The following is a 69,748-nucleotide window of genomic DNA, read 5'->3' as shown; positions in this document are numbered from 1 at the left end:
CGCAGCGTCAGAGAAGCCCTTTGGTTCACTTTCTCACACCGGCGCGCAACCACCCCATTTCTACAAATCCAGCGGAGCCCTCAAACTGAAGTCAGTGTCTATCGAAGCGAAGGTCCCAGCAGTTTGCTGCAGCAGCGAAGGAGCCGGCGTGCATCTCCTGCTGCCTCGCCAGCCGGGCAATGACACCCTCAGGGCCAGTGCGAGATCCCAGGGGGCTCACCTCCTCGCCCCGGATGCGGCGTCGGGACCGAGACAAGCCTCCGGCAGCAAATTCACTCCTGCCGGCAGCTCCGTGCAGCCCGTGCGTGGAGGGGCTGGCTGCCAGCGCAGGTTCTCCAGGGCTTTACTGGGGCAGCAAAAGCTCAACTCTTGGGACGCAGAGTTTGCAAAAGCCCTGGCAACTTCCACATTTAATTCAGCCCCAGCATGGGGTGGTGGAGGAACGTCACACGTGCGGCCTCACTCTTTACACCTGCCCCAGTTTGGTGTTTTCCCTCTTCTGGGACGGCAGCCAAAAGCGAGCCATAAACCCAGCGAGAGGGAGCCGAGAGCCCGGGCAGGCAACTTGGGTGAGCGACCATCCCCGCAGCGAGGGGGAGCGCAATTCGGACAGCAAAGCTTTCAAATGCTCTTGCTTCTGCCGGCAGGCAAGTCGTAGCCAAAACATTACACGCGGCCCTGCGCGAGAGGACCTGGTGAGGAATGGTGTTTTGCAAGGTGGATAGCACAGCCTGGGAAACACGGGCTATCGCTGCCAACCATCTAAGCCGCAAAGATTAGTTAAGGGGAGGAAAAAAAAAAAAAAAACACAACGGGAAAGCAAACACAGGCAGCACAGCGTTCGCTCCAGCACTCAGATAAGAAACTGAGGCACGGACAGGTTAGCAGGCGCCCTCGGTCACACCACAGGACTGTGGCAGATGAAAACAGAGCCTGCCACGTGCTGTACCTGCCTATTTACACCTAGCACAATCCAGGCCACATTTTTTGGCATCTCAAAGGCAGGGTTTGATGGCTTTCTGTATCCCACCCACAGACACTGATTTTGCATCACTCGACGCGTCTGCCACACATCACCCGCACGCAGGAGCGGGCTACGGGGCGAGAAGCTGCAAACTGTCATGAGGGACCATGCCCTGACTCCGGTTTCACTCCCAAGTTTTCCTTAACCCTAAGGATGCCCGTGAAAAACCCAAGCGGCGAGTTTGAGCAGAAACGCGGGGATGCGGGCTAAGTGTGAACTCTGCGCAAAACCAGCTTTGAGCTTTGCCGCTCCGCCGGCAGCCCTGGATGCTCTGCAACATCCTTTTAACGCAGCGAGACGTTTTAGGATGTGAGCAAGACCGAATCCTGCTCTTGCCCCAAACAATAGGTTCTGCAATAATGGTGCAACCAGAATTTCCTGTGCGGCGGCGCGCGCCAGCTCCCGGGAGAAAATACCATGGGAAAGCGCTGCCACGAGAAAAGCCGCTTTGCAGTGCACCGGGGCAACTCCTCGAGGCTCCCGGGGACACTGTTTTTGCAACAAGCGATGCACCGCAACCAAATCCAGGCCGGGAAGCAGGCAAAACCGCACCAGCGGCTCGTAACAGAGCTCGTCCAGCCTGGGAATGGCCGTGGCTAATTCATTATCGCAGCCGGCCTTTTGCAACATCTGGACGCAGCTTTCTCTCACGGATATTTTCAGTGCCCTGCAGTCCCCGTGAAAACATCGCGTCGGAGCGGGCTACGACTTGGAAGGCTGCGGTCTCAGCTCGGCTGGGGGGAACCTCAACAGCATCGCTGCTCTGGCGGTGTGGGAAGCTCGGGAGCGGGGCTGGCCCAGGGCATCTCTCACGGGAAGGCAACCGGTCCACAGATGGCACGGGTCCCAGCAAAAGAAGAGCAACCGTTGGCAATGCATCAGACAGCGAGAGGTAGCGATTGCATAAAAAAATGCTCCGGTGCTGACCTGTTGGAGCTTCTACCGAGAATGAGGGATCAAACCGGATTGCGATCCCAAACACAAAGAAAAGCCAGTGAAAAACTCCTACAGCAAAACAGGAACTGGGTATTCCCCAGCTCTGCTGGGCTCAAGGAGTTGAAGAGAGATGGGGAGAATTATTAGTGAAGCTGGAAAGGACTAAACTGTGTGCAATGCAGATACCACCAGCATCCTGCTCCAAGCTAAAGAGCAAATTTTTGCCTTTCCCACCCAACAGCACAACCCAAGAGCTATGGGCTTGGAGCTGCAGCCGTTGCACGCCTGGGCTCTGCTGCCATCCCCTCCCCGGTCCAGGGACCTCTGACCCTTCCCAGCTGCAGGAGACGCAATGTTCAGGGTGGAGGACCACCCTCACACACTCAGTATCTTTCTAATGTCGCATGGTTACCGTCTGTCTAGCTCTACTCGTGACACTTGTCATCAAACATTGGTGTCATCAAACATTGGTGTCATCAAACATTGGTGTCATTCATTTTTCTATAATTTTTTTCAAAGAGGGGTGGAAACAATTTCTCCGAGGTTTTTTTTGGCCCCAAAGTTACTTGCCTGCCTAAAAGTATTGTATTGGGTTTGCGTGGCAAGGTTTTGGCAGTGGGGTGGCTGCAGGGGCGGCTTCTGTGAGAAGCTGCCAGAAGTTTCCCCCATATCTGATGGAGCCAATGCCACCCGGCTCCAAGAGGGACCCACCGCTGGCCAAGGCTGAGCCCATCAGCGATGGTGGTAGTGCCTTTGAAATAACACAGTTAAGAGGGAGGAAAAAAAGTGCTGGAAAAAAAAAAAAAAAAAAAACCAACAGTAGCTGGAGAGATGAGAGAGAATATGCGAGAGGAACAGCTCTGCAGACACGGAGGGCAGTGAAGGAGGGGAGGAGGTGCTCCAGGCACCGGAGCAGAGATTCCCCTGCAGCCCGTGGTGAAGACCATGATGAGGCAGGCTGTCCCCCTGCAGCCCACGGAGGGCCACGGTGGAGCAGATATCCACCTGCAGCCCATGGGGGACCCCACACCAGAGCAGGGGGACACACGAGGGAGGCTGTGACCCCGTGGAGAGCTCACACTGGAGCAGGGTCCTGGCAGCACCTGTGGAGAGAGGAGCCCACACTGGAGCAGGTTTGTTGGCAGGACTTATGACCAGTCCGTGCTGGAGCAGGCTGTTCCTGAAGAACTGCACCCCATGGGAAGGACCCGTGATGGAGCAATTTGTGAAGAACTGCAGCCTGTGGGAAGGACTCATGGTGGAGAAGTTTGTGGAGGACTGTGTCCCACGGGAGGGACCCCACGCTGGAGCAGGGGCAAAGTGTGAGGAGTCCTCCCCCTGAGGAAGAAGGAGCACCAGAGACAACGCGTGATGAACTGACCATAACCTGCATTCCCCGTCCCCCTGCACTGTTGCAGGTGGAGAAATTGGGAGCAAAGTTGAACCTGGGAAGAAGGGAAGGAGGGGGGGAAGATGGTTCTAAGATTTAGTTTGTTTTCTCATTACCTACTCTGATTGGATTGTTAATAAATTAAATTTACTTCCCCAAGTCAAGTCCATTTTGCCTGTGACAGTAATTACTGAGTCATCTCCCTGTCCTTATCTCAACCCAGGAGCCTTTCGCTGTATTTTCTCTCCCCTGTCCTGCTTAGGAGGGGAGTGATGGAGCAGTTTGGTGGGCACCTGCTGTCCAGCCGGGGTCATCCCACCACAAGTATCCATAGTAAATTATGGAAAATGCAGGTGTCTTCTTTTACATCCAGCAGCACCTCCCCGTACAACGCGTGACAATCTCTTCCCCATCAGTCCAGGACAACCCTCGCCATGGATGTGCGGAAAGCTCAGCATTCATTTCAAGAGGAGAACGGTCAGAAAACAGGTGATGGCACCCGAGTCTGGCTTAGCAGCGACCCCCAGCAATTCGGGATGTTTCAGGAGACCTCTTGGAACTAACATAATTGGCCAAATTTACTCCCTTACTGTTGGATTTAGCACACATAAAGTGCAAATTGTTGCAAAGCTCACCGGTACAGGCCTCGTCTCCAGAGCTACACTGACACACGACAAAAAGACCAGTTTTCAAGGAAAAACTACACTCAGCAGTTGGCATGTTGAACAGGAAACCGGTAAAGCAGAAACAAGAGGTTTTCACCCCATTTCTTCCATCAGCTCACCCAACTTGTCTCTGCCTTGTTCTCCCCGGCAATGAAGAGGGGATGAGAGGTCGCGGCCCCACGTAGCAGCTCCCACCAGCTTAGGTTGGGGCTGAGCGCCCCAACGGGCAGGACTGGCCCCTGCCGCCACCGGGGGACAAACCCTCACCAGCCTCTTAAAATAGTCTGCTGCACCTACAGCGGATAAATGTTTAAAGACAAAGAAAGCAAAGCCTCGATGCCAAGATTACAGAGGGTCTCTGGGTTTGGGATGGGGACAGAGACGATGCATCCACAGAGCCTGTGCTAGGCGGGACCCCAAATCCAGCACGTACCCCGTGCAAGAAAACCAACCTCCAGAGTCCCAGCAAAGCTCCTTGTCGTTTCCACAGTGAAGGACTGGTTTACAGGCCATGTGTGTCTGGGTTGGGGCAGGCTGAGCAACGGGCAGCTCGGCAACGCATTCAAACGAAGGGAGATGCAGAGCTGTGATCTCCAGATGGAGCGATGACCTCCTCTTGAAGAGAGGAAGAGCAGAGAAGCCACAAGCAAGAACATAGAATCGTAGAATGGTTCAGGTTGGAAGGGACCTTAAAGCCCACCCAGTTCCACCCCCCTGCCCTGGGCAGGGACACCTCCCACCAGCCCAGGTTGCTCCCAGCCCCGTCCAACCTGGCCTTGAACACCTCCAGGGATGGGGCAGCCACAGCTTCTCAGGGCAACCTGCGCCAGGGGCTCACCACCCTCACAGGCAAGAATTTCTTCCTGATATCTAATCTAAATCTCCCCTCTTCCAGTTTGAAGCCATTGTCCCTCATCCTATCACTACCTGCCCTTGCAAAATGTCCCTCCCCAGCTCTCCTGGAACCCCTTTAGGGACTGGAAGGTGGCAATAACATCTCCCCGGAGCCTTCTCTTCTCCAGGCTGAATCACCCCCCCACCTCTCCCAGCCTGTCCTCCCAGCAGAGGGGCTCCAGCTCTACCAGCATCTCCAGGGCCTCTACAGGACCTGCTCCACCAGGTCCATGTCCTTCTGATGTTGGGGGCAGAGCAGCATGAAGCTCTCAGAGCTCAACCTACAGCCAAAAAGCCATTTACTGGGAGATGGAAAATGCATTTTGAAGTGGCCCATCAGGAAAAACAAATAATCCAAGGCTACTCCATGATTTCTTATTTTAACGACTACTCAGTGCCCTGCAGGCTGCAGTGAGACAGGTAACCGGTCTCTCCGCACTCAGCCTTCCGCACGCAACACCCCAAAAATCCGTTCGTTAGTGCGCAGGTGCACAATAATTTTGTCAGACCATTCAGGCAGCGGGGGAACTCTTCCCCAAGAGGCTGTGGTTTCCAACCACGCATCGCTGCCCGCTTCATTATCAAGCTGAGCTCACCCTGCCCGTCTCCCGTGCGCCTGAAATCCCTGACGAATATTTGCAAAATGCCCCCTTCTGGCACATCATAACTCAGGTTTTCAGGTCCTATCGTGTAGATGAAGAAAACTCCAATAAATCTGTCACTTAACGGAAAATTAATGCTGCGTCCTAATGTCAGCACAGAGCACAGAAATAACCTCTTTTCCACCGACAGCTATTGCGTGCTCGACCGAAGAAGGCCAAATACAACAAGCCTTAAATAAGAAAAAAAAAAAAATAAAAAGCCCCACAAAAAAATCAGAGTTGGCAATGCTTATGCCCTGAAAACACAGCTGGCAGGAGGCCACCGGGCAAGACCCGCGTTCGGATCCCTGGTTGGTGGCGTTGGCAGGAACCCAGTCCACGGAGGAGACCAGGCTGGGAGCAGCAGCAGCACTCCTTTGGCATTTCGTTTGCTCCTTTTATTTCCTCTCTCTTTTTTTTTTTTTTTTTTTTAGCCGTGTTATATATGGCAGGGGGTTCTGTTGGTTGTTTGTTTGTTTTTCTTTTTTAAGAAGGCAGAGTCGTTTTATTAAATCAGCCAATATCACTGCAAAAAATTGGGGAAGTCTCTGAGATCACAAGACGCTAACAGTCAGGTAAATACAGGCAGAAGTAATTGCTCCAAGCGTAACTGGGTTGCAGTAATTAGCTGGGTGGTTTTCAGCTCCCGGCCTCAGATCCTCGGGATTCCCGAAGACTATTTCTGAGAGGTCTTAGTAAGGTAAGTCTGAAAGCAAACCCATTCTCACACTTCACCTGGAAGTTTCACAGGAGCCTGCAAGCTGAAGAGAATAAAAAAAAAAACACCAAACAGGACATTTAAGAGCAATTAACGCTTAGGAAAACTAGCGGTGGGAGAGGACGGTGGGAGAGGACGGGTGATTCCAGTGCTTGGGGAACCAAGATGGAAAGAAATAACGTTTGCAACAAGTATGGGATGAACCAAAAATGGAGCAAAGGGCCAGAAAATTAACCTATCACACCCATGATTTTTAGCACCCAGGATCAGGCACTGTTGTTCCCAGACTCCTCGTCTCCAGGCAGACTTTTCCCCGGTGCTTCCAGTTTAACCCATCAGGAGGCTCCCCCGAAGGAGACCATGCGTTCCCCCCCCTTGCTTGCACACATATGTGCGATGCACCTGCTTCCTCCTCCTCCTCCTCCTCCCACGTGCAGCTTCTCCCATCAGACCACCAGCTCCTCGTGCCAAAGGGCTCACGTCCCACCTGCGCAAGCGATGGCCACCTCCTGGACCACCGATTTGGGAGCCCCACCAGCAGCCGGCCAAGCTCCTGGGCTCTGGCACGGGTCTTCTTTTGTAGGAGGAGAGCATGGCAGCGAGCTCGCCGCAACCTCTCTGAACGACGGAGCCCATCCTGAGGCCACCCAGCCGCCCATCCTGCCCCGTGTCCCCAGGGCCACCGGAGGACACAAGCGGCTCTCGTCACTTAACCTCCCTGTGTAACGCAGACCCCGGGCAGCTCAGCATGTCCCTCTCCCGCCCCGACACGACCACCCGGTCGGTTCTCCTTACTGGAACGCGTAAAAATCAAATTAATTAATTCCAGCTGTGCACGCAGGTGTGAACAGCATTCACCCCGCAGCAGGGAAACGAGATGGCACAGCAGAAATTCGGCACTCCCACTCCCTGTCTGGTGACTTGTTCGATTGGGGACCGGTTGCCACTGGCGTGAGCCATCCCACCGGCACCCTCGGCACAGGAGCAGGGCCACCCAAACGCCTCCGCGCGGGGTCTCCAGAAAAGCATGGCACTAGTGAACTTATTTTAACAGACATAAATTTGGCACTCTGATTTTCCCCAAAGCCAAGCAGCGACGATACCGCGGAGGGAGTGAGCAGCATTCCATAAATATTTGATTTAAACAGTTACAGTACGTTTCGATCCAGCCCGCTGCATCACAGACCAAGGTTTTCATAGAATCACAGAATGGTTTGGGTTGGAAGGGACCTTAAAGCCCATCCAGTCCCCCCCCCTGCCCTGGGCAGGGACATCTCCCACCAGCCCAGGTTGCTCCGAGCCCCGTCCAACCTGGCCTTGAACACCTCCAGGGATGGGGCAGCCACAGCTTCTCGGGGCACCCTGCGCCAGGGGCTCACCACCCTCACAGCCAAGAATTTCTTCCTGATACCTAATCTAAATCCACCTTCTTCCAGTTTGAAGCCATTCCCCCTCATCCTATCAGTCCATGTAGTAAGTCCCTCCCCAGCTCTCCTGGAGCCCCTTTAGGGACTGGATAACCTGTAATAACTACTTTAATAAGCTGTAACCTCCACAGCCGCTAAGCCCCGTGCAACACGACTTCGGCACAGCTTAAAAATGGAGCCAGTGCCGAATTCGCCACGAGCCACCATCACGCAGGGAAAAGCGTTGTGCATCATAATAAAACACCTGGGAGGAGCAGGGAGGTTTTATCAGCTATTAATCCCTGTATTGGGAAATATCTCATCTAATAAACGTTAAGGTGTAAAGCAAAACCACAAAGGCGGAGATCTGAACGCAGCATCTAAGAGGAACCCTCCAGCCGCGCTCTGTAAACATATGACTAAGACTTTCTTGCTCGGGTTGCCCCATCAGCTTCCCTGGGACTCCCAAAACCAGTAAGGACTGAACCCTCCCAGCCAAAAAAACACTGGCTACAGCCAAGAGAAATATTCTCCCGCACTCAAACACGCTTTGAATCAGCCTGGGTGAGTAATGACCCAGTTCTTGGGCAGTTCACGCGAGCGTAAACTAGGGATAAACTGCTGAAATCTGTCACATTCCAGTGGGAAATAAAACCAGGCTGCGACCAGAATTGGGCCCACAGTAGCCACTGCCCGGCTCACAGCACTGCGAAGTTGGGAATTCCTCAGGAACTCAAAAACAAAAAACAACACCAGCAAAAAAAAAAAAAAAAATCCATTTTACCCAGCATAGATTTTTTTTTTTTTGAGGACTAAGCTGGATTTTGTGGCTTTGGCGGGGGGGGGGGGGGGGAGGGGTAGTGGGTACCTGCGCAGGGAAGGGGGTGACAGGTATTTATCAGGTCAGAATACAAAGAAAAGTGATGCGACCCCCCCCTCCCCCGGGAGTCCCGGCCCCCGCCCGCCCCAGCCCCGGGAGCGGTGCCGGTCCCACGGCCACCGGGGGGGGTCCCGGTGCCGGTCCCGTTCCCGTTCTTACCTCACCGCATGGCCTCGGCGCCGCACGCTCACACGGTCCCGGGAAATAACCGGCCAACTCTCCGCTGGCGGCTTAAAGTTGAAATGTTAAAAAAAAAAAAAAAAAAAAAAAAAAAAATTAAAAAAAAAATTGTAAATAAAAAGGCGACTAATGGTGCGAGCTCCTCCGAGAAAAATAAAAATTTTAAAATAATAATAGTAATTAAAAAGAAAAAGCTGGAAAAGGGGGTGCCCGTGCCATGCACGGCCCCGTCCGCCGGGCCGCCCCCGGGACCGGCTCTGCCCGGGGAGCGCTCCCCCGCCGGCCCCGGGACCGGCCCGGGACCCCCCGGCCCCGGCCCACAGCGCTCAGAGAGCGGCGGGGAGGGCCGGGCCGGGCCGGGCGAGGGCCGCCCCGGGGGCCGGCGGCCGCCCGGGGGCAGCGGGGCGGGGGGGGCGCCCGCCGGGCCCCGTGTCGGGCCGCGCCGCTCCGCCGCCGCCGCCGCGCATCCCCCGCAGCCCCGTCCCGTCGGGGCCCGCCCGGCGCCGGCCGCTGCTCGCCGCGCCCGAAAACAGTAATAATAATAAAAATTTAAAAATGAAAAAAAAAAAAAATCAAATATTATTTAAGACGGTCCCAGGCTTGGATGCGAGCGGGAGCCCGGAGGGAAAACTTTCCGCAGCCGGTGCGGCGAAGAGCCGTCCGTTCTCCCCCCCCACCCCGCTCCCCGCCGGCAGCCCGCCCGGCGCCGCCCGCCCTGCGCTCCGCGGGCGCGGGGGAAGCGCGGGGGAAGCGGGAGGCTCCGCGCCCGCCGGACCGCCCCGGGGGTGCGATGCTCGAGGGGAGGGGGGGAGCGGGGGAAACCTGGGGGGGGGGGAAGATGCTTTCTGGGGAGATGCTGCCTCCGCTCAGCCCACGGGGGGTTGTGTCGCGTCGTGTCGTGTGTGTCACCCCCCCCCCACACACACACCTCGTGATAAGAACAATCAGAGGAAGCGTGGCCACGTCTGCTCCCGCCACCGGCGTGGTGGGGCCACCGCGGTGACAGCCCCATCCCGCTCTGCAGCGGCCCCCCGCCAGCACCCACCCACCCTCTAGCGTGGGGAGACCGAGGTGGGGAACTTGAGGAGCAGACCCAGGCACAAAGCCAGAGGTGGCACGGCCACCACGGGGGTGCCTGGCCACCGCTGGCCTTTTCTGCAGGGGGCTCAGGGGTCCCCAGCCCCATGTAGGCCAACATCCCGATGATGGCAGAAGGACACTTTGCCCCAGGCACAAGCCAGACCACCAAACACCAGGGTTCCCCACCGCTGCTGAACACCCCACACGGTGAGATTTAAATAACTACCTCACTTTTACGCAGGCTCCTTATTCCCGAGTGGGGGTGCCCACTCAGTGGGAGGTGTCCCTGCCCATGACAGGGGGGTTGGAACTTGGTGATCTTCAAGGTCCCTTCCAACCTAAACCATTCTATGGTCAAGGTCTAGGCTCACTGCCAACTTCTTTCCAGCTTCTTTTGTCTCCCTCTCTAGGAGAAATACCACTTCCTTCCCCACCCTCCCCCTCCCCCAAGGAGAAGACCTTTTATACGTCCTCAAGCCCACCTGGGCAAAACCAGACCATTAGGCCTTGGCCAGGTGCTTCCAACCGCTCGTTTGACAACCCACAGCCACCTGGTGAAACAGCCCTAAGCTCTACCAGCCCCTTCCCCACCAGCCCCTTCCCCAACCCCGATGTGACACCAGTAAAAGTTTCACTTCCTACTTCCACCCCAGAAAAACCACTCCCGGAGCAAATTAACTTCCCAGCAGCGCTGCCTGAAAGCTTCTAACGAGGAAGAAGGGCTCTCCCACCCGGCCCCGTGTCCCCCCAGCTCCCGGCAGACCCCACAGTGCTTCCCGCCGGTGTCCCTGCACGGGTAAATAGGAGATCACGCAAATAAAAGAATTGCTTCAGTTTTAAGAAGCAGCCTTTATAAGGTGAAAAATATTGGAGGGAAATTAAATCATGATTTAGGCTTACTGGATTTAATTGCTGCTTTTCCATTGCGTGTAATTGGTGTTTTAAGTTATATTAGTAGTGTTTCCCATGGAGAGGCAGGTGTGTGCTGCAGAAAGAGGGTGTTATTAATAGGATAACCACAATTAAGTGTAATTGGGATCATCATATCAATCATTCCATGGAGCAGCACAAGCTCAGAGTTTTCCACCTGGTTTTCTGAGAGTTTCGGTGATGCATCAAATTGCAAATGCTTTCATTGGCTTTGGACATAGGGAGCAAAAAGCCCCATAACTTTTTACACCATTGACCTGTTCACAGAGAGCTACCCTAAGGGCCAAAAATCCACTCCAGTGCCTCCAGTGCTTCTCCAAACATTCATATCCACCCCTAGCTGGCTTGGGGCAGAGCTGAGATGCTGCTGTGCCACAGAGCTCGTGCAGTCCAGTGCTTTATTTTATTTTTTTACTGCAGAGATCTATCAATATGCCCAAAGCAGGATGGATCGGTCAAGAAACGAAGATCATAGAATCATAGAATGGTTTAGGTTGGAAGGGACCTTGAAGACCATCTCGTTCCAACCCCCTGCCATGGGCAGGGACACCTCCCACCAGCCCAGGTTGCTCCCAGCCCCGTCCAACCTGGCCTTGAACACCTCCAGGGATGGGGCAGCCACAGCTCCTCGGGGCAAACTGCACCAGGGGCTCACCACACTCACAGGGAAAAATTTCTTCCAAATATTTCATCTAAATCTCCTCTCTTCCAGTTTGAAGCCATTCCCCCTCGTCCTGTCACTCCATGCCCTTGGAAAAAGTCCCTCCCCAGCTCTCCTGTTGCCCCTTTAGGGACTGGAAGGTCTCCCCGGAGCCTTCTCTTCTCCAGGCTGAAACCCCCACCTCTCCCAGCCTGTCCTCCCAGCAGAGGGGCTCCAGCCCTCCCAGCATCTCCATGGCCGCCCACTCCAACAGGTCCATGTCTTTCCTATGTTGGGGGCTCCAGAGCTGTAGGTAAAACTGTGGCTGCCCTCGTAGTCTCAGGGGGGCAGAGAATAACGCCTTTTCCATAGGAAGGGTGAGATTTTGAGTGTGTTCATTAAGCTACAGGGGACGACAAGAGATGGGGGGGGCTCTCGGTGGCCTGGGAAGATGCTGTGGTGGGTACCATAGGCAGTATCTTGCAGTAGTCACCCTGGTACCCTTCAGTCCTGATCTACAAAGTCGCACCAATACTGCAGCAGGGAGCATCACCCTTGGGCACAGCCGTCCCCGCGCGATGGCCATCGCTGCGTTACCTCCCCCCGCTTTCCTCCGTATCGCCACTGTCCCTCCCGCCCCCCAAAACGGGCCAGGCCTGGGTTGCTCATGGTCCCTCCACGCTGCGGTTCCCATTAGGGGGATTTAAAACATTCATATCCATATTGGAGGGCGCAGCGTAACCCAGAGCCATCGCGGCCGGTGGCATGCGGCTGTGGCACTGGCAGCACTGGGCAAGAACCACCATTGCCTTTCTGCTCCGAGGAGGAGGAGGAGATGGGTCATCCCCGATGTTTGACGGCGCAAACAGCATCGTGGCGCGGTGGCATTTGAGGCTGTTTTCATCTTGCTGGTGGCCGATGCCGCTCCCAAGGAAAAGCTCAGCCCTTGTGGTGCCACACACACTGGGGTCGCATCCAGCCCCCTCCCCATGCCATAAACACCCCGGCAAGAAGGGAAGCACCCACGGGCAGTCCCGGCGCACGCAGCTCTGCCGGTCCTGGGTGGTCAGACCCATGGGTTGGGGGGGGATTGGCTGTGAAAATGAGGGCTCTTCACCGGATTGCGTTTTCTATTTGCCCTCGGAGCATTAAGCGGTGACATCTCTTGTCTCCTGCTTGTGGGAAGCAGCTGAAAGCTCACTTTCTGGAAAAGAAAGGGGAAAGTCTGAGGAAATCATACAGCTTCGTATGCTGGGATTGAAGAAAGCCTTCAAATGCATAGAAAAAAATAGATAAAAGTCAAAATAACCACAAAATCCAGGGGCAGCAATGCCGACGTGCCTGTATGTGCATCTCCCAGGGACGAGGGGAACACCTCGCAGCCCTCAGCCCTTGTTCCCCCAAAACCCAGCTCTTACGATGTAACAGCCCTTAACTCTTAACAAACAGCCCACCACATGGGGCTTTTTCTTCCCTCCGCTAAATCAGCGCCTGCCACGGCCACCTTACCTGGCCAAAGGTGCATCGCAGGAAGCAGTTTCCCTCTTTCCCCTCCCTCCCAACCATATTATTTCTATTTTCTTCAGCTAAAGGTGATGGCGGGCCAAAAATCCACGAGCGTTGGAGCGGGCCCTGAATTTGTGACTGGTCCGAAACACCTCCTGCACTTACCCGCCGTAGAGAAGGTGCTCCAGACCTCCTTGGCTGCTTCTGGAGAGATGGCCGTGCTGCAAGAAAACCAGTAAACCATGAACTATTAAATGACCTGCAGAGAACATGGGGCCACTTCTACTTTCCCTAGAGATACCAGGATTTTTTTTTAATTTTTTTTTCCTATGGCCTAGAGCGAAATCTAGACCAGGGCCACCCCTCACCAGCTGCCCATCGGTGGGTACGAAGGCAGCGGGGCTCTGTCCTGTCTGCAGGACGGTAAACAGCTCTGGCCCTTTCTGACCTACTGACTTTTGAAACTGGATTTTGGTGTTTGCCGGTGGTGGTACCACAGAGCCCTGAGCAGCGATGGTCCCGGGAGGTTGGTTGCATGGCCGTGAGAGAAGAAACCTATAGCGATACGGACACGGCAGCTGGTTCACCACCCATCCTCCCTCAGCTTCAGCAGCCCAGCGTCTCCCCGCCTCGGTGGGGGGCGAGGAGGCCAAGCCACAGCATCTCTCCAGCCCCCCAGGACCAACCCTCTAGCAGCTCTAGGCTCCCCTTTATAAAGGCCCTCCAAAAAACCCCTCTTAACCAGCACAGGAGTGTCACCACTGCTCATCCCCAAGTCAGAGCTGCCATCCTTCACCTCCCTTCCGCTAACCAGGCACAGGAGCAGCCCACCATCAACCTCTTCCAGCTCAAGGGCAGGAGGAAACCTTCACCACCCCTGTTAACTAAGGGGAATGGCACCGATTGACACACCTGAGCGAGGTTTGCAAGATCAGACCCTACGAGCACCCGTTCCCTGGAGGAGGGAATCCCCTGTGCACCACCATGGTGCTACTTCGGTTTTTGCATGAACCGCAGTCGCTGAGCTCCGGGCAGCTCTTGGCCGTGCTCCCCGCTGGCTCCTGCTCCCGGGCTTTGCTCAGAGGCAGAAGGAGCAGAACCATAACCGGATTCATTTGAGTAGACACCTAAAACCAACAGAAAACACCGAAGACACTAAAATCAGCGGAAAGATCTTAAATCCTGCTTACACCGGGGAAATTCCTGGGTACTTACTTCCAGTGCTCTGCAGAGAACTAAATGACCGAAATTGCAGGCAGGTTTGCTGTGAAGATGGGCAATTCTTGTCTCAAATAGGACGTGATGGAGCCCAGGTGAGAAATAAATCCCAGGAGCGAATGGACTTTCCTTTGAATATCACCTTAGGCCCATCAACCGATTAACAAACTTAAAGGACCGCAAGGACCGATGAAGGCGAAGGCAGGACCAGAAAATGCTGAGCTGGCTTATTGATTTATTTTTCTGGGTCTAGCAAAAATTGGCAGCTTAGGGCAGCTCAGCTGGGGCCACAGGCGAGGTGGTGGCCTCCCCAGTTGCCGTCCCTTCCCGCCCTCCTCACCTCTGCCCCAGCAGATGCCCGGCCTCAAATACCATCAAGGACGTAACTGCCCTGGGGCCGCCTAAACATCACTCCTTCAATATCCCTGAAGTGAGAAAAAAAAAAAAAAAATAGAAGCGATAAGGAATTAACAACTTATTGGAAACCCAAACAAAGTTTCTGTAGCGAGGCAGGCGTCAGAAATTGTGCTTCTATAATTAAGACAGCCCAACTGCTTCCTGCTGGGATGCCTATAGGGAGCTCAGCCCTATAGCCATGCAAAAGCAGCTCGGGAGCTGCTGCGGCTGCCTTGTAAAGGGGTCCTCAAGCGTCTGTGGGGGTTTAGATTTTACAGCTGGGTCTTATGGACCGGGTTGGGTTGGGAGTGGGCTGGAAAAAACCCTGTTTGAAAAGAAATGGGCCATATCAGCAGTGTCTTCTAGTAGCTGCCCGGTGGAGGGATGCCCAGTCACCGCGGCGTTGCCCCATCCCATAACTGAAGTCCTTTCTGCTCTCCGCAGCCACCCGGCTGTTGGTCTCATACTTCTTCATACATGATGTGTGCACTGAAATCAATGAAAACAGGAGATCAGAGAGTCATAGCTCCTCGGTTTTTTTAATTCGGATACCTTGACGAGGTGTCACAGGCTCCTTCCCCCCTCCCTGAAGGGTTCAGTCCTTTCATACTCCGAATTTATTCCTTATCTTTTATCTTTATAAAAGATCCAGCAGCATTTGGTTTGTTGTCTCCGTTCATTTTCTGTCAGACTTAGTTCAAATAGTTTCAGCTGGGGTGGGACGCCTGGCCCCATCATCCTTCCACCAAAGCCGGGCGTCCAACCAGGCGGATCACAGGCTGGGGCTGGGTTGCAGTTTTGCCTGGACAGCCCCTTGTGCCATGAACTGACCCAGGACGGGGAATCCTGGGGAATCCCAGAACACCCCCCGAGCCCCCCGCCACGGCGCGCGGGGCTGCTCGCCTGCGCCAGCTTCTCCTCCGCTCGCTTTTCCCTAATCCCCTGATATACCCACCTCTTTGTTTGGGGGGAAAAAACCCACCCAGCCACCCTGCGCTTGGGAGTCAAATCCCAACACAGAGCCTCCTAAAAACAGGCAATTTCCCCACCTGGTCATTTTTCCTGGTGCTCCCTCTGCCTTCCAGGTTGGACCTGTTGTGGGGTCAGGCAAACACCCAAAACAAGGCAGGGGGAGGATTAAATTCACATGATCTTGATTGGCGGTCTCAAAGGAGACAGGCACTGGGTGGCTTAGTCCAACACCCAATTTTAGAGCCTACAATTAATTTATTTAAGTGACCCGTAGGCCAGGCGGGATGGCCCTGATGAGCTCGGGGCCATGGATGGGGACAGCTTCCACTTAGCTCAATGCTGAGTTAAGGAGGGTGGCCTGGAAGGTACAGCCTGGTGCCCACCAGTAGCATTTATTCTACCTTTTAAATAGAACACAGCCCTGTGGCTTCGGCCACACCAGAGTGCGGTGCAGCAGCAGGAGGTGACCCCTCTGTCCCCACCCCGGGGCAGAGGAATGAATGCCCTCACCCTGGCGTTAGCACCCCATCACCGGGAGGGTTGGGTTTTCTTTCAGGTTCCAGCCGCACATCCAAGATAAGGCAGTTCACCTAGAGCTGGACATTTTTCCCCATTTAAAGCTTTTTTCCCCATTTAAAGTTTTAATAGCTAGAGGATGGGGCAGAGGAAAGTTCTGCTCTTGAGCACATCACCAAACCACACTCATTAACTCCTGATTCGCGCTGTAATGAGGGTTCATTTGTGCTCTTTGTCCCCCTTTCACCAACCCAGGACACGTGCTGGGTTTATTCGGAGGTGACTCCTATTCTTGCCCTGGGCCTTCCTTGTTCCTCCTCTGCAAGTGTAATTTTTTAGGGAGGGGAAAGAGAACCTCGGAGTATGTTCCCGGACCTGCACAGGAGCCCTCAGAGCATCGCCCGCACCCCGAGGGCCCGGGGGCGGCAAACTGCAGCGGGAAACAAATTAAGGATGGGAAAACCTGGAGGAAAGGATGAAATCCCCAAGGCAAGAACTGAGCACCGGGCACACCTCTGGGGTGGCTCTGTTTCTGCGGGACCTCAGATGGTTTTCGCAAAGTCTTCCGTGCTGCAATCCCTGGCCGATTCTCCATAACTCAGCAGAAAGTTTGCAAGAGTATTTCTTGCTGTCTCCACTCCACTGGCCGGTGCTTCGTGGGGAAGATCTCACTGTCATCATAGAATCATAGAATCACAGAATGGTTTGGGTTGGAAGGGACCTTGAAGATCATCTTGTTCCAACCCCCCTGCCCCGGGCAGGGACACCTCCCCCCAGCCCAGGTTGCTCCAAGCCCCGTCCAACCTGGCCTTGAACACCTCCAGGGATGGAGCTTCCACAACTTCTCTGCTGTCTTGCAGCACCGTTGATTCGCTGCTCCATTTGTAGAGGTTTCTATTGATGGTGCTTGCCCCAGTAGCCGCTGTACGGGTCTCTTTGCACCCCTCTTTCTGCCCCCCCCAGAGTGTGGCGTAGACTTCAGCTCCGTACTTATGGCTCTGCCCTGCCGCAGGCACGGCTCCACCCAGGAACACGTTAAGGAGGATCTCGTCCTAACACGAAACCAACTGGCAGAGGAGCAAACGACAAACAAGAAGAGTTAGCACGTACGCGGGCCGCCGCTGCTGGGCGCCCCAAAGCCGCCCCACGGAGACGGCGCCGTTTCCCTCGCCCTTTCGCCCAGGCAGGCGGGTATTTTTGACAGCGACCCGCCGTGCGCACCTTGGCGGGTTTTGGGATTTGCAGGCGGAACTGCTCTTTGCTGAGCTCAAACCTCGCGCTCAGGGTCAGAGCATCCCCACCAGTAGCCTCCCCGGCTAGCAGTGGCCACAGGGCCACCTGGAGAATGGCAGGATTGCTCAGCAATAACGCGGGCGAGGTGGGAAAGGGAAGCTGTGGTTTTTTTTTTTTTTTTGCAGTTGCACCCGAGAGCCGCGGGTGCCCGAAGCGGGCAGAGCAGGGCAGAGCCCTCGGCGGCTGCAGGAAGGGACTTGCCGGCGGAGCCGCGGCATGGGAAGCGCGGCCGGGCTGAGTCACGCTGCGTCGCCCCGGCCCCGCAGAGCCCGTCCTCTGCGCCCCAGCTGCCCTTCCACCCTCCAGCTACCGCAGAATTCCCGCGTGGGACTGGCAAGGAGCAACCCTGCCCCAAAATCCACAAGAAAAGCCGCCCTTTCTCCCCTCCACCCCCAAGGAACAGCCCCTAAACCCCTCTCCATCTTTCTAAGCAGCTCGGACAGGCCTTAACAGCCCTTTGCTCTCTGCTTGCCATCCTCAGAGTCCCCATTCTTGAACATTTTTCCCCAAACTGGGCTCTCCCAGAGTTACCATCCAGCCCCTGAGCCCAGCCGGGGCTGGGCGAGCGGGGCAGGGAGCAACAGGCAGGGCCCCCGGCACCAAGTGGGAAAACAAGGAAACATTTCCACCTATTAACTTCATTTCCTTCATTTCCTCCAGCCCGGCAGCCTCGCTGGTGGGTTATTAATAGCACGTCGCAGACGAGCGCCGGGGCCGGCCCGGGCTCCATGCAGCATCCCAGCGCCCGCCCCGACGGCCACCGCTCCCAGCACCCCTCCGTGACCAGGAGGGGACGATGCTGGTGGGATCCACTTGCTAAACACACGGAAAAAGCACATCCCTTGCAGCTGCGCTGCAAATACCTCGCAGGAAAATAGCATTGAGGGAAGATCTGGGAAACACCCAAGTTTTTGCTGCTTCCCCAACTTGGGATGCTGGAAACCATGTTTTTGACATCAAACCTCCCACAGTCTCGTTACTTTCTGTTCGTGGAGGAGGAAACTATGGTCTCCTGCGTTTGCAAAGCAAATGCCGCCGGGATCCAGCGCAGCAGAAGGAGCAGAGGGGAGGCAGCCAAAGGCAAAGCTGCTGCCCAAGCCGGGACCGTGCCCCGGCAGCACCCACAAAATCAAAAAACCCCAATAGCTCCATCACTCACAGCACAGACACGAGCGTTTGAGGGTTCCTTAAAGCACATTACTTCCTTTTAACTCGAGAGGCGGCCTTTTGAGTGAGCAGTGGAGGGGATAGAACGAAGCTGGATGCTTGAGATGCAGGCAGGGAGGGTTTGGGTCCCGTCTGGCAGGTGCTTCACCCCATCAGCACCTTTGAGATCAACCTGCTTTGATGTGCTGCCCAGAATGCCTTGGCAAGGGGAGGGGGGAGCCCCTCTGGGACCCCTCGGTGACATGGTTGGGACCAAAAGTCCCATTTCCCCACCAGCTCCCGGCCAAACTGCCTTGTTGTCCATCCTTTGGTGTTCCCATGCGATGACCTGCAAGGAGACAGTTCTTCAGCAACGTCCTCCTCCCGCTCCCAACACTCAGCCCACCACCACCTGCCTCTAGCGAGGGGGAAGGCATTTGTGAGCACACCGCCCTCATCCACATTGGGGATTAGAGCCCAAACCAGGAGGGAGTGCCCGAGAGGGCAGCGGGGAGCTGGGCAGGAGCCTCCGGGTCTCTTCCCAGGGAGAGAAGTGATGCTCCTGTCCCAGCCCGGCAGCGGTCACACCAGTGGGCTCAGAACAAGGGCACAGCCAAACTTCAGCGAAGCTGAAGAAGAGGGGGAAAATGGAGGAGTACTGGCAGAGACCTTTTTCATCTCCAGATCCTCCAGAAATAACCCCCAAGGACCCGGCTCCTTGGTGGGCTCTGCAGTATGGCTGCTTCAGCAAGGACAGGTCAACAAGCACAAATGGAGGAGAATGGAGGGCCCCGGCACCTGGACAAAATACTGCAGTTGATTTTAAGCCTGGAAGAAATAATTTTATTTATCCAGCCTGCCCTGACTCCCCTGGACCATGGAGTTTCACCTGCTGACCTGGAGATGCTGCTGGAGGGAAATCCCACACATTGGAGAAAGAGCCTAATTTGAAATGAAAGCCTTCAGAGCAATGGAGAATTTCCCACCTGCCTTATAAAGTACTCCCAGATGCCAAATACCCTCTGAAAACCCCAGACCTCCTGTCTTGCGGGAGGTTACTCACCCACAGCTTCCAGCCCTGACTTTCCCTGGAGCATGCTTTTAAATGTGGGAGGATCCTAAACCCAACCATTCTGACCCCAGCACCGACTCCTCCACCTCATCTCCATCATGTATGGTGGCCTCCTCTGACACTGCATCCCCGCTCGTTTCTACAAACTGGCATTTAATCATAGAATCATAGAACGGTCTGGGTTGGAAGGGACCTTGAAGACCATTGAGTTCCACCCCCTGCCCCGGGCAGGGACACCTCCCCCCCGCCCAGGTTGCTCCAAGCCCCGTCCAACCTGGTCTTGAACACCTCCAGGGATGGGGCAGCCACAGCTTCTCGGGGCACCCTGCGCCAGGGGCTCACCGCCCGCACAGGGAAGAATTTCTTCCTAATATCTCATCTAAATCTCCCTTCTTCCAGTCTGAAGCCATTCCCCCTCGTCCTGTCACTACATGCCCTTGTAAAAAGTCCCTCTCCAGCTTTTTTGTAGGCCCCCTTCAGATACTGGAAAGCTGCTCTAAGGTCTCCCTGGAGATGCTGCCTTCTAATGGTGGAATACAACCACAGTGACAGTGTGATCCCCTCTCAGATGGGTCTCGGATGGGTTTTCTGGTGTCCTGCCAGCTCCTCCTGGGATGTGAAGATGGAGCCGACGTTGCCCGGTGAAGGTTTGTTCAGGAAGCGAAGTGCTGAGCTGCCGCCTGGGACCCTCCGGGGTGGCTGGAGGGGGCGGACAGGAGCAACTTCGCCCAGTACCACCAGCTGAATGCTGACACAGCATCACAGCGGGATGGTTTCTGCCGTCCCATCCCTCCAGCTCCTCTCTCAAACCCCAGCCAGAGGGGATATCCAGCACCTCCAGTGCCGAGCTTTGGTGACTGACGCGCTCCGGACGCTGTGGCATGGGTAACACCCTTGGAAACGTCGGCTTTTGTGATTCAGTGTTTTGGTGTAGTGTAATTTCTAATAGTAAAAAGGGAGGAGGAATGTGTGGATCAAAACAGGATTAAAATGACGGGCAGCATAGAAGTATGGGGGCCTGCTGCCAGCATAGCTCAGTGGGTGAAAAAAATAAATATACGTATTATTTTGGCTTATGTATTTATATGTAATTGTCCATTTACACACTTCTGTAAATAAACCCCAGTGTGTCATCCTCCCACCTGCATACCTGGGGTGTGTTTTGAGCCCATTGAAAGCCTTCGTTCCTGACTGTTCGCAATGGAGGTTGCGATGTCGAAGCAGATCAGCCTTTTCAAACGCCTCGCTCCAGTGCTCGCCCAGCCCTGCCTCATCCCGACCGCCTTCCAAAGCCGCCGCCGCCATCCCTGGCTGTTCAGAGCGATGTTTGGCTTTGCCCTGGCTTCGGGCAGCTGAGCAAAACCACCACCAACGACGTAAAAGCAGGTGTGCCCGAGAGTGCATTTTACATCAGCAAAAGAAAAAAAAAAAAAAAAAAAAGAAATAAAATGCTTTTTCTCCTTGGCACGGAAGGTGGAGGCAGGGTCGACCCCAGCGGGCTGTTTGCAGCCCTTTGCAGGCAGCTCCCGCGGGCGCCGTGCCTCCTGGCTGGGACGGCACAGGCAGGGACATGGCATTAGGCATCATTAGCGGCACCATCGCCCTCCCGATCGGATTTCAGAAGAGAAGGGCTGGAGAAAGTCACGGCGCGGAGAGCCAGCCTTGCAAGGAAAGGCACGCAGCGCTGCGTGGTCATCCCGGCAAAGGCGAAGACGTACCTCGGGTGCGGGCGAGTACTTGCGCAGAGAGAGTAACCAGCGAAGGATCCTGCAGGAAAAGTGCTCCAGGGCTGTTAGTCCTTGTCCTGGAAAACCGGGACTCCAATTCCCGGTCGCAGGAGGGTCAGGAAAACGGCGTTACAGCTCCTGGGGCTGGCTCGGGGCGAGAGCGCTGCCCCAGTCAGCCGGAGACCATCGTAGCCCACAACCAGCCGGCCGTGGGCTCTGAAAAGCTGCCTATGTGACCAGGCAAGTCGTACACAATGATATCAGTCTCACTTCAAACGAGCATTAATTCTGGGGCCAAAAGTTGGTGATTTATTTGTCAGGCTGTGTTAATTTACCTGTCTCACCGCAGAAGCGCTCAGCCAGCTCCGTTTCCTACAGGCTGCTGCGCAGCTGCCAAATCCATTGCCTCTGATAAAAATCGCTATTATTTGCTTTTTAAAAATATTTAAGCAATCCTTTCGTACACCTGATTGCACCAGCAACTGAGTCGTGCTCCTTCCTGGGGGAGGTCGGGCGATGCCCGGAGCGGCTGCCGCCGACCAGCATCCCTGCGCATCCGCACGGCGCTGACACGGCGTCGGCTCAGCCCTGAGTGGGAAACGGCTCCGCCAGAAGCGGCTTCGGTGGTTTCAACCGGAAAAAATCCCCGGCCGATTTCTCCGTGGGGAAAAAGCAATGGCTTCGCACAAGCCCCTCCGGGGTGGGCTGCCAAGCGTGCGCCGCTGGGGCCATGGTACAGATGCTGAGGTCACTTTATCCCAGGTTTAAAGCCAAAAATGCCTGTTCACGGCCAGTTTTGCCTCCGTTACGTGGTCTCTTTATCACCGCAGCACTCCTACTTCAAGGAGCTAAGTGTCTTTCCTAAATCCAGATGCCAGCGTCTCTCCTAGATGCTAGAAAATTGTAGGACTGGTTTAGTACTGTCCAGTGGAAAAAAAGAGGTGAACCTCCCCCCTGGGTGAGCCTGAGCTAACAAATCTATAGGATCATCTCCTCCTGGGGGTCTCATTGCATCCCCCTTTCCTCCTTGGCACAGGTCTCTCGTTGCCTTCAAAATCCCCAAAACAAGGAGTTGAGGATGCTGTGAGGCAATCAAAAATATCCCCGGGGGCATCAGTGTTGTAAGAGGGCTCAAGAAGAGGAAAAAAGACCGTAAATAAGGGCTGGCAGTTGAAGTGTCGCAATAAAACACCAAGTGCACAGTGCCCGAACCCGCCCCGCTCACTAAATGCTTCGTTACCCCCCACTCATCACCAAAGGGAGAGCACCTGCAGACCAGCAGCTCGCTCCAGCGTTAAGAAGCACCTGAGATCACGCTACTTTGGGGCAATATTGGGGGATTTTCTAAAACAGCACAGCAAAGCGGCACAACCGCGTCCCCGATGGGGACTCCGAGCTGCGACGGGTGGGAGCCTGGAGAAGCCGTGGTGGGCTCCGTCCTCCCTGAGGCACTCAAGCGAGCAGCCACCGAGCAAAAATAACATGCCACGAGGTCAGGAGAGACTTTTTGGGGTGCAGAATAGGAGCGGCAAGACCCGGCTTCGCTTCGGGCCCTCGAACCTCGGCGCTTCCCCGCAGCCCATAGTGTCACGCCAATGAACAATCTATAGGCATCCGCCAGGGAGTTTTCTTTCTTGAGTGGTTCATGGGGATTTTTTTTTGGAAGAAACAATAGCAGAAAAGAGCACTCCTCCCTCCCTGCGTCTGGCTCGCTTCCAGATTTCACTTTTTTTTTCCCCTTAGTTTCACACCAAGACGCATTTTATTACTGCAAACAAGCGGTTTATCCAAAAAGGAACAGGAGCCTGTAGAAGACAACAGCACATCCTTGCCACGACGTTAATATGCACGTGGAGGAATTTAACTTCCCCACGTTGCAAAAAAGCACAGGGAAGAATGTAGCAGAGCGCGGCGGGGAAGCGGGAGACGAGATCAAACAGATCAGATCAAACGGAGCAAACCTCCCGATCAAAGCCAACACGACTTTACGCGTCACCGTTCAACGGCAACGACCCGGGGCGGAGGAGGAAAGTCCTCAGACATGCTGGAAACGCGTGCGGGCGCCGACATGTGAGTTCCTGCCTTTTCTCGCCGAGCCTTGTGCGAGAAAGCGCCATTTCTTCCCACCGCCGAGCCTTCTGCACGGACACGCAGGCAGGATTCGCCCCGGGAAGAAGGCAGGGCGCAGCGCCCGGGGGGGGGGCTGGAAAGACATCTACCGTGGCTTGCAGGAGGAGGTGTTGTTACAAAGCCCCGTTGTGCTGGGTGGGGTATTCCCAAGGAAAAAAAAAAAAAAAGAAAAAAAAAAGAAGAACCGGGGTGGAGCCAAGCACATGAAAATTGAATGAAGGAGAAGTTACCCAGGGAACAAAGACCATGAGGCAAAGGGAAGCAGCAAATCCCCACCTCTTGCATCACTGGAAAGGGATTAACCAAGGCACAAGCTGAAGACGGAGCACAAACCGCAGCGCCCTGAGCTGGAGCCTGCCCAGGCTGCATTCCGGGGGGGGGCAGCACGCAGCCCGGATGGTCCAGGATGGAGCCAAGCTCACCACCACCTCCTCCCCAGTAGCAGGAGAACAGGAGAAACCTTCTCTGAGGGTCCGGTTGAAGCAGCGTGGCCTCGCTCCTCCATCTGCACCCACCCTTTGGAGATGCCAAGTAATGCCCTGGAAACCTTCCCATGCATTTCCGAAGTGCGGGGAAGAGAAGGGAGTCTTCCTCAGCCAGCCTTTGGCGCGAGAACAAACACGGCCAGCCTCGTGCGGCTTTATAAAGGATTGGTTTATTTATACGTTGGCGGGTCTCTGGCATCCTGCCCTTTTGACATCCCTTCTCCAAACACAGCAGCTCTTGTCTGGCCCCAGAACACCCTTTAGGGGTATTTAGGGGACATTTGAGGTCAGCAGCCATGACACCAACCGCGCTGGCCAAGGGCCAGGAGTGATAGCCCAGCTGGCAGGGCAGGGGCTGGCCCCGTGGTGCCTGAGCAAGGCGAGCGGGACAAGGATGGTGGCCAAGGCCAACCAAGGCACGTTCATGAATCCCAGACTGGTGGGGGCTGGAAGGGCCCTCTGGAGCTCCCCCAGTGCCACCCCCCGCCAGAGCAGGGGCACCTCCAGCAGTGGCACAGGACACCTCCAGGCGGGTTTGGAATGGCTCCAGAGGGGGAGACTCCCCCCCTCTCTGGGCAGCTGTGCCAGTGCTCTGCCGCCCCCACAGGAGAGAAGTCCCTCCTCAGGTTGAGATGGAACTGCCTATGGTCACGTTTGTGCCCGTTCCCTCTTGTCCTGTCACTGGGCACCACTGGAAAAAGACTGTTCCCATCCCCCCGGCACCCTCCCTTGAAGGATTGACAAGCGTTGATAAGATCCCCCGTCAGCCTTCTCTTCTCCAGACTAAAAAGCCCCACGTCCCTCAGCCTTTCCTCGTCAGACAGATGCTCCACTCCCCTCATCATCTCTGTAGCCCTTTGCTGGACCCTCTCCAGCAGTTCCCTGTCCTTCTTGAACTGGGGAGCCCAGAACTGGACAAAAAGTGTCCAGTGATGGTGATGATGCAGCTCCACGGTCAGGCTGGGAAGTCAACCCATGCCTCAGGCTCCATGGCCAGGGATGGGACAGGATGGGACTGAGCTGGAGCCCTGCGAGACCGCCCAGGGAGGGCTGGGGAGCCAGGACAGAGCTTAAATGGGCTCCTGAGCCCATCGGTGTGGGGCCCAGGTGAGGCTGCTCAGGGCCATCCGTGCCCTCGAGGCCCTGGCAGCCTGACTCCACAGCCGTCCTGTGGGAAAGCAGGAAGAGAGAGGTGCCACGGTTAAAACCGAGGAGTTGAGGCAACGGGAGTTGGGGCTCAGGGAGACCTCAGCCATCGTTGGGGCCCTCCTGGCTCCCAGCAGCCCCTGTGGGGACGATACAAGGGGAGCCCCCGCCATCACCACCTTTGCTCTGCCCTGTTGGGCCGAATCCATGCGCAGCATCCACAGAGCAGCAAGCGAAGCCCAGGCACAGCGAGAAAACAAAAGATCTGACCCAAAAGGTCCACATGTGTTCCATCCAACGCGAGCGCAAAGCACGGAGAAATCCTCCCCACCGGTCCCCAGGCTGGAGCTGCTGGGATCAGAGCGTGTCGGTTCCCAACTCCGTAGTTTTCAGCAGGCGCCATTCACTGCAACAAATAGAAAAAACCACATGCAGTGAACAAGCCGCACACACACAAAGTTCACAAACAGCATCTGTGAGGTCTGAGCTGTGTCAGACAGACTCGGGCTCTGTGGCTTTCCTGTAGCTCAAGCCCTTTCACCGTGCTGAGCGTGCGCTGAAATCCCTCTGTTTCTCTCCTAGGGTTTCTTTCCTCAAGTCCTGTTTTTCAGACTCAGCCTTAATCACTTTTTAATCATATTTGATTCTGCTTTGCCTTCGGCATTCCTTAATCTCGGAGATACTTCCCGTAAAACAGTCGTGCCTGTCATCCCTCCCGGGGCTCCCACACGGAGGCTACAGGTCTTATTCAAATGAATGTCCTTCACGTTAGCAGCTTCTCCAGCCCTGGAAAGCAAAGGGAAAAGTCCATCGCTGCCTCCAGCTCTGGTACCAGTGGTCAAAAGCCAGAGCAGCCAGTTGAGGATCTTGACTGGTGTGAAACCAGCTTGGCTTCTCTCGCCCGACTGACTTCTCTCCTGTGGTGGTTGTAGTCAATGCAGTTTCTTGAGGGACTCAGATCCACATTTATTGGGGGGGGCTTTTTGGCAAACTTCTGCTTAAAACCATCTCTCATTAAGCCAGGGCAATGCCCGAGCATCTAATCGTTATTTTCCAGTTATTCTTCCACCTATAAGAGCTGCCTTTGGCTAATAAAACTGTAACTACTCTTTCTCACATGCCATCGAGTAGCTGCGCCACACCAGTGCCACGGTTCCTTGGCTTTCGCTGTCCCACTGTCCCACAGGTCCCTTCCAACCCAAACCATTCTATGATTCTGCTGCCTCTCCTTTGAGCTCAGCTGGAGAACAGAGCCACACTTGGGGCTCTTCTCCCCTTACCCATAAGAGGACAACGAAGGGGCAGTTTAGTCTCCTCCATCTCCCCAAGATCGCACCCAGGAGGGGACAGGGTGCCATCGCAGAGGATGGGGACATCCCTGCCCCCAAGCACCCCCCCTGCATCCAGGCCGAGCCCGTCCCGCTGCAGGCGCTCTGCGTCCCAGCCCTCCCTCATTCGCAAGATCAACTTTTTTTTTTTTTTGGCAATACAGAAACAGGAGGAAATACATGAAAAGCTGGTGCCCGGGAGACGGCAACCTCTGTCCTCCTTCCGTTCTTGCCGGCGGCGTCTCCCTCCAGGTCCCGCAGGAGGGGCATCCCAGCAGCCAGCCGCATGGCATCTCCCGCTCCGTGGGCTATCCAGGCACAGCCGGGGAAACCAGACCCTCCTGGGTGAAAGCTGTTTTATTTCCATACCCTCCTCCCAGCGATGAGCTGGTGGGACAGGAAGGAGGGAAGCGGGGTTCAGCGAAGCCGTAGATGGTCCCCCAGCGCTGCGGCAGGGCTTGGGCTCATTAGTCTCTTGGCCAAAAACACCACCCAGGAAGGAGAAGGATGCAGGGAGGGAGGAAATCCGGCTGCTTTCACTCTCGGTGAGAGAAACGAGGCGATAATTGGATTTATAATATAACACGATCCTTCAGGCTTCTCCTTAGGATCTCCGGGAAGCCCTTATTGCTGCCTGCCCTCCCTGCCGGGGAGGCGGTTTGCCGAGCAGTGACCTGCGGGTACCCGGACCGGAGGGTCGGAGCAGAGCGGGACGGCATCCCGCATCCTCCGACCCTGCGCGTGCTGCTGGATGATGCCACCAGCTCCACCAAGCGCAGCGCATGAGAGGCTCTGCTTTGAACCTTTGTAAAACTCACGAGAAGAAAAAAAAAAAAACAAACCAACCAAACATAATAAACCAACTGTTATAGAGAACAGACGGCTAAAATAATAATAGCGCGTACGCCTTGCTGACATGCAGCTGGCTTCTAAAAACAGGACACGTTTTCAGGCTCCCCAACCAAAGGGAACGACCAAAAGCCACCACCAGCCGTCCCTGGGGCAGAGCCCGCTGGTAGTGCTGGGCTGAGCAGGTCCCTGATGCCCTCTGGTGCCCGAGCGCGCCGCGGCGGTGGCTTTACCCACCTAGGTCCCACTCAGGTGCGAAGCCACAAAGATGTGGCAGCCAGGGCCACCCCACACGGTGCCTGGGAGCTGCGGGTGGTGCGGCCATGCAAACCCTCTGCTGCTCCCAGCGCCTGTACCCACCTCGCACACAATCCTCCTGCAAGCTCGGGTGGCATCGAAGCCACCAAACCCCTCCGTGGTTCCCAGTCCCCTCCCCAGCCCTCCTTCAAAGCAAGATATAAACGGCCAAGAAGCTCTTTGGGGTGTTTTTATCTCCTCTTTTTTTGTGGCTTTGATGAAGCACAGTGAAAATGATGTGCGTGACTTTGAGATGACAACGGCTTTTCATCAGCAGCGCACGGCACTGGTGTGTTCATCCCATGTGTGCTGCGCACGGCCACCGCCGCGTCCCCACGAGACCAGCGGTCGTGACATAAACCAGACATCTCGGTGTCCAACCTCCCCCCTGCCCTTTTGTCTGCTCGCTCGGTGGAAAAATTGGGGGGGATGGGGGGGGAAGCAGGGAAAAATGGAGAAACCCATAAGGAAGCCCACGTGGGGTGGAGTAGACCCACGCAGAGGTGGAGGTGGTGCTGCAAAAGCCGGCAGGTTTGTGTCCTTCCAGGGCGATGGAGCCTGGCTATGGTATTTTATAGGGCACCGCGTACCTCGCTGTGGGGTTATGACTCGGAGCTGCCGATGCTAAAGGCTCAGGGGACCGAGGGAGGCCAAACCTGCAGCATCGTGAAGCTCCAGCTCATCTTCTGGGGTTGTCGAGAGGGCTTTGGGGGAGACCCGGCTCAGCATGGCTCCAGCCCAATAACTGCAATAACTGAGCTCTCCCTTAGAGGTCAGCCCAGCATCAAAACTGGTTCCCCAAATCCACACAGACGGAAGCGATTCCTGCAAAGAGCGGGTGATTTGGTTAAAAAAAGCTTTTCAGGGAGTGCAGGGGATGGTCCCCAACACTTGCAGCCCTTTGCCTTGCTGTTGCCAAAGAGTATTCCCAAAAGCTGAGCTCTCCTGCTCACTCTCCAGCTCCTTCCCACGCTCTGGCTGCTCCGAATCCCGCGTCTACCCTGGGTCAGGGGGAACCCGCCTGGCTCCAGCGCATGGTTTTTGGGAAGCAGGAGGACCGGAGACTGGTCTTGCTGCTGCTCCTGCGATGTCTTCCGTGCCCAAAGCGTCCGGGACACCCGCTGGGCAGCCTTTCCTTTTGGCTTAACTCCTCCTTCCCATCTTCTCCTTTCTAACAGATAAATACGACTCAATAAAAATACACACCACACCCCCCCCCAAAAAAAAAGCCTTCACTGACAGCTCATGTGTCAGAGAGAAAATAACTCTTTTTTTCCTTTTACTTTCCCCAAATCCCTCCAGCATAAAAGAGCTTTCAGCATCTAAAAATAGAGAGATTAAAACTAAATCTCCAGCACAGAGCCCCCACCAGTGAGCAGCACCCGGGGCCGGTGGCCGCCCTGGAGGCGGTAGCAGGACCTTGGGGCTGAGCTGCGGGGGGACCCAGAGCCCCCCGGTGATGCCAGAAACCCCCAAACCCAGTTGCTGCGGCAATGCCGGGGCATCGCTCCGTACCCAGGATGGGCACCCTGGGACTGTCCCCGGCTGTGCGGACCCAGCGGGAGCCACCGGCTGGGAGCTGCTGGCTTACGGCCCCGTAATGGCAGGCAGGACAGGATGGGATATGATAAGCTCCTCTAGAGCTGGATGGGGGAAGAGGCCATGGGCATAGGGAAGAAATGAAATCAGCTGTCCCAGGAATGACAGCAAACCACTTGCAAGGCCTTAGGTGGAGCAGAAGATAGAGCTGGGTGCTGCCACCGAGCTGCAGGTGACACAAAAGCCACCCCAATTCCGACCAGAGGGATGCGGAGCATCGCTGTTATCACTCGTGGGCTGCTGCAAGGAGCTGCTTCAGGCTTTCTGGGGGCATCCACAGCCCCTCGCCGGGGAAGGAGGGGGCAGTCCCGCACCGTGGCCCTTCTGCCCACAGAAAACCAGCGCCGCATCCCTACGGCCCACCCACAGCTCGTCCCCCCTTTTTCTTACTTACGGGAGCTGAAGTAAAGCCTGAAAATACAAAATGAGGGTAGCCTAAAAGGGGCATCAATAGAAAGCAAATAAAAACAACCCCACTTTTTTCCTCATTTTAAACAAACAAAAAACAAACAAACAAAAAAACCCAAAAACCAGAACACGCAGAGCACCGGTGGGTTTGAGGGTTTGGCAGCTCATTTTCGGATCCCTCACTTGGCAGCGCCCATCTCCGGTGCAGACTGATGGCAAAAGAGGGAAGGGGCTCTAAAAAAGCAATGACACTGCTGCTGTTCCTGCCTGCTGCTCAGCCCCCGTGGGAGTTAAGGATGGGGATTATCCCGGCGGGATGCCGGAGGATCGGACCGGGGGGAGCAGATGCTCATCCCAGCTGGCAGAGACCGGCACAGGAGAGGAGCCGTGGCCGTGGCCTCACCATCTCTGGAGGGAGGGAAGAACCGGTCAGAGACTCAGAAGAGCTACAACTCGCTGACAACTGTGTTGATTAATGAGCTGGCTGCTAATTATGTCAATAATTGGTCCCCTCAGCACCCATGTTACTGCTGACCTGTGTCCCCAAGCTGGAAGCCCTCGAGCCCCACAGCTGCCCTACCTATCCCAGCCCTTTGTATAAAGTTTGTAATCTCTTTGTTGGTTTTTTTTTTGGGGTTTTTTTTGTTTTTTTTTTTTTTTCAATTAGTATCCTCAGCAGAGACTACAGCAGAGCCATGTTCAGCCCCAGAAAGACCCGTTTTGCTCCCGCCTCTGGGAAACAAGAGTCGTGAGGAAGCCTGCAAGCGTTACAGATGCCCGTGTCTTCCTTCGTGGAGCGATGTTGTTGTGTCAGGGCTTTTAAAATCACTTTGGAGAAAAAAGGGGGAAAAAAAAAAAAAAAAGAAACACTTCAAAGTGTGAAATACATTTGCATGATGACAACTGACTTCCAGTGTGTTTTTTCAGCAGGGCCTTGTTTGCAGCGAAGGAGTCGATTTGTATTTACTAGCAGGCAATTAAAGCTGCAGGTTTCACGGAATCACAGAATTTTCAGAGTTGGAAGGGACCTCTAGAGATCACCCAGCCCCACTCCCCTGCCAAAGCAGGATTGCCCAGAGCACATCACTCAGGACTGCATCCAGGCGGGGCTTGAAAATCTCCAGAGAAGGGGACTCCCCCCCCCTCCCTGGGCAGCCTCTGCCGGTGCTCTGTCACCTGAACCGTAAAGAAGTTTTTCCGTGTATTTGAACGGAACTTCCCGTGTTCCAACTTGTGCCCATTGCCCCTCGTCCTGTCACTGGGAACCACTGAAAAGAGCCTGGCTCCATCCTCCTTCAGCCCACCCTTTAGATACTTGTACGCCATAATAAGGTCTCCCCTCAGCCTTCTCTTCTCCAGGCTAAAGAGTCCCAGCGCTCTCAGCCTTTCCTCATAAGGGAGATGCTCCAATCCCTTAATCATCTTAGCTGCTCTTCACTGGACTCGCTCCAGCACTTCCCTGTCCCTCTTGAACTTGGGAGCCCAGAACTGGACACAGTATTCCAGTTGTGGCCTCACCAGTGCAGAGTAGAGGGGGAGAATGACCTCCCTCGCCCTACTGGCCACACTCTTCCCTATGCAGCCCAGGATTCCATTGGCCTTTTTGGCAACAAGGGCACATTGCTGGGCCATGGATAATTTACTGTCTACCACAACCCCCAGATCCTTCTCCTCAGAACTACTTCCCAGCAGGTCCGCCCCTAACCTATACTGGTGCTTTGCATTCTTCCTCCCCAGGTGCAGGACCTTGCACTTGCTTTCGTTGAACCTCATTAGGTTCTTCTCTGCCCAGCTCTCCAGCCTGTCCAGGGCACGCTGGATGGCAGCACGGCCCTCTGGGGTGTCAGCCACCCCTCCCAGTTTGGTATCATCAGCGAACTTGCTGAGAATACACTCTGTCCCCTCATCCAGGTCACTGATGAATATATTGAACAAGATTGGACTGAGCATTGACCCCTGGGGGACACCGCTGGTTACAGGCCTCCAACTAGACTCTGCTCCATTAATCACAACCCCCTGAGTTCTGTCACACAGCCAGCTCTCAGTCCACCAATGGGCCCCAGTATTAAACTGACAACGCGGTATTAAACACCTGCAGTCGTGAGCATTGCCAGCAGTCCCCCGGATAACCCCCGTCCCTGCCGGGGACCCCCAGCTGGCACAGGAGGCTTTGCCATCGCCCCGGGAGAAAATGCCGTTGCAGCTTTAGCAGTCTTAGACCTCAAAAAGGGGATATGGAAAAACAACCCAAGTGCTTTGGGGAATGTATTTTAAGCCAAGAAGTGTGCAGGATGCGGGAAGGATGCCCGGAGTAACAACCCAGCGGGCTGCAATGAGGTTGCACAGGATCACGACTCCAGAGGAATAATTTGAAGACTGAGATGAGACTTGAGCTCATGACCCAGGAACCACCAAGTGCCACCAGGTGCACAACCCTTGTCCCTGCCCATCCTTTCAACAGCTCTTCTTTTTTTTTTTTTGCCTTTCTGGATGAGGTTTCCATCCTGTTCAGGGGAGAGCCCGTGGCAGCGCTGACCCAGCCCCACGTTTCATTTTTCCCAGCTGATTACCTTCCAGACCTCTGCCTGTATTTAAAACGAAGGGAAATAATTGGAACTCATCAATCAGTGGCACTCAGTGCCTGCCCTCTGCCCTTTCCCCCGCCTGTGTATTTTTTTTTTCATCCCTAAATTCAATTAGGGGTGATCAGGAGTTTCTCCCCCTGGGGAAGCGCGGGGCTGGTGGCCTCTTCCCCAGGATGGTCCCGCTCCGCTTGCTCTCAGAGGTGGCCTCAGCTGCTGCCTTTGTCCCCACGATGGGGAGGTCACAGCAGCGTACGGTCCTGCGGGACAGCTGTCAGGGGCACTTCCTTCCCTCCTTCCTTCCCACTGTCTCCCCCTCTTTCCTTCCTTCCTTCTCCCCCTTTCTTCTTCCTTTCCTTCCTCCCTCCCTCTCCCCTTCTTCTTCCTTCCTTCCCTCCCCCCCTCCTTCCTTCTCCCCTTTCCTCTTCCTTCCCTTCCTACCTTTTCCACCTCCTTCCTTCTCCCCCTTTCTTCTTCCTTCCCATCCTTCCTTCTCCCCCCCCTCTTTCCTTCCCTCCCTCCTTCTTCCCGCTCTCCCTCTCACTTTCACTCTCTCCTTCTCTTCACTCTCTCTTTCACTTTCTCTTCGCTTCCTCTTTCCGGCTCTTTTCCCCTCTTTCCTCCCTTCCTTCCCTCCCTTTTCCCGCCTCCCGGACATGTCCCTCCCGCCACCCGGCTGCCCCCCTGCCGGGGACTCCCCGCGGGCAGCGCGTCACGCACCGTCACACACACGCGCGCGCGCGCGCGGCGGTGGCGATGCGGGTGGGGAGAGGTGACACCCCGCCACGCGCACCACAACGCTCCCCCCCACCGCGGCGCACTACGTCACGCACCCGCCAGCCCCGCGCTCGGCGCTCACGCTTAGACCCACCGCTCGCGTGCCGCGCGTCACACCCGGCCTGACGTCAGAGCCGCCGCGCCCCCACCACAAAGGCCGCGCCTCACGTTACGCCAACTCCGCTGCGGCCACGGCACCTAGGCCACGCCCTCTCCGGCGCAGGCCACGCCCCTCCCGGCGCGCCGGGCGGACCCGCTGCCCCGGCGGCCACTCGCCCGCGGGCTGGGCTGGCCCGGGAGGGCCGGGCCGGTCCCGCCGCCGCCCCCCGCTCGCCGCCGCCCCCGCGCAGCCGGTGAGTGCGAGGGAGCGGGGCGGTGGGGGCCTTCCTCCGCCATCGCCGGCGCGGCCGCCCGCGGCTCGGGGAGCGCGGCCGGGGCGGGCGGCGGGAGGGACGGGCTGCGCTCGCCGCCGCCGGGCCCGGCCGGGGCTTCTGCAGCGGGGCGGCCCCGCCGCGGGGGCTCCTCCCGGGGCCGCCGGGCCCCCGCTCCCCTGCGGGCCTCGGGACCTGCCCGCCCGCACCGCCCCCGGGTCCGACCCGCCGCCCCCGGCGGAGCCGAACGTGCCCTCGGCCGCGGGGCCGGGCGGGGGAAAGGCGGCCCTGCGCCGCTGGGGGGTGTGCGTGGCAAAGCCCCGTTCTCGGCGTTTATGGCCGGGGGGTGGAGGTCTCGTGTCTGCCCCGTCCCCCCCCGGGGGACACAGAGGCGGCGCCGGGCCGGGCCGGGCCGGGCCGGGGGCGGGGGGGTCCCTGCAGCCCCCCCCGGCGGAGCGGGGGTCGGCATCAGCCGCGGGGGGAAACACCGTCCCGACCCGTGGGGACCCTCTGCTCGGGGCGGCTCATCGCGGGTGGGTCTAACGCAGCGCTTCTGGCCGGAGGGGTGATTTTGAAAACAACAGAAACGTCTTAAAAAGAATGAAAAAGTGCGGAAAGCGGCTCTCTGCCCGGAGCGGTGCGCAGAGCGGGGCTGCGCCCGGGCTTGGCTCCCCGTCGCAGCGCTCCCCGCCCCTCGGCGCTGGGGCTGGGGGGGCCGGCGGTGGGGTCGGCGGCGTCGGCCCCTCTCCCTGCCGGAGCAGCCGGGGGTTCCCCGCTCGGAGGTGGCGGTACCCGAAGGCAAAAGGCCGGGAAGCCGACGGGGTGGGAGCGCGGTGGCTGTGGGTCAGACGTGCCCGTCCCCGGGCAGCGGGGACGCTGCCGGATGGCGACACGTGGCTGTCCTGCCCCCGCGCCCGGGTGGGTCGGAGCCTCGCCACGTTCTCCCGCCCGACTTCCAGGCGTGGAGGGAACCCAGCGGCTGTCGGAGGCTTTGGCGGGTCCAGTCCCGTTCCGGCTGCCGACGGAGCTCTTCGCCTCGGGACACCTGCGCCTCTGGCTCTGCGCCGTCCGCGGCCGTCTGCTCACCCCTCTCCCCTTTCTCTTTGCTTTAGATGCGCTGCGATGCTCCGACCTCTGCGCCCGGGAGAGGACTCCGCTGCCACAGTCCCCTTTCCCAGCTAGATGCGGCCAAACCACCCGGCTGCCATGGAGAGGGGCTGCCCGGAGGAGCCTGGCCGGAGCGGGTCGCAGTCGGCGCTCTGCGGGCAGCGGGAGGGAAGCGCCGCGCGGCGGGAGGAGAACGGGGACCGGCTGCCCGAGCGGGGCACGGCCTCCGTGACGGCAGCGGAGCCGCAGCAGGCGCAGCCGCCCCCCGGCAAGCTGAAGAAAACGGCTCTCAAGCTGTTTGGAGGGAAGAGGAGCATCTGCACGCTGCCCAGTTTCTTTGGGGGCAGGAGCAAAGGGCAGGGGAAGGCGGCCTCGAGAAAGGGCCTGGGGAAGTGCCGGACCCACGACGGGCTCAGTGGCGCCGTGTGCGACGAGGGCGGCGGGGTGCAGCTGGAGAGCCCTTCGGAGGGCGGCAGGGACACGCGTCCTTGCCCTTTGCCGATCTCCCAAAGCGCTCCCTTGGCCGGAGCCGACAGCGACAGGTTGGACTTGGGCCGGCGGGACAGCTCTCCGCCCGGCAGTACGGAGGGCTGTGAGAAAAAGCCCAGCGCAGAGAAGTCCTCCTTTCCCAGAGCCAAGAAAGGCCTGAAAGGCTTTTTGAACAGCATCCGGCGTCACCGGAAGAGCAAGGCTGTCGAGTGTGAGGTGGCGGAGCTGCCCGAGTGGAGCGGGGCTCCGGAGGAGGCCGGCAAAGCCACCGGTGTGGGAGCGGAGAGCCGCGGGGCCGCGGAGGGGAGGGGGCCGGGGCCCGTCCCTGTCCCTCTGGCGGCCGCCCACCCGGGGAGCTCGGAGGAGGAGCGCTCGGCCGGCGCGGCTGCCGCCAGCGGTGAGGCCGCCCAGCCTGGCTGTCCCGCCGGTGATGAAGGCAGCTCTGAGGTCAGCGCGGCGGCGACGGCGGGGAAGGGGAACGCCGCGGATGGGAGATGGGAGGCCGAGGCCGGTGCCTGCGCCGAGTTTGAGGCGGGCAGTCTGCTGCTGGCCTTTCACCCCGACTTCGTGGACAGCGACCCTCCCGGCCTGCACTCTGGGGACCTGCTGAGCCTCATCCTGGGAGACGTCACGTCCCTGAAGAGCTTCGATTCCCTGACGGGGTGCGGCGATGACATCGCCGAGCCCGACATCGCCGAGAGCTCCATCTCTGCGGAGCGCGGCCGGGACGCTGCTAAACGCAGCTCCTGCCTGGTCACCTACCAGGGCGGTGGGGAGGAGATGGCCGTGCCGGAGGAGACGGAGGAGTACCTCCACCAGCTGTGGAGCGGCACCGCGGCCGGGGACGGGAGCTACGGCGCCCCGGTGTCGAGCGGCGGTTTGGGGACATGTGCCTCGCAGGAGGCAGAAGGCGCCCCCTACGCGGGGGATGCGCTGGACGGCGTTGACCTCCTGACGCCGCAGAGCGACCAGCAAGAGTCCGCCCCTAACAGCGACGAGGGTTATTACGACTCCACGACGCCGGGGCTGGAGGACGAGGGTGGCGATGGGCTGGGTGAGCTGAAGAAGGACCGCCTTCCCCGGGACAGTTACAGCGGCGATGCGCTTTATGAGTTTGACGCGCTGCTGAGCCCCTCTCACGGGGAGGAACCCCTGTTGGAGAGCAAAGTGGCGCGCCCGGGCATCTTCGGCTACTTCTTGGACCTGTGCCTCCCCGCAGAGCAGAGCCTGATGCGGCTGCTGGATGAGAAGAGAGGGCCGATGGAAACGGAAGAAGAGCGGCTGGCGGCCATTCAGAAGGAGCTGCTGTACTGGGAGCTGCAGAGGGATCCACTCCTGCGAGGACTGGATGTTGGCGGCACGGAGAAGTGTCCGCGGGAGAAGCAGCGCCTTGAATGTAAAGCCAGAGCAGGCGGCTCGGTCGGCAAGAATCCGAGCGGCCTTGGTAGCGAGCCGGTGGCCTCGCAGGCCCCGAGCAGGGGGGTGCCTGGCGGGGTTTCGGGGGCTGGGGCTGAAAACCCGGAGTGGGGGGATTTTGCGGGGACTCCGTGTCCCGAAGCCGGCTGCAAGGGCCCAAGAGCCCCAGGAAGTTGCCTTATTCAGCTGACGAAGGGCGAGGCGGGCTTCGCTTCGGAGCCGGACTGTGGGTTGTTTGGGGGCTCCATCCACGGCGGCGGCGCCCCAGCCGAAGCGGGGCTGTTCCCCGGCTACAGGCTCGCAGAGCACGAGTGCGGCGGCGGAGCGGAGACCGGCACCGGCGAGCGCGGGGTGGGCAGCGACGGCGAGCCCGAGCACGCCGTGAGCTTCTCGCAAGCGCTGGTGGAGTTCGCCGGCAGCGGGACCCTCTTCTCCAGCCTCTCGGAAAGCCTGGGGAGCTCCGGCTCGGGCTCCTCCTTCACCCAGAACCTCCCTGCCCTCCCCACCATGGTCACCTTCGACATCGTGGACGTGGAGCAGGAAGGAGAAGGGGAGTGCGAGCGGCATCCCGAGATGAACGCCGGCGAGGACATTGCCGAGGCCTTTGAGGACGGCTACGGGCGGACAGAGTCGCTGGCCGAATGCGACGGGAGGATGTCCCCGGGGTCCGTGGCGGGCTGCGTGCCGGGCGGCGAGTGGGGTGTTGCCAGCCTGCCGCGCCACCTGCGCCTCCACGGGCTGAGCCCCTCCGCGCCAGCGCCGCTCTCCGTCGACCGGAGGAGCCGCTCGCTGGACACGGAGAGCCTGGAGCTGGAGCTGGAGCTGGCCGGCTGGCAGGGTGCCACTGGCGGCCCTCAGCCGGGCCGGCGCTGGTCGAAGTGGGAGGGCGGCCGCGGGGCCTCGGGCGGCGCAAGGAGGAGCAGGAGCGAGGAGGAGGGCGAGCCGGCGGGGGCCGAGGGCGGGCTGAGCTGGCCGGGCTCACGGCACGTGCGGCACGACGCCGAGGCGGCTGCCGGGGGGATGAAGCACTGGGGTTTCACTCCGGCCGCCGCCACGGAGAGGGCCTGGGAGCCCTCGGAGGTGCTGGGCACCACGTCCCCTTTGCCGGTGCTTTGCCGCAGCGTCGCCGGAGAGAGCGCGGACAGGCGGCCCCAAGAGCCGGAGGCGAAGAGGCGCCCGCTCCGGCCCTGCGATTTGCCTCTGCAGAGCGCGGCGAGGCAGCCCCGGGGGGCGGCCGCTTCCTCCCGGCACCACGGGGACGGCGCCGGCACAGCGCCGGCAAAGCGCTCGTTACCCGCGGGGGGCAGCGAGCCCCGGCTGCCCCCGCGCTTCCGTTTCGCGCGCTCCCCGGAGAAGGGCGCCAAGTGCAAACCCGTGGGCATCGCCCAGGGCGTGCCGCAGCATCCCGACGGCAGCGCCCGCGCCGGACACAGCCCGGAGCGCTGCGCAGAGCCCCTGAAAGGCAGAGCCAGCCCCGGCCACGCGCTGCCCGCCGGCTGCCCCGGCGCGGCCGTGAATGTCAGCGAAGCCCAATAGGCGCTGCGGGGAGGGTGCGAAAAGGGCCGCGGAGTGCCGGGCGGGAGGAGAGGGACGTTAGTGGGCGCTTGGCAAGCGCCGTGAATGTAGAGCGGGGCCGGTAAGGGTGGGCTCCTCCCGCAGCCCTGGGACGGGGTCTCGCCGCTGCGGATGCTCTGGCGGGTTCGGAGCCGCCTGTGGGATTCGCGCGCTCACGTGAGGCCCGTTCCCGATCTCCAGCGCGAGCCGCCGGGCGCTCGGTCGCCAAGCGCAGCAGCAGCCCCCGGCGCGGCGCTGCTGGAGGAAAAGCCGGGAAGGGAGGCGCTGCCAGCGCGGCCGGTTTGGGGGTTTTGTGCTGGGGGGGAGCAATCTTGGGGAAGCTTTTGAGAGAAATGGGGTTTTTTTCTTCCTTTTCTGGGTGAAATGTTTTGGTTCAGACTCACTTTGAATGTTTTCCATCTCGGTCTCCGTTTGGGGCGTTGGGAGGACGGACGCCGGTTATTTGCAGAGCGAGGGCGGGAGGTGGGTCAGCTGAAAGGGGAGCTTTGCAGTAATGTTTTTGTGTATTTATTTTCCCCCCTGGGCCCAAAGGAAAGCAGGAGCTGTCGTGTGCTGTTATGGGCACCATAACGTTTTCCAGGTGTGGTTTGAATTTGCTCAAAGATGCCGCGCTCGGAGAGATGTGCTGTCGATGGTGTCCCTTCTAAGAACAAAGCGTCAGTCCCTCCTGTGTCGTGGTCGGTCTTCACAGTGCATCGTGGCCGTAGCTGCGAAGTGGCCGATGCTGTTACTGTCTTCAAAAGGGAGTTTTGTGGGTTGGCTGTTTTTTTTTCTTTATTTTAAAGTATTGTACGGTTGTTTTCTGTGCGTAAATTCACGCGAGGAGAGTATTCTGTTAATCGGAATACGGGATGTAACGCAGCCTAAATTAGGCTTCACGACTCCTTCCTCCGAACTGGAGGGGACAACGGGGCTGGAGGTTGCTGCAGGTTTTGGGTTTCCTTTTCCCCTTGGAAGGAGCGCGGAGGAGGGACGCGAGCTGAGGAGACAGACTTGGTCCGAGGAGGTCGTACGAGCTCCTGGAAACATCTGCTTGAGGCCGGTGGTCCCCGAGGTGTCTCCTGTGTCCTCCGTGGTCTCGACCCCGCTGTCTCTAAACCAAACCTCCCCGTCCGTGACGGACAAAGCTTCTTCCTCCGTCTGTCCCGGCTCTGTGTTCCGAGTTTAATTCAGTTACCGACGATGCTTTTGTTTCCCCCCCGACGCGAGTTGCCCCTTTCCCGCTTTTCTTTGCAGCGGAGGTTGTAGCCTTAAGCAAAACTGATCAGGAACTGGAACCACCGGAGCGCAGCGTGCGGGGCGAGGGCCGGCTCTGCCCACCCTGCCCGCTTCTCCTGCCCGCTCCTGCCCGCGGCGCGTCCCCCCGCTGCGCTCTCCCCCCGCGGCCCCTCCGGACGGGGCTCCGCTTGGGAACGTCGGCGGCTCCCGGCGTCGCTCTGGTGACAGGCCCAAGGGGCTGCTGTGGGTTTGGGGCGTTGGGCCCTCGCGAGCAGAATGAGGTCCCGATACTTGTTTCTGAGAAGAGAGCCCGTCCTGCCCTGTCCCGTGTGTCGGCGGGAGCCGGGAAGGGCAGAGCCGGGCTTTGCTTGCCGCGCTTCCACTTACCCATGTGGCCTTTACTCTCCTGAAGAGGCTGCTGAGGCCGGAGTGGTCCCGTCTGCGCGTCCGGGGCCTTACACCTTCATTTGTCGGTATTTTCCTACCAGTTCTGCTGCAGGGAGTTACGGCAGGAACGCGCCGCCCCACGTCTTTCCCCCTCTGTGCGCGCGGAGAGGATTGCGTGGGACAAACGCGCCTGGGCGCCGCGCATCTCGCCCCCACGCCCCAAAGAAAGGCCACGAGCAAACGCCGCTGGCGCCACCGGAGGCGCTGTCCCGCAGAGGGGCCTTCGCCGCTGGGCCGGAGCGGCCGCCCCGCGCGGGGTTTTTAATCGCCCCTTTATTTTAGCGCGTCGCCAAAGGCGTCCCGCGGGCGGAGGGGGCGTTGCGGAGCGTTTGGCTTCGACGTGGTGCCGCCTTTGCCTCAGCCCCGGGGAGGCGTGAGGGCCTCTCGGTGCTAAAGGGAACGTTGAGTGGCAAACGCGCGTCTCGAGGGATCGTTCTGTCGGTTGTAGGTGCGTAACGGAAAGGCGCAGCGCAAAGGGCGTCCGGACGCAGAGTGTGGAAGCGGGACAGGGCCATGCCGGATGATCTGAGTTTGCGCCAAAGGCTTCTCCTCTTAATTGGATGTGAGCTAAGTGGAGGAAGTATCTCTTGATCTAAAACGAGTTTTCTAGATGCGTTTTTGGAGCCAACTTGCTGGATTCTCGGCGTATTCTGCCCCGTTAACCCAAAGAAACGTGGGGTTTCAGTGCTGAGCCCAGCCTGTAAATCGCCACTGCCGCCGTAGTTGGTTTCGCTGCCCGGTGCCCTCCTCTGCCTCAGCTGCCCCTCTGCCCCGGGGCACATCGGAACGGGTCTTCTGGTCTTGCCCTGGATCGGGCCGTCGGTCACATCTGCCTTACCCGAGGAGCTCCAATTTGGGAGTGGTAACTGTGGCTTAGTCTGAAAAAGGGCTCCCGAGCCAGAAATGAGCCGGGAAAGTCAGGAGCAGCAGATTGCCTGGCCAAGATATTGGGGCAACCCCCCCCTCGAGGAACTCGCCCGCGTACGTCCCTTCCAGGGCAGGTCGTGCCTCAAAGCGATGAATTATCGCCCCGAAAGCACCGACGTTCGGGTCCGTCTACCACGTAATTCTGTATTGCACTTGGGGGCCTTTGGGCTTTTTTTGTTTGTTTGTTTGTTTGTTTTTATACACATAAGAAAATGGTCGATTTTATCTATTTTTGTATAGTTTCACATTTTATATTCACGGGGAAGCTTTCCCGCGTCTTCTTTTACTCGTGCGCGGTGTCTCTTGAGGCGGTGCGGTTTCCCGTTCCGAGGGAGAAGAGGCAGTTTTGCCGCCGCCGCCTCTGCCCGCGCAGCGCACGGGGCCCCCCGCGTCCCCTCGAAGGTGCTGTTCCACGTTACGCCCGGGGCAGCTCTGACCCCCCGCCGGGACAGGCGCTCTCTCTGCGCTCACCGCTCGGCCGTCTGTGTTCCAATGCCGCTTTGCCACACGCTCCACCCTTCCCTCTCTTTTCCAGCTTTGTTTTCACTCTGAGTTTGTGGACTTTGGTGATTTCCCCCTGAAAGTCTTGTTGACCGTCTTTGAAACTAGAAACCCTTTTCCCTTCTGTGTGCGTAAATTATTTCAGCCAAAAGGTGTTTTTTTTTCTTAAATCCCCGGGCGGGAGGTGCTGTGGGCCGGAGGGTGGCGACGCTCTCGGAGCCGGTGACAGCTTTCCTCTGCCGTGGGTGTCCCTGGCCGGGCCGGGAGCTCGCCCTTGGCCCTTGCGCAGGCGGCATCGCCCGCTCCGGGGCGGAGGATTGCTGTTGCCGTAATCCCGGGGTGGGCACGGCATCAGCAGGGCGCTCCGCCTTCTCCTCCCCTCCTGCCGGGCCGAGCCGGGGCAGCTCCAGCCCTGTGCCACCACTCGGCCAGCACCGGGGAAGCATCTCCCGGGGCCACCGCTGCCCTCCGCGCCGGGATGGGAACGGGCAGGAGAGCTCCCGGGAAGCCCCGACCCAAAGATTGCAGCCGAAAGCACATTCTGTCCCCTTCTTTCCCCCCGGCCCATGCGGCGGAGGCGGCAGTTGCCGCTGAGGCGTTGGGCTCCGTGCGGATTTGTGTGTCTTTTAATTGAAGAGGTCTTCACCAAACGCTGCTTTTCTAAGCGTGTTTCTCCCGCGGGTTTGGCCCCTCCTGGGGACAGGGTGACCACGGCGCTCGGCCAACGCTCCCGGGGCGCTCGGGCCGCCCCGCGTTTCCCCTTCCCTCTGCCCCTTCCTTGTGCGGCGCTCTCCTCTCCCGCGGGGGCGACCCGCGCGTCTCGCCGGGGCCGAGGCGCCGAGAAGCTGCGCCGGGGTGAGGCCACACCCCAAAATCCAGAAAAGCCTCCGAGTTCTACAGAAACAAATCAACTGGCCCCAGTCCCCACGTGCCCCGTGGTTGTCCTCTGCCGTCCCAGGTGACCAACTTGTCTGAATTGTGTGGGGTTTTTTGTCCTTTTCTTTCTGGTCTCACTGCTACTGGTCCTTAAAACTTTTGAATGTATCGATTGTGTTCTACGGTGAATGTTCCTTTCACTGCGTTCTAATGAATAAACTTTGGATTTTTAGAGCACGCTGGATTTTGCTTGTGGTTTGGTTCTTTCCTGCCTCTTTGAGGCGCGATTTCCTCTTTTCCTCCTGTCTGTTTATTAGTGGCTTCATCAGAGGGAGAAGGCAGGAGCAGGGATGCTTCAGAGCCCCCAGCGCCCCCCACTGCTCGGCCTACCCCCCGCTCTCAGTGAGCCCTGCGAAAGCCCCACGGGTGAAGGCACCGGCCCCAGAGCCCCATTGTCCCTCTGCGTCATGAGCAGTATGATTTAGTAGCATCACTTTCTCGGGGCTGTGCCTCTGCTGCAGCCCTGTACCCCGCTGCCCCGGGAGCGCCCCCGGGCAAAGGCACGCGCTCGCGGGCACCGCTGAGAGCTGCATCTTCCCCCGGCTCACAGCGGAGAAATAGCTTATCCCTCCGGTGGGGTTTAATTCGTGGCCTCTCCGGCATCGCTTTGGGTGCCGGAAGGCTGAAACAAGAGTTGCTGAAGCTCCCGGAGGGGAGCGCTCGCTCGGAGCGAATGGAAACGGTGCCCCAAAGCGGTGGGGCTGTGTCTGCCCCGTTTGTACGGGGTTCGGGGACCGCTCCTGCTGTCAGTGGGGCAGCGGAGGGGCTCCCAGCAGACCCCGCGCCCCACGGGGCGGCTTTTCTCTGCAGAGGGGCAGAGCCCGCGGCGCGAGGAGGCGCGGAGCGGAGGCGGGTGCGGGGCAGGCGGCAAAGCGTGCCCCTCCTCTGGCGTCCGCCATCCCGCACGGATTTCTGACGGAGCCCCCGCACCCTCCTCACCCTCCTCCTCCCTCCCACTGCACCTCTCCCGGGCTGGGGGGCAGCGTGACTGGGGGCTGTGATGCTGCATGGCGATGCCCTCTCCCCCTCCCTGCGACCGCCGTTCGTGGCCACACAAAAAGGGGGAAAGAAGGCAACAAGAAACAGGTTGAAGGTATTTTATTAAAAAACTACTAATAAACCACTGCTTGGAGAGCCGCTGTCCCGGCCTGGCCGGTCGGCTGCCGGTCGGTGGCGCGGGGGCACCGGTGTCGTGTAGAGGTGGCCCTCGGCCGAGTCCGCCGTGTGCTCCGCTGGCTTCTGGAGGAAGGGCCGGGGCTTGCCGGGGCCGGGCTGCGGGGGCGAGGGGCAGGGGTCAGCCCCCTGCAGCCCCCGGGGCAGCTCTGCCAGCCCAGGACGGGGCAGGCAGCAGGGGCGGCAGGAGAGAGCAGCGGGAGCCGGGGTGCGGGGCTGGGGGGGGCATGTGTGGGGGAAAACCGGGCACCCCGTGGGCGCCCTGCCCTCCCCGCTGTCCCCTCCACACCCATGGGATCCTGTCCCCAAGCCTGGTGGGGACCCGAGAGGCGCCTCATCCTGCACGGCACTGCCCGAGCATCCCCAGTGGGAAGGAATAAGCCGGGGCTCGAGGAAAGCACATGGCGGGGGTGAGGTCCTGGTCCCCAGGGACCCTGCCCTGGGGCTCACCCCCACCACCCGCTCTCCCAGGCCCTCGAGGAGCTCGCCGGCATGAAGGCAGCGCAGTCCCACATGGGAGAGGACATCCGGGCGACGCAGGAGGCGCGTGGCTTGGTGAGCTGCCGCCGGTGCCCCCAGGAGGGAGCTGTGCCCTCGCCCCCTCCTGCCCCTCTCCCTGTTGCCACTCCAGCCCCGTGGCCATCGGCCACCAGTGGTACCCAGTGGGAAGGGCACCAGGAGGGAAGAGCTTGAAGGGAGTCCTGGTGGGACAGAAATGGGCATCGCTGACTGCAGGTGGGGTTGGGGGTAGAGGGAACTGCGGCATCAAGCGAAGGGATGCTGAGGCGCTTTGGAACTAAAGAGCCATCCAAAAAGACAGGTGGGAGGTGGGGAGAGAAAGCTCTGCCCCGGGCGATCCAGCCCCCAGGCACAGCCCAGCCTCCCCCCTGCCTCCGGTGCCCCAGAGCATTGCGGATGCTCCTTTTAAATCCCACTCTGGATCCCAACCGGGGTCCCTCTCCTCACCCAGCTCCAGGGGAAACTCTGGGAATATGTGGGCCGGCTGCCGGGCCCCCGGGCCCAGGCGACGCTGGACGCTGATGAGGTCCGGCCGCCAGCATGGCCTGGTCCTGCCCTGGGACAGTCGGACGGGGGACTCCCACAGCAGTCAGAGGGGAGCTGGGGGGAGAAACCCCACCGGGGAGCAGCCCCTGGCCACCATCCTGGTGGAGTTGGGTGTAGCGCGGGGTGCCACGGTGCTGGGCACTGAGCATCCCCCTGCCCTGTCCCACAGGGGACCGCCAGCCAAGGACAGGTACCCCATGGTGCTGTGGGCACCGGAGGCAGGGGGGGCTGGGGTGGCAACGGGGAGAGGGGCAGGAGGGGGCGAGGGCCCAGCTCCCTCCCGGGGGCACCGGCGGCAGCTCACCAAGCCACGCGCCTCCTGCGTCGCCCGGATGTCCTCTCCCATGTGGGACTGCGCTGCCTTCATGCCGGCGAGCTCCTCGAGGGCCTGGGAGAGCGGGTGGTGGGGGTGAGCCCCAGGGCAGGGTCCCTGGGGACCAGGACCTCACCCCCGCCATGTGCTTTCCTCGAGCCCCGGCTTATTCCTTCCCACTGGGGATGCTCGGGCAGTGCCGTGCAGGATGAGGCGCCTCTCAGGTCCCCACCAGGCTTGGGGACAGGATCCCATGGGTGTGGAGGGGACAGCGGGGAGGGCAGGGCGCCCACGGGGTGCCCGGTTTTCCCCCACACATGCCCCCCCCAGCCCCGCACCCCGGCTCCCGCTGCTCTCTCCTGCCACCCCTGCTGCCTGCCCCGTCCTGGGCTGGCAGAGCTGCCCCGGGGGCTGCAGGGGGCTGACCCCTGCCCCTCGCCCCCGCAGCCCGGCCCCGGCAAGCCCCGGCCCTTCCTCCAGAAGCCAGCGGAGCACACGGCGGACTCGGCCGAGGGCCACCTCTACACGACACCGGTGCCCCCGCGCCACCGACCGGCAGCCGACCGGCCAGGCCGGGACAGCGGCTCTCCAAGCAGTGGTTTATTAGTAGTTTTTTAATAAAATACCTTCAACCTGTTTCTTGTTGCCTTCTTTACCCCTTTTTGTGTGGCCACGAACGGCGGTCGCAGGGAGGGGGAGAGGGCATCGCCATGCAGCATCACAGCCCCCAGTCCCGCTGCCCCCCAGCCCCGGAGAGGTGCAGTGGGAGGGAGGAGGAGGGTGAGGAGGGTGAGGAGGGTGTGGGGGCTCCGTCAGAAATCCGGGCAGGATGGCGGACGTCAGAGGAGGGGCACGCTTTGCCGCCTGCCCCGCACCCGCCTCCGCTCCGCACCTCCTCGCACCGCGGGCTCTGCCCCTCTGCAGAGAAAAGCCGCCCCGTGGGGCGCGGGGTCTGCTGGGAGCCCCTCCGCTGCCCCACTGACAGCAGGAGCGGTCCCCAAACCCCGTACAAACGGGGCAGACACAGCCCCACCGCTTTGGGGCACCGTTTCCATTCGCTCCGAGCGAGCGCTCCCCTCCGGGAGCTTCAGCAACTCTTGTTTCAGCCTTCCGGCACCCAAAGCGATGCCGGAGAGGCCACGAATTAAACCCCACCGGAGGGATAAGCTATTTCTCCGCTGTGAGCCGGGGGAAGATGCAGCTCTCAGCGGTGCCCGCGAGCGCGTGCCTTTGCCCGGGGGCGCTCCCGGGGCAGCGGGGTACAGGGCTGCAGCAGAGGCACAGCCCCGAGAAAGTGATGCTACTAAATCATACTGCTCATGACGCAGAGGGACAATGGGGCTCTGGGTCGGTGCCTTCACCCGTGGGGCTTTCGCAGGGCTCACTGAGAGCGGGGGGTGGGCCGAGCAGTGGGGGGCGCTGGGGGCTCTGAAGCATCCCTGCTCCTGCCTTCTCCCTCTGATGAAGCCACTAATAAACAGACAGGAGGAAAAGAGGAAATCGCGCCTCAAAGAGGCAGGAAAGAACCAAACCACAAGCGAAATCCAGCGTGCTCTAAAAATCCAAAGTTTATTCATTAGAACGCAGTGAAAGGAACATTCATCGTAGAACACAATCGATACATTCAAAAGTTTTAAGGACCAGTAGCAGTGAGACCAGAAAGAAAAGGACAAAAAACCCCACACAATTCAGACAAGTTGGTCACCTGGGACGGCAGAGGACAACCACGGGGCACGTGGGGACCGGGGCCAGTTGATTTGTTTCTGTAGAACTCGGAGGCTTTTCTGGATTTTGGGGTGTGGCCTCACCCCGGCGCAGCTTCTCGGCGCCTCGGCCCCGGCGAGACGCGCGGGTCGCCCCCGCGGGAGAGGAGAGCGCCGCACAAGGAAGGGGCAGAGGGAAGGGGAAACGCGGGGCGGCCCGAGCGCCCCGGGAGCGTTGGCCGAGCGCCGTGGTCACCCCGTCCCCAGGAGGGGCCAAACCCGCGGGAGAAACACGCTTAGAAAAGCAGTGTTTGGTGAAGACCTCTTCAATTAAAAGACACACAAATCCGTGCGGAGCCCAACGCCTCAGCGGCAACTGCCGCCTCCGCCGCATGGGCCGGGGGGAAAGAAGGGGACAGAATGTGCTTTCGGCTGCAATCTTTGGGTCGGGGCTTCCCGGGAGCTCTCCTGCCCGTTCCCATCCCGGCGCGGAGGGCAGCGGTGGCCCCGGGAGATGCTTCCCCGGTGCTGGCCGGGTGGCGGCACAGGGCTGGAGCTGCCCCGGCCCGGCCCGGCAGGAGGGGAGGAGAAGGCGGAGCGCCCTGCTGATGCCGTGCCCACCCCGGGATTACGGCAACAGCAATCCTCCGCCCCGGAGCGGGCGATGCCGCCTGCGCAAGGGCCAAGGGCGAGCTCCCGGCCCGGCCAGGGACACCCACGGCAGAGGAAAGCTGTCACCGGCTCCGAGAGCGTCGCCACCCTCCGGCCCACAGCACCTCCCGCCCGGGGATTTAAGAAAAAAAAACACCTTTTGGCTGAAATAATTTACGCACACAGAAGGGAAAAGGGTTTCTAGTTTCAAAGACGGTCAACAAGACTTTCAGGGGGAAATCACCAAAGTCCACAAACTCAGAGTGAAAACAAAGCTGGAAAAGAGAGGGAAGGGTGGAGCGTGTGGCAAAGCGGCATTGGAACACAGACGGCCGAGCGGTGAGCGCAGAGAGAGCGCCTGTCCCGGCGGGGGGTCAGAGCTGCCCCGGGCGTAACGTGGAACAGCACCTTCGAGGGGACGCGGAGCGCGGGGGGCCCCGTGCGCTGCGCGGGCAGAGGCGGCGGCGGCAAAACTGCCTCTTCTCCCTCGGAACGGGAAACCGCACCGCCTCAAGAGACACCGCGCACGAGTAAAAGAAGACGCGGGAAAGCTTCCCTGTGAATATAAAATGTGAAACTATACAAAAATAGATAAAATCGACCATTTTCTTATGTGTATAAAAACAAACAAACAAACAAACAAAAAAAGCCCAAAGGCCCCCAAGTGCAATACAGAATTACGTGGTAGACGGACCCGAACGTCGGTGCTTTCGGGGCGATAATTCATCGCTTTGAGGCACGACCTGCCCTGGAAGGGACGTACGCGGGCGAGTTCCTCGAGGGGGGGGTTGCCCCAATATCTTGGCCAGGCAATCTGCTGCTCCTGACTTTCCCGGCTCATTTCTGGCTCGGGAGCCCTTTTTCAGACTAAGCCACAGTTACCACTCCCAAATTGGAGCTCCTCGGGTAAGGCAGATGTGACCGACGGCCCGATCCAGGGCAAGACCAGAAGACCCGTTCCGATGTGCCCCGGGGCAGAGGGGCAGCTGAGGCAGAGGAGGGCACCGGGCAGCGAAACCAACTACGGCGGCAGTGGCGATTTACAGGCTGGGCTCAGCACTGAAACCCCACGTTTCTTTGGGTTAACGGGGCAGAATACGCCGAGAATCCAGCAAGTTGGCTCCAAAAACGCATCTAGAAAACTCGTTTCAGATCAAGAGATACTTCCTCCACTTAGCTCACATCCAATTAAGAGGAGAAGCCTTTGGCGCGAAGTCAGATCATCCGGCACGGCCCTGTCCCGCTTCCACACTCTGCGTCCGGACGCCCTTTGCGCTGCGCCTTTCCGTTACGCACCTACAACCGACAGAACGATCCCTCGAGACGCGCGTTTGCCACTCAACGTTCCCTTTAGCACCGAGAGGCCCTCACGCCTCCCCGGGGCTGAGGCAAAGGCGGCACCACGTCGAAGCCAAACGCTCCGCAACGCCCCCTCCGCCCGCGGGACGCCTTTGGCGACGCGCTAAAATAAAGGGGCGATTAAAAACCCCGCGCGGGGCGGCCGCTCCGGCCCAGCGGCGAAGGCCCCTCTGCGGGACAGCGCCTCCGGTGGCGCCAGCGGCGTTTGCTCGTGGCCTTTCTTTGGGGCGTGGGGGCGAGATGCGCGGCGCCCAGGCGCGTTTGTCCCACGCAATCCTCTCCGCGCGCACAGAGGGGGAAAGACGTGGGGCGGCGCGTTCCTGCCGTAACTCCCTGCAGCAGAACTGGTAGGAAAATACCGACAAATGAAGGTGTAAGGCCCCGGACGCGCAGACGGGACCACTCCGGCCTCAGCAGCCTCTTCAGGAGAGTAAAGGCCACATGGGTAAGTGGAAGCGCGGCAAGCAAAGCCCGGCTCTGCCCTTCCCGGCTCCCGCCGACACACGGGACAGGGCAGGACGGGCTCTCTTCTCAGAAACAAGTATCGGGACCTCATTCTGCTCGCGAGGGCCCAACGCCCCAAACCCACAGCAGCCCCTTGGGCCTGTCACCAGAGCGACGCCGGGAGCCGCCGACGTTCCCAAGCGGAGCCCCGTCCGGAGGGGCCGCGGGGGGAGAGCGCAGCGGGGGGACGCGCCGCGGGCAGGAGCGGGCAGGAGAAGCGGGCAGGGTGGGCAGAGCCGGCCCTCGCCCCGCACGCTGCGCTCCGGTGGTTCCAGTTCCTGATCAGTTTTGCTTAAGGCTACAACCTCCGCTGCAAAGAAAAGCGGGAAAGGGGCAACTCGCGTCGGGGGGGAAACAAAAGCATCGTCGGTAACTGAATTAAACTCGGAACACAGAGCCGGGACAGACGGAGGAAGAAGCTTTGTCCGTCACGGACGGGGAGGTTTGGTTTAGAGACAGCGGGGTCGAGACCACGGAGGACACAGGAGACACCTCGGGGACCACCGGCCTCAAGCAGATGTTTCCAGGAGCTCGTACGACCTCCTCGGACCAAGTCTGTCTCCTCAGCTCGCGTCCCTCCTCCGCGCTCCTTCCAAGGGGAAAAGGAAACCCAAAACCTGCAGCAACCTCCAGCCCCGTTGTCCCCTCCAGTTCGGAGGAAGGAGTCGTGAAGCCTAATTTAGGCTGCGTTACATCCCGTATTCCGATTAACAGAATACTCTCCTCGCGTGAATTTACGCACAGAAAACAACCGTACAATACTTTAAAATAAAGAAAAAAAAACAGCCAACCCACAAAACTCCCTTTTGAAGACAGTAACAGCATCGGCCACTTCGCAGCTACGGCCACGATGCACTGTGAAGACCGACCACGACACAGGAGGGACTGACGCTTTGTTCTTAGAAGGGACACCATCGACAGCACATCTCTCCGAGCGCGGCATCTTTGAGCAAATTCAAACCACACCTGGAAAACGTTATGGTGCCCATAACAGCACACGACAGCTCCTGCTTTCCTTTGGGCCCAGGGGGGAAAATAAATACACAAAAACATTACTGCAAAGCTCCCCTTTCAGCTGACCCACCTCCCGCCCTCGCTCTGCAAATAACCGGCGTCCGTCCTCCCAACGCCCCAAACGGAGACCGAGATGGAAAACATTCAAAGTGAGTCTGAACCAAAACATTTCACCCAGAAAAGGAAGAAAAAAACCCCATTTCTCTCAAAAGCTTCCCCAAGATTGCTCCCCCCCAGCACAAAACCCCCAAACCGGCCGCGCTGGCAGCGCCTCCCTTCCCGGCTTTTCCTCCAGCAGCGCCGCGCCGGGGGCTGCTGCTGCGCTTGGCGACCGAGCGCCCGGCGGCTCGCGCTGGAGATCGGGAACGGGCCTCACGTGAGCGCGCGAATCCCACAGGCGGCTCCGAACCCGCCAGAGCATCCGCAGCGGCGAGACCCCGTCCCAGGGCTGCGGGAGGAGCCCACCCTTACCGGCCCCGCTCTACATTCACGGCGCTTGCCAAGCGCCCACTAACGTCCCTCTCCTCCCGCCCGGCACTCCGCGGCCCTTTTCGCACCCTCCCCGCAGCGCCTATTGGGCTTCGCTGACATTCACGGCCGCGCCGGGGCAGCCGGCGGGCAGCGCGTGGCCGGGGCTGGCTCTGCCTTTCAGGGGCTCTGCGCAGCGCTCCGGGCTGTGTCCGGCGCGGGCGCTGCCGTCGGGATGCTGCGGCACGCCCTGGGCGATGCCCACGGGTTTGCACTTGGCGCCCTTCTCCGGGGAGCGCGCGAAACGGAAGCGCGGGGGCAGCCGGGGCTCGCTGCCCCCCGCGGGTAACGAGCGCTTTGCCGGCGCTGTGCCGGCGCCGTCCCCGTGGTGCCGGGAGGAAGCGGCCGCCCCCCGGGGCTGCCTCGCCGCGCTCTGCAGAGGCAAATCGCAGGGCCGGAGCGGGCGCCTCTTCGCCTCCGGCTCTTGGGGCCGCCTGTCCGCGCTCTCTCCGGCGACGCTGCGGCAAAGCACCGGCAAAGGGGACGTGGTGCCCAGCACCTCCGAGGGCTCCCAGGCCCTCTCCGTGGCGGCGGCCGGAGTGAAACCCCAGTGCTTCATCCCCCCGGCAGCCGCCTCGGCGTCGTGCCGCACGTGCCGTGAGCCCGGCCAGCTCAGCCCGCCCTCGGCCCCCGCCGGCTCGCCCTCCTCCTCGCTCCTGCTCCTCCTTGCGCCGCCCGAGGCCCCGCGGCCGCCCTCCCACTTCGACCAGCGCCGGCCCGGCTGAGGGCCGCCAGTGGCACCCTGCCAGCCGGCCAGCTCCAGCTCCAGCTCCAGGCTCTCCGTGTCCAGCGAGCGGCTCCTCCGGTCGACGGAGAGCGGCGCTGGCGCGGAGGGGCTCAGCCCGTGGAGGCGCAGGTGGCGCGGCAGGCTGGCAACACCCCACTCGCCGCCCGGCACGCAGCCCGCCACGGACCCCGGGGACATCCTCCCGTCGCATTCGGCCAGCGACTCTGTCCGCCCGTAGCCGTCCTCAAAGGCCTCGGCAATGTCCTCGCCGGCGTTCATCTCGGGATGCCGCTCGCACTCCCCTTCTCCTTCCTGCTCCACGTCCACGATGTCGAAGGTGACCATGGTGGGGAGGGCAGGGAGGTTCTGGGTGAAGGAGGAGCCCGAGCCGGAGCTCCCCAGGCTTTCCGAGAGGCTGGAGAAGAGGGTCCCGCTGCCGGCGAACTCCACCAGCGCTTGCGAGAAGCTCACGGCGTGCTCGGGCTCGCCGTCGCTGCCCACCCCGCGCTCGCCGGTGCCGGTCTCCGCTCCGCCGCCGCACTCGTGCTCTGCGAGCCTGTAGCCGGGGAACAGCCCCGCTTCGGCTGGGGCGCCGCCGCCGTGGATGGAGCCCCCAAACAACCCACAGTCCGGCTCCGAAGCGAAGCCCGCCTCGCCCTTCGTCAGCTGAATAAGGCAACTTCCTGGGGCTCTTGGGCCCTTGCAGCCGGCTTCGGGACACGGAGTCCCCGCAAAATCCCCCCACTCCGGGTTTTCAGCCCCAGCCCCCGAAACCCCGCCAGGCACCCCCCTGCTCGGGGCCTGCGAGGCCACCGGCTCGCTACCAAGGCCGCTCGGATTCTTGCCGACCGAGCCGCCTGCTCTGGCTTTACATTCAAGGCGCTGCTTCTCCCGCGGACACTTCTCCGTGCCGCCAACATCCAGTCCTCGCAGGAGTGGATCCCTCTGCAGCTCCCAGTACAGCAGCTCCTTCTGAATGGCCGCCAGCCGCTCTTCTTCCGTTTCCATCGGCCCTCTCTTCTCATCCAGCAGCCGCATCAGGCTCTGCTCTGCGGGGAGGCACAGGTCCAAGAAGTAGCCGAAGATGCCCGGGCGCGCCACTTTGCTCTCCAACAGGGGTTCCTCCCCGTGAGAGGGGCTCAGCAGCGCGTCAAACTCATAAAGCGCATCGCCGCTGTAACTGTCCCGGGGAAGGCGGTCCTTCTTCAGCTCACCCAGCCCATCGCCACCCTCGTCCTCCAGCCCCGGCGTCGTGGAGTCGTAATAACCCTCGTCGCTGTTAGGGGCGGACTCTTGCTGGTCGCTCTGCGGCGTCAGGAGGTCAACGCCGTCCAGCGCATCCCCCGCGTAGGGGGCGCCTTCTGCCTCCTGCGAGGCACATGTCCCCAAACCGCCGCTCGACACCGGGGCGCCGTAGCTCCCGTCCCCGGCCGCGGTGCCGCTCCACAGCTGGTGGAGGTACTCCTCCGTCTCCTCCGGCACGGCCATCTCCTCCCCACCGCCCTGGTAGGTGACCAGGCAGGAGCTGCGTTTAGCAGCGTCCCGGCCGCGCTCCGCAGAGATGGAGCTCTCGGCGATGTCGGGCTCGGCGATGTCATCGCCGCACCCCGTCAGGGAATCGAAGCTCTTCAGGGACGTGACGTCTCCCAGGATGAGGCTCAGCAGGTCCCCAGAGTGCAGGCCGGGAGGGTCGCTGTCCACGAAGTCGGGGTGAAAGGCCAGCAGCAGACTGCCCGCCTCAAACTCGGCGCAGGCACCGGCCTCGGCCTCCCATCTCCCATCCGCGGCGTTCCCCTTCCCCGCCGTCGCCGCCGCGCTGACCTCAGAGCTGCCTTCATCACCGGCGGGACAGCCAGGCTGGGCGGCCTCACCGCTGGCGGCAGCCGCGCCGGCCGAGCGCTCCTCCTCCGAGCTCCCCGGGTGGGCGGCCGCCAGAGGGACAGGGACGGGCCCCGGCCCCCTCCCCTCCGCGGCCCCGCGGCTCTCCGCTCCCACACCGGTGGCTTTGCCGGCCTCCTCCGGAGCCCCGCTCCACTCGGGCAGCTCCGCCACCTCACACTCGACAGCCTTGCTCTTCCGGTGACGCCGGATGCTGTTCAAAAAGCCTTTCAGGCCTTTCTTGGCTCTGGGAAAGGAGGACTTCTCTGCGCTGGGCTTTTTCTCACAGCCCTCCGTACTGCCGGGCGGAGAGCTGTCCCGCCGGCCCAAGTCCAACCTGTCGCTGTCGGCTCCGGCCAAGGGAGCGCTTTGGGAGATCGGCAAAGGGCAAGGACGCGTGTCCCTGCCGCCCTCCGAAGGGCTCTCCAGCTGCACCCCGCCGCCCTCGTCGCACACGGCGCCACTGAGCCCGTCGTGGGTCCGGCACTTCCCCAGGCCCTTTCTCGAGGCCGCCTTCCCCTGCCCTTTGCTCCTGCCCCCAAAGAAACTGGGCAGCGTGCAGATGCTCCTCTTCCCTCCAAACAGCTTGAGAGCCGTTTTCTTCAGCTTGCCGGGGGGCGGCTGCGCCTGCTGCGGCTCCGCTGCCGTCACGGAGGCCGTGCCCCGCTCGGGCAGCCGGTCCCCGTTCTCCTCCCGCCGCGCGGCGCTTCCCTCCCGCTGCCCGCAGAGCGCCGACTGCGACCCGCTCCGGCCAGGCTCCTCCGGGCAGCCCCTCTCCATGGCAGCCGGGTGGTTTGGCCGCATCTAGCTGGGAAAGGGGACTGTGGCAGCGGAGTCCTCTCCCGGGCGCAGAGGTCGGAGCATCGCAGCGCATCTAAAGCAAAGAGAAAGGGGAGAGGGGTGAGCAGACGGCCGCGGACGGCGCAGAGCCAGAGGCGCAGGTGTCCCGAGGCGAAGAGCTCCGTCGGCAGCCGGAACGGGACTGGACCCGCCAAAGCCTCCGACAGCCGCTGGGTTCCCTCCACGCCTGGAAGTCGGGCGGGAGAACGTGGCGAGGCTCCGACCCACCCGGGCGCGGGGGCATGACAGCCACGTGTCGCCATCCGGCAGCGTCCCCGCTGCCCGGGGACGGGCACGTCTGACCCACAGCCACCGCGCTCCCACCCCGTCGGCTTCCCGGCCTTTTGCCTTCGGGTACCGCCACCTCCGAGCGGGGAACCCCCGGCTGCTCCGGCAGGGAGAGGGGCCGACGCCGCCGACCCCACCGCCGGCCCCCCCAGCCCCAGCGCCGAGGGGCGGGGAGCGCTGCGACGGGGAGCCAAGCCCGGGCGCAGCCCCGCTCTGCGCACCGCTCCGGGCAGAGAGCCGCTTTCCGCACTTTTTCATTCTTTTTAAGACGTTTCTGTTGTTTTCAAAATCACCCCTCCGGCCAGAAGCGCTGCGTTAGACCCACCCGCGATGAGCCGCCCCGAGCAGAGGGTCCCCACGGGTCGGGACGGTGTTTCCCCCCGTGGCTGATGCCGACCCCCGCTCCGCCGGGGGGGGCTGCAGGGACACCCCCCCCCCCGGCCCGGCCCGGCCCGGCCCGGCGCCGCCTCTGTGTCCCCCGGGGGGGGACGGGGCAGACACGAGACCTCCACCCCCCGGCCATAAACGCCGAGAACGGGGCTTTGCCACGCACACCCCCCAGCGGCGCAGGGCCGCCTTTCCCCCGCCCGGCCCCGCGGCCGAGGGCACGTTCGGCTCCGCCGGGGGCGGCGGGTCGGGCCCGGGGGCGGTGCGGGCGGGCAGGTCCCGAGGCCCGCAGGGGAGCGGGGGCCCGGCGGCCCCGGGAGGAGCCCCCGCGGCGGGGCCGCCCCGCTGCAGAAGCCCCGGCCGGGCCCGGCGGCGGCGAGCGCAGCCCGTCCCTCCCGCCGCCCGCCCCGGCCGCGCTCCCCGAGCCGCGGGCGGCCGCGCCGGCGATGGCGGAGGAAGGCCCCCACCGCCCCGCTCCCTCGCACTCACCGGCTGCGCGGGGGCGGCGGCGAGCGGGGGGCGGCGGCGGGACCGGCCCGGCCCTCCCGGGCCAGCCCAGCCCGCGGGCGAGTGGCCGCCGGGGCAGCGGGTCCGCCCGGCGCGCCGGGAGGGGCGGGGCCTGTGCCGGAGAGGGCGTGGCCTTATGGGCTGAGGGGGCGTGGTCTAAGGGGCCTCGGGGGCGTGACCGAGGCGGGACCTGTGGTACGGAGGGGGGCGCGGCTCCTGTGACGTCAGGCGGTTTCGTGACGGTATGCGCGGCGGGGGCGTGGCAGTGCGCGTACACACACACGGGGGGGGAGGAGGGGCACTGAGGGGTGTGTGACACCGGGTGATGGGGTGCGCTGACCTCCACCCCACCGTCGCACCCCCCCGGCGGCGCCGCCCCCTCCCCGTTTTAGGGGTCCCGCAGCCACGTGTGTGTGGCAGCGCCCCCCCACTCCTCTTCCCCACGACCCCCACACTGCAGGGGGGCCTCGTCTCAGCCCCCCCCTCCCGTGTCGTGCCCGTGAGAGAACCCCCGGTGGGAAGGGGCTGCTGGGGTCGTCACCCCCACTCCGCCCCCCCCCCCCCCCCCCCCAGCACCATACCCAGGCCCGTTTTCGGTGTCCCCAGTGGTGGAGACCCCACCACCTCCCTGAACCGCCCCCCTGTTTTGGTAAAAAATAAGTGTTTCCTACTGTTCAGAGGGAACCTCCTGTGGGCGCGGCTGTGCCCGTTCCCGTAGGTCCTGGCGCCAGGCGCCACGGGGAAGAGCTTGGGGTAAGAGAACAGAGCCAAGCTCTTCCCACCATCTCCCTGGCTCCACTATCCCACCTCCCTCAGCCTTTCCCCCAACCTCTTCCTGGACTCTCTCCCGTGTCCCTATGTCTCTCTCCTACGGGGGACCCCAGAAACAGACCCACCCCTTCTCCTTGTTGAACTTCAAGAGGGGCTTCAGGGCCAGGCTTTAACATGGGGTCCTGCCTTTGCCAGGCTGTTTGGTAGCACTTAAGGACACACTGATGCCCATGCACCACAGCACGTGGGGTTTTTAAGTATCTGCTGTGCAGATTAGAAACCTGCGTGCCTGGGCTGGAGGTAGGCTGGCTGGTGGCTCCCCAGTCACATCTCAGGTTAGGTCCATGCCCCAATGGGCAAGCTGAGCCAGCCATTTTCAGGGACTTAATGAAACATGGCCACAGAGCTGAGCATCGCTGCTGGCCATGGTCACCATGCAGAGTGTCCCATGACCCCTTGTAGGTAAAGCATTCCCCAATGTAAACAGAGCTCCTGCAAGGCAGAAATTCAAGGAAACACCTTAAAAAATAGGGGAAAGAATGGAGAGGCAGATGGTTGGAGCCACATCTCCCAAAATGAGATTTTTTTCATCCCTCTTCCTGGGCAGTGGAGAAGAGCGGGACCCATTACACCCACCAGCTCCGTTTCCCAGTCACCACGTGCCATCGTTCCCCTCAGAGTAATTCCCAGTGCTTTGTCCAGGCTAATTCAAACCCCTAATGCTCCCCTCAGGAGATGCCCCACAGCCTAATTAATGGAAGCTGATTAATAGATTCCACCACATCTGAAACAATCCTATAAATAATGCAAAAAACCGTGCCTGTGTTTCACAAAGAGCAGTCCTTGAAGCTCCTGAAGGCCACGCACTTCTGCCCCGACAGCGCTTGCATTTGGGATTCAATTAGCGTGGGAGGACACTGAACCATAAGGGACGCGTTCTGCTGCATCCCAAAAATGGTCCAGAGCATCACCAGCATGCATCAAGCTGCCCAGGACCAGCAGGGTTTATCCCTCAGCTCCTGGCTGTGGGAAGAGCCAGCAAGGCTCCTCCAGCTGCCACCAGCGGTTGTCCCCATCGCTGGTGACGAGAGATGGAGATACCTGCTGAGGGTGGGATGCCCCGCTCCAGGCTCAGCCTGAAATTCACTGGCTGCAGCGTTTCCCGGCATCCCTTCCAAACGATGCCAGCAGGGCTGCCGGGTTCACCCCATTAAAGGATATTTCACCAAACGGGTCATGACAGTTTAATAACAATAGTAGCAACATTTTTAATTTAATATAAAAAACACTGCCCAATCACAAAAGACCCCTCAGCCAAAAGCCAAAATATGAGCCATTTTTGTGGTGAGAAAGATGATGTTTAAAGACAGAACTGGGGCGGGGAAATGAGAGTTTGGGGACTCTGATCTCTGGATACACATCCCGGCTGCTGCTGGTGCTGCCAGCCACGAGCGCCGGGCTTTGCACCCCCTGTGCCAGGGGTCAGGAGTGGCCCAGGGACTGTGACACAGTGGCCACAGGCTGTGCACGCACAGCCAGGCATGCTAGAGCCCTCGCTGGGCTGCCAAAGGGAGGAGGCATTTCAAAACTGCTTGGGGAAAGGGGTTTTAGAGGCAGCTGAGGCCATGCTGCCAGGGAAAACCCGCAGGCACGAAGCCTGGTGGTGCCTCCCTCTTTCCTGCTCTTCCCCCGGAGCAGAGGAGGTAAAAGCAGCCTTTGCTCCTCTCCCGCTGACCTCTGCGCCTTTTCCTGGCCCCTTCTCCAAGCAGCGTCAAGTAAAGGCGTAAAATCCTTCAGTGAAGAGGGTTTAAAGCCAAACCCGGCTAAATCTCATCCTGCTCTGCCATCACCCTGATGTGGAGCTGAGGTCTCGTTCGTTTTCTCCCTTCCCATCTTTCTGCACGGGCACCACTTTTTGGAGACACCTCGTAAGCAAAAAGTACTTCGCCACCACAAATTCATGGTGGTTTTGCGGCACGCAGGTGTCCGAGCAGCTTTTAATTCGGGTGCTCAATGGGTATAGAGGGCAGGTACCTCTCATGGCAGGCTGCGCATCATGGCTGGTGTTGGAGGTAGTTCACCAGGACAGCGGGGATCTCCAGCTCACCAAGGGCGTGCGGGCAACCAGCCTGCTTCAGGAGGCGTCTCATCACCAGCCGGGACTGAGACATCAAGGACTTGGGATGAGCTGCGGAAGAAGAAGGAGGAAAAAGGAGATGGTCACCTTCAAGACACACAACCCCACTCCCTTCCAAGCTGGGCGTTATCCTGAGCAAAGGACAGCAATGGACCAAAACTCAACGTCTTTGCTAAGGCTGTTTGCACCATGTATTGAGCCACAAGCTTTGCTGGGCATACACAGATGAAATTTTCCATGGTCGTATGGAGATAGGTGGTACAGGACAGTCAAAGTTAAGCAGCAGAAAGGAGAAGAATGGCCAAAAGCAGCCTTTAACTCAACAGATTTATATTAAGTCAAAAAAACAGGCTGTGGAAATCCCAGCATGCTCCAGACCAGCACCAACCGCAGCGAGGTCACAGTGAGGACCAACCGCAGTGAGGAACCTCATTGAGAGCAGCTTCTTTAGCAAACGTCTAGAAATATTCATGAAAAGCAGATGCTGCAGGAGTCCAAGAGGGAAGATAACCGTGTAAACGTACGTGATGGCTGCACCGAGTCACACCCCAGACCCAAACCAAGGTAGCCTACTTCCAGCTGCAGCCAGTGGTGGAAATTGGGGATATTTGGTGGATATTCATTAGAAAGAAGCCCTCCCATGACACTCTCCCCCAAATCCCAGCAATTTGGTTCAGGACTCTCCTGGGGTAGCACATGTATCCAAGCCACCAGGTTTAATCAACGGTGGTGGACCTATTCCTTAGAACCTTGTGATGCCCTTCTCTTGCTGCGTTCAATATTGAAGATTTGGGATTTTTGGCCTGAACGCAGCAATAATGGGGGGAGAGGGATGATTAAGAGTTCAGAGTAAAATAGCAATGATACTCGAGAGTTTAAGACTAGAGAAACCCACACACTCAAGCAATGCTGCAAAGGGAGCCAAAGCTTGTGGGAAAGCCTGGGTAGGGCTATGGGGAAGCAGAGGTAAAGGGAAGGGGAATCTGAAGCAACTTGTACCCAAACGAGCAAAATTAATGCTTGTTTCCAGCCCGGGGGCCGCACCGGCAGATTACCTCTCGCCTGCAGCAGCAGCTCCAGGCCCTCGCTGTAGGGTGCCGTCTCATCCACCATGATGTTGGGCAAGTACACGTTGGCTCCAAAGTCAATGAGCAGCTTGATGAACTCGCTCCTGCAGCCGTGCCTCAGGCAGGTTTCCAGCAGAGTCTTGGGCTCCTTGATCTGGGCGATCACCCTCTCCTCGGTGCAGTTATAGTTGGGATCAGCGCCGTAAAGCAACAGCCTCTTAAAGCACTCCAGGTGCCCATACACGGCGGCAAGGTAGAGGGGACCGGAGCAAGCCACCGAATTGGCAGCCCACTCGGGCAACCTCGCTTGGACATTGGTTTCCGCGCCGTGGTCCAGGAGCTGCTGCAGGATGTCCACGTTCCCATCCCTGGCAGCGATGAGCAGCGGCGAGCAGTTGTTGTAGATGCTGCCAATGGGGCTGGCCCCCGCCTCCAGAAGGACCTTCACGCATTCTCGGTGGCCATTGCTGACCGCCATGAAGAGCGGTGTTTGAGCCTTCACGTCCAGGCTGTCCACCTCTGCACCATGGGCCAAGAGGACCTTCACACTCCGGACACGGCCCCACGTGGCGGCCAGGCGCAGGGGGGTGCTAGGTACACCCCAGCCACTCCTGCGGTTGATGAACCTCTTGTACCTGTCTTGGGACAAGAGGTTATCAAGGGTTTTGTAATTGTCCTCGGACACTGCTCGGTTCAGCTCCTCGCTTTCTCCATTGTCTTCTTCGTCTTCACTGGGCTGGAGCATGGAGAACATTTTAGTGATATCCATTAGGCTCATTTTTTTTTGGTCTGTCTCCTGATTACCGCTTTCATCGTAAAAGGTAAAGCCAAAGATCTACAGGACAAGAAAAACACTGTCACCGCTGGGTTAGAATCAACCCCCTGACACAACACCATCTTTCTGTTTATTTTTTTTTTTTTTATGCACAATTTAAGGAAGATTCCCCCCAAAAAAGACAAATAACATTGGATTATGATGCTGCTGACATGCTTATCCACCCTGCCACGGCAGGTCAGGAAATCCAGGCTTGTGAAGGGCTAAGGCAAAGACAGAGGTCATTGCCATAACATGGACGTGGGCCACCTCCCCTTGAGGTGCTGTGATTAAGAACACACTGAGATGACTGGATCTGGTGTTGGGGTTCAAAGGCTGCATGGGGGAGCTCACAGGCTTTTATTATTTTATTTTATTTTATTTATTTATTTAATTCCTTAGTGCTGTACTGCTAGTCCCTGAGGCGGTAAAGGGTGTGGGACTAATCCTGGGATACTCCCACCTTGAGCTCAGGGAAGCTCGTGGGTGGTCACAAGCTCTTGCAAGGACTCTGCACTCCACCACCGGATGAAGCCACCCATTCTCCCCAAACCCCATCCAGCTGTTCCCTGCAGGAGCCGAGTAAAAAGGATGTTGGAAAATAGCTGATAAGAAGCAGGTTTCATTCCTGCTAAGGCTGCACCAGCACCTGCACTTCCAAGTATTTTGGGACCCACAGAAAACTTGGAAGGTGTGTTAATTTAGGAGCTGACAGCACCGCCAGATTTTTACACCCTGCCGCTTTTTAAAGGGACAGGATTTCAAAAGGACTTTGGATTAAGGACTTTGAGCAAACCCTCTTCTCTATCCCACCTTCTCAAGCTCAAGGAGCACAGCCGCAAGAAGGATTTGGGATTTTTATAGCAGGGAGACAGGGGTGGTGAAGGAAGGCAAGGAGATGCTGAGCTGATCACACCAGAGCCGGGACTGAACCCTGACATGTTTGCTGGGTGCTCGGCGCAGGATCTGGCCTCGCCGTGGCCAGGCAGCAGCAGGGGGGAGGAATGCGGTGCCCCGGGAAGGACAGAGGAATTTCTCGCCACATCGCATCTCAGATTTCCTTGGGGAGAGCTCAGTCTGCCCAAGCAGCTCCTCCGATCCTCCCTTGGAGGAGGCAAAGATCTGCACCAAGCAATTAGCCTCTTTCTGCAAATGAGCCTGAGGGTAATGAGGCAGTCACAGGAGGCTCGTCCCACATCCGTAAGACATGCAAGGTGGGAGGAATCCCACACACAAGGCCACCATCGCATCATGGTTAAGTAGGGCAAGGTTGATGGCAGCGAGTGACAGCAAAGCTCTGCTGTGCTTCCACCTGTTACACTAACCACACTTCTACAGAAATATGTGAAATTCTAATGTTACTGTTACTCATTAGACACGCTGATAATGAGCTCTGGAGCTTCCGAACCCCTGCAGCTACCTGGCTAATGGGGTGGGGGGGTTATTGCAGATTTGAGTCAAAAAGAAGGCGCAGTTATATTCCCAAGGGAAATGGTCTGGAAAAGTTACAAAAAACAGCCATAACATTCCTGAACACACACATAAGCACCTCCAGAGGCCATTACTTCGACAGCACAAGCACTCACATGGGGAGCTCACAGCTGCTCCTCAACCAGAAGAGTCCAAAGGTAAGAGTTGTCACCTCACACAGAATCAGAGAATTATCGAATCATAGAATGGTTTGGGTTGGAAGGGACCTTTGAAGGTCACCTAGTCCAACCCCCCTGCCATGAGCAGGGACATCTTCAACAAGATCATCTAGACAAGCATCTGTAAACACCACCACCCCCACCCCCCCCCAAAAAAAAAAAGAGGTTATGAGTGGAGCTAAAGGTGATAAAGAACACACTGAGGCTTCTACAACACATTGCCAAGTTACCTTCAATAGCCCGATGCTGCCCGGGCAACGTTCTGCTGCCACCTCACTTGCAGGAGGGAGGGGATGCTCACAGCCAGGGCAGACGAGGCAGCAGCGGTCCCATGGTGAGTTCTCCCTCAGTTTAAACCTGCCCCCCCCAAAAAAAAAAAAGGAGAGAAAAAGAGAAGATCTTGTGGTGTCAGGGATGGACGGCCGCTCTGTGCGACCAGAACAACGCAGGCTGTCAAGCTCACAGCTGAAATGCCACCACGGGGAGAAGGGCTGGGGCGCTGGGGCTAATTTTAGCCCCTCAGGGGTTTTATCTTACCACTTCCATTCTTGGAAAGTTCCCCCCTGGGTAAATATAGAGAGGGGCAGCGAGGCGGGGGGAGGCTGGGACAGGTGCTGGAGGCTGCTTGACTCATCTGAGCAGACACAAAGCATTTGTTTCAACTGTTTCCTGGTGGAAATCACGGGGTACTGGGCAGTTCGGGTCCCCCTGCCAGGGCAGTGCATTCCCTGCAGCAGCACCAGCACCAGCCTCTACCTCTACCTTATCTCAGTCAGTGCCAATCACACAAATTGATTCCCCCACTAAACCTCTCTCCCTACCGCCTTTTCCACTCTCAGAGCAACACAAGCAACAATTCGCAACACCCAGGATTGTTTATTTAACACAAAAAGGACAGAAGGCACTGAAGACAGTCCAGTTTTCTTGCCCGTGCTGCTCCTCGGGCTTCCCCCCCAGAACAAATCACTTTGACTTTGTAAAATTAAGCAGCACACAGCAAGGCAGAAAACTTTACAGGGGCAAACAAACCAAGTGGGGAGTACTACTTGGGCTGTCTTATCAAAAGCTGTCAGCTGGTAAGTGTAATCGTATTTTATCCAGTTCCCTTTAAACCTTCTTCCAAACTTTTCAGCAGTGGAGCAGGACCAGTCTGACAGTTTGAGGCAGCGTTATCAGCGATACAAGATAATGAGAGGGGAACCAAATTATCCAGCAGAAAAATCTCCACTGCTGCAAGAAGTAAAATCAGGGGGCTCTGCAAAACATTTACCATGTCCCCGCCATCGCCTCCACACTCACAGTTTGTAGCCACGCTGTGAAAAGCACAGAGCAGGAAAACGTTCAATATCAATCGGTTTTAGACTGGTTTCCTCATAGTTTCACTCTCTCCAAATTCAGTCCAAAATAGATCGTTGCTTCAAAAAGGTCAATTTCCCAAAGTCAACACTATGGATGGAATTATTGAGCAGGAGAAATGTGGATAAACATCAGAGCAAAAGCTGGGAGTTCAGGGTTTATTAAGCGTCAAGAAGCTGCAGCCACAACGGGGATGCTGCAGTCAGAAAAGCCAAGCCTGGCTGGAAACCCCTTCAACAAAACGCAGAAATAAAAGCAGCAATTACAAAAACACAGTGTATCATAATGTGAAAAAAAGGGGATATAGACAACAAAATGAATACATGTTACAAAATATGAAAAGTAGGAAACTCTAAGGGAACTTAAAGATGAAAGGAAAATCCTTGAATGAAAGATTTAATGACAAACTGAATATTCTTTTGTTGTTGCCGCTGCTGTTTAGTTGTTAACCACGAAAAGAAATCTTGGATACAAGACCATCTAGCTCTTTGGTGAGGAACGGAGATTAAACCCAATACTAATGAAGCAAAAAATACGAGGTACTTGCAGATAAATCCACCCTCAACTGGAAAAATGCAAACCGACGTACTCATTGCACTCCCTTAACAGCCTGAGAGACACGTTAAATTGCATCCTGCACAAATAATTAAATCAGCAGATTCAGATAAACCCCAACCGGGAGCCCAAGGCGAGACAACTGATAAGTCTGACCCGTTTTGGATAAACTTCCCAACGCTTCAAACACCGGGGAAGGCTGAGGAGTTGGGGGGAGCCTCCACCTTCTGCCTGAGCTCCAAGCGGGAACCAAGCTGCTTGGCTGACCTGGCACGTGCTCCCAGCAAAGCAAACTTCTTTATCAGCTCTCCATTAACTGGAAAAGAATTAAAGAGCAGAAGTATCTTTAATGCCAATCAAGAAGGTTTTTTGGGAAGGTAAATCCTGTCCAACGAAGTTGCTGTTATTACAGAGATGATATTTATTAATGCAGCTGAAAGGAGGTAATGAGCTTTCTCATTTAACAGCACTATGCATTCCGATTTAAAAGTTTAGTGCTAAACAGAACCAAATAAATCATTTGGAAGAGATTAAGGATTTACCAACAATCCTCAAGGTCAGAAACGCAGTTATTGCCTGAAGCTACTTCTGACTCCTGCCTTTAAACTGTAAATCACTGCCAAACTGCAGCAAAGCCTATGAATTTGGGAGTTTCCCCTCCATGCCGGTCAAAACACCCACTTGCAGCTTCCTGGCACTGACCCCTGCCTGCTCTGCCAGCCACCTCCTCACCACCCAGCGTAGAGGTGGCTCCAGCAGCAGCACAATTCAGATATTAACCATGAGAGGGCACGAATACCTGTGGAGCATCCCTTGCCTGCACTGTACACACCCGCAGAGCAACAGCTCCTCTTCTTAGGCACATCACAATTTAATGGGTGTGCTAACACACAAAATACATAGTTAGAACTGAAGGGAGGTATCCAGTGACTGCTGCTTCTCCTCCACGAGCTGTAATTCCTCAAGGAATTCCGTCGGTGTCGGAGCCCCAGAAGTTCAGTGGCATTGCAAGATGGCTCCCTGCTTCCACCACCTTGTGGGAGCCCCTCTCTTTTTAGTTCTGAGAATGCACTGGAGCCAGAAGCTGTAAACCAGTATGAGATGATAATCACTAAGGACCTGAAATATAGAACCCAAAGTCAACATGCATCTGCTCTTTGTTACGCGAGTTATCTGCCTGACACCCACTGCTCACCCAAACCTGCCTGTTTGCCCCAGTACGCTCTTCTAAATGTGCTCCAGAGCTGGCAACGCTGCCAAATTATTGCTACAAGAACTACGGGTTCTTCTCTGCTTTTATTTTACAATATTAAAATGTGCTGGTTTTCACCTGGTCCAGTGGGAGGTGTCCCTGCCCATGGCAGGGGGGTTGGAACTTGATCTTCAAGGTCAGTTCCAACCTAAACCATTCCATGGTTCTACGATTCATTCCAAAGCTTTGAGGAGGAAGTAAAACTCCAATAATCAGCTGAGTAATGCCACCCCCAGAAGCATCTTTGCCCTGAGATCACAAATTGTGTATTCAATAAGTGGAGGTTTTTGTGATTATTCAAAATATCAGGCAATAAGAGCAGGCACGGGACAACTACCTGCTCTTAAAGGATTCTCCAAGAGTGGGTAAGAGTGCAACAACATTTCAGAAACAGAATTTCTGATCTGCGTCAATTGCTAGATTTATCCCAAACACTTTCCTCAAGCCACACACACACACTGGATCACTGCACAACAACAACAACAACAAAAAGTGCTTTCAAAACATTATTGGTCATCAAAACCCAACCAAAACAAACCCAGGAAAAGTATCAAGTTCTAAAATGCTGTACGAAGGGACATACGAATAGGATAAAACACAAGAATGGGACCAGATTTCCTTAAAATGGCAAATGGACCTCCCATATCTTCACCCTCTCCCTGGTTTCCCCTTTGTAGGGAAAAATCTGTAAAAGCCTGTGTTGCTTAAGTCCCTTTAAGTGCCTTCCCAGGGAGGGGATGGCCTTTGGTCACTGTACAAGAACTGGAATGATTGCAGAAGACTCAAATGTTGGCGAGTCAGGTCAGCCTCAGCCTCTGGTGTGTGCGTCTGCCTGGCTCCCGGTGGGTTACCCTGCAAAGCAATTGTCCAAGAGCAGCGCCTGCTAATTCTGCAGATCCAGACATGATTTTGTTGGGGGTTTGTGGGGTTTTGTTTGTTTGTTTGTTTTTGGTTTTTTTTGTTTGTTTGATTTTTGTTTTTTTCCTGCAAGGGGTGCTTATGTATATATTTTTATTGATTCTCACTCACGCTGGAATCCTTGCTCCTCTCCCACAGCTGAGCAGGTTCTGAGATCTGTTCTCTGTTGAAAGAGAGGGGAAAAAGCAGACAGATTCAGTAAGCAGTGTTCACTTTTCTCAAAACCACTGCAACAGAGCCATAGAAAAGAGGGCTCTGCTCTGACTCACGGAAGGGTTACCGCTCTTAAGGCTACTGCATTTGTACTCCGCCACTCCCTCCACTCTCCTCAAGTGAAAGAAAATACAAGTTAGAGGAGAACACTTGAATTTAGAAGCTGATCACATGTGAGAGGAATTGCAATTAACACACCTTCTGCCTATCATTAAGTAAACATTATTCAGGGCAAAACATCACTTTGTTTAGGGATTTGAACTTACATGGACCTGCAGCAGCCCCACACGCCGACTGATCCACACAGAACAAACGCCAAGGATGGAGGGCATCTCCCCTCTCAGCAGCAAATGGCTATGGTGAAGGTTCACTCCTGCTCCTGCACCAAGAGTATCAAACAGATTAAAAAAAAAAATACTCTTTCTGCTGCTCACCTGGGTTGGCTTTTTTTAAATTTTTTCTTTTAAAAGTCATCAACCCAAACATTTGTAGTCTACCTTCAACATCAGAGGAGTTTATCCATTTTACATACACGCATTAAGCCTTAACACCAATATCTCTCTCGCAAACCATCACCAGCATCTTTAACTGCTGGGTAACTGAATTGAATAAGACAAGTACAAAGTTACATTGCTACAAAAAAAAAAATAAATAATCAAGTATTATTGCTGTACTGCAACAAAGGATGCCCCGATGCCGAATGAAAATGAACAAGTGTTTTTAGGTACCCTTGGCACACACAAACCTCAACAGGACAGCAGGTTAACTTCACTCACTGTTTTTTCTATCTGAACTTAGAACACCAGACTTAGCCTTAAAACAGTGATTTTTTCAGTACATACCCCCAATTAAGTTTACCCATCAGTATTTTTACTCAGCATAAAGTATTTCCTGAGAGCTGTTAAAAACATGTCTTTAGCAATCCTCCTACGACGACTCTGAAAGGAACCTGCCCCCTCAAAGCTAAACTTAGCTTCAACAGGGAAGTTTTAAATCGTCCTCAGCAAAGATGCTGTCAAACAGACAATAAGTTTTCCCCAAATGTAAATTACAGCTTTTTGAAAATTCTAGTCAGTGTTAATGCTAATAATCCAATTAAATGCAAAGCAAGTCTAATTTAGGTAAATGAAGGATTTCACTGGAAATATTAAGAACGTTTAAAACTAGCAAAAAGGAAAAAATACTTTGAAACAGCTGGGGACTGAGTATATCCAAGCATCAGGCATATTTTTTTTTGCCTTAATACATAGAAAAGAAATATTCATTTTTAGGATGCACAGTGCAGTGGAAAATAGTCATCGGGGGTCTCGGGTCGATTCCTTGTGTTCACAGTCTTACACACACCCCCCACCCCAACTAACGATGGGTTCGGGTCTATTCTTATTTAGGATTAAAGGCTGAACAGCCTGATGCTAAACTGACCCAGGAAAAAGGGTTCCTCCATCTCTCCTGCTGACTTCCTGCAATTCACTCAGTTCCCCCCACCTCCCACACCGAGTATTAAAAACCTCCAAACACTTATTTTAAAAATTAATTACTAAAATAGCCTACATTGCTTTGCCAGGCACAGATTTAAACCATTTATGTGAATTTACCAATCCAAATGGCAGCCTGAAGCACTTTGTAAAGCCTTATAAACGTCAAATTAACTTGTATCACCTAATTTCTCTAACCTTTGCAGATCTAGATTTAATTGTAGGATTTGACAGTTACTGCACAGCTGTAAGTTATTAAAGCACCAATTCCAGTCTTGGTTATAAACACAAGGCAAGTTTTGCACCTGGGATTTCCCCCTTCCTTGAGCATTCTCCCACCTCACTTGTGTCTGCACTCAGAAACACCCCCACCTTGACTCTCTACTGAAGTTATGATTAAAAAGAATTGGCTAAAAGAGCATTTTTAAATTATGCCCTCAGCAGATGGACTGCAGATTCTTCACTCACACTATCAGAAAAAAAATAAATCTCTTCACCTGGTACCACACAACACCCACAAAGGTCAGAGTCGATTCCTCGCAGCGGGCCAGAAGGAAGGTCTAGCTGCTTCTCAGAAAGCTTTGCAAGTCAGCCCGGAGCCACCCCTAGACAGATTCATCCATGGGCGAGGGACAGACAGCTTTCCAGGAAGAAGAAAACACTGACAAGTTATTTGGTTTTAATATATAAAATCATATAAAAAAAGTCAGAGTAACCAAATGTACAGAAGATACTAAGATTTAGTACAGCTTCATTAGTAATATTACTTTTGGTTTGTTTTTTTTTTTTTTTTTTTTTTTTTTTGTTGTGTTTTGTTTTTTTTTTTAAAGACACTGAGCAGTGCTGCACTCAGCAGTTTCTCCAAAACCAGTGAGGTCACCCAGTTTCTATTCTGTAAAAGAAGGGGAAGTGGAATCAGACTCAGTTTAAGATAAGCTCACTACTTCGGAGTCCTCAATTGATTTCACATTTTAAAGCGTGAAGTTCTGCTTTGAGTTTAATTAACCAATAACCAGACCCGTCATTTACTTTAAAAAGGCAAGGTATTTATTTTTGTAGGGAGTAAAAATAAACCGTAATACAAGTGGAACTTCATGGGACAAATACATTTAGAGAAAGGACACAATGCTCCTCTAAACATGTTACATTTTTTTCTTTTTACGCAGTGCATGAACTAAGATGACTTACACGTATACAGCCATTGCAGCACATTCAAGAATATGAGATTTCATCATCCACAATTTTACACAACTGTCCTTCCACAGTTACACTGACAAAAATAGCAACCGACTTAAACAGCAAAAACATTTACAATTTTCAGTTACACACAATTTTAGGTACGTTCCTACAAAGACCAGTTTGTGGATGATAGGAGGAGTATGTATGTGTGCTCAGTTATGTATGACTAGATCCAGTGCTACAAGTTATTCCAGTAGTATGCTGCTACATTGGATACAGACTCATATACATAGATAAATGATACAAGAAGAGATGTAGGTCAAGCACTTTAACCTCCGCTCTTTCTGCATTGCTTTTGTAGTTCAGAGATGCCAAAAAGACACAGCGCTGTACATTAAAACACTTGCCCTAACAAGTAACACCCACTGCAGTTTGCACAGACCTGGCTGCTCTTCGTGCTGACAAAAACACCAGGTTCAAGACATCCCTCATCTAATTAACCAAGTGCTGTGTATCAATTAAAACAAAACTACTACATTCAGAACAGATTCTTCCCCCGACTCTGCCCTGAGGCATGAGAAGTGCGTGCATGTGCAAGAGGGACAGTATGTAAACAAGGAATAACTGTGTTAGGTCCACACAAAAAATGACCCCAAGCACTCAAGGCAGAGGGGTGGGGAAGGGGAGAAGAGCAAAACCGTAGACACATTTTGAGTTCTGCTGGTCACTCGTGAATTTTCAGTACTAAACAGCGCCAAGAAACGATCTCTTCTGGGGAGCAACCGTCAGGCACCGAAGCTACCCAAAGACCGGTTTTGCCAGAAAGCGAACTGAAGCAGCGCCTGGCACAAGAGCTCTTTTAAATGCTTTTGCTGCAGGTGTGATAGCTGCGCACGGGCGCTTTCTCAGCCCCTGTTAGGGCTCAACCATCTCCAAATCCGATGGAAACAACAAGTTTCCACCTGTAACCCAACAAGGTCTAAAGGCAGAGATCCCACCAAGCTCAGCGCACCTTCGGTTCCCAGCAAGGCTCCCTCACCGGAACTTGAGAAGCTCACACTGACACAGACTGAACCTGACCAGCAAGGCTCCTTCTCCACCCCAGTCAGGGTATCTTTACATGCACACTCACAGCAGGTCGATTTTTCTTCTACGCAGTTAAATGAAAGGCATTCAGCAAGAGAAAGAATAGAATATGCAGCTAAGATTATATTATGCCTACCGGCTTTAACAAACTGCTTTTTCTCTCACACGAAAGAGGGCCAACTGGGAACTAGAACCTCTATGGACAGACCAATTATTCCTTTTTCTGTAAAGCAAACAGCACCGATTGGATTTTCTCTACCACAGGTGACAGCTACAAAACAAAATACAATTTAAGAATCCAGCATTTTGAAGTTCACATTAAGACATTTCAGCCAAGAAAGAAAGCTACACAAGTCCCTGTTTACTTCAAAGTAGTAGCTTTAATGCAGAATATTATAGGCACTTGCCCACTGCAGTGCTATACCTATTTGTAGCAAGAGACACTATGTACAGGCGTGAAACCACGATACCATGGAGTATCCTGGTAAAGCAAGAGATGCTCCAGGAAAGGAAGAGTTTTA

At 57.6% G+C, this 69,748-nt stretch overlaps 3 protein-coding genes across 3 annotated transcripts; 1 reads left to right on the top strand and 2 right to left on the bottom strand.

Annotated features, from left to right (window-relative positions):
• Positions 1-34,408: 34,408 nt before the first annotated feature.
• Positions 34,409-37,750, top strand: LOC309676000 (APC membrane recruitment protein 1-like; the record flags this gene model as incomplete). The annotated part of the gene is made up of 1 exon (XM_082488442.1): positions 34,409-37,750. The coding sequence occupies one exon, from the start codon at positions 34,409-34,411 to the stop codon at positions 37,748-37,750; it is 3,342 nt and encodes a 1,113-aa protein (XP_082344568.1).
• A 12,421-nt stretch (positions 37,751-50,171) lies between these two features.
• Positions 50,172-53,513, bottom strand: AMER1 (APC membrane recruitment protein 1; the record flags this gene model as incomplete). Its single annotated transcript, XM_082488441.1, has 1 exon — positions 50,172-53,513. The coding sequence occupies one exon, from the start codon at positions 53,511-53,513 to the stop codon at positions 50,172-50,174; it is 3,342 nt and encodes a 1,113-aa protein (XP_082344567.1).
• Positions 53,514-56,874: 3,361 nt separating this feature from the next.
• Positions 56,875-59,543, bottom strand: ASB12 (ankyrin repeat and SOCS box containing 12; the record flags this gene model as incomplete). Its single annotated transcript, XM_082488388.1, is given in 3 exon segments — positions 56,875-57,714; positions 58,719-59,514; positions 59,517-59,543. Coding segments are annotated over 3 exon segments (957 nt in total). The 3' UTR covers positions 56,875-57,580.
• Positions 59,544-69,748: the final 10,205 nt, after the last annotated feature.

This window comes from Vanellus vanellus (genome assembly GCF_965231255.1).
Source record: "Vanellus vanellus genome assembly, chromosome: 10".
NCBI classification, from domain to species: domain Eukaryota; kingdom Metazoa; phylum Chordata; class Aves; order Charadriiformes; family Charadriidae; genus Vanellus; species Vanellus vanellus.
This window is presented reverse-complemented; position numbering and strand designations above follow the sequence as displayed.